Source organism: Strix uralensis, chromosome 4 (assembly GCF_047716275.1).
Source record: "Strix uralensis isolate ZFMK-TIS-50842 chromosome 4, bStrUra1, whole genome shotgun sequence".
Lineage (NCBI taxonomy): Eukaryota > Metazoa > Chordata > Aves > Strigiformes > Strigidae > Strix > Strix uralensis.
The window spans coordinates 31,285,199-31,357,287 of NC_133975.1; the positions used below are offsets into that span (position 1 = coordinate 31,285,199).

At 43.3% G+C, this 72,089-nt stretch overlaps 1 protein-coding gene across 2 annotated transcripts; it reads right to left on the reverse strand.

Moving 5' to 3' along the window:
• Nucleotides 1-12,922: 12,922 nt before the first annotated feature.
• KDR (kinase insert domain receptor) lies at nt 12,923-44,431 on the reverse strand. 2 transcript variants are annotated; one of them, XM_074866209.1, is made up of 30 exons: nt 44,205-44,431; nt 42,848-42,938; nt 42,137-42,333; nt 40,849-40,973; nt 40,355-40,523; nt 38,993-39,132; nt 38,629-38,797; nt 37,192-37,303; nt 36,935-37,098; nt 35,948-36,104; nt 34,726-34,846; nt 34,008-34,116; nt 32,954-33,298; nt 31,890-32,036; nt 31,605-31,736; nt 29,846-29,952; nt 29,306-29,441; nt 28,930-29,034; nt 27,582-27,695; nt 26,304-26,392; nt 24,419-24,575; nt 23,383-23,483; nt 21,940-22,062; nt 21,702-21,813; nt 21,223-21,322; nt 21,001-21,106; nt 19,005-19,156; nt 15,658-15,754; nt 15,457-15,545; nt 12,923-14,609 (listed from the first exon to the last, which is right to left on the reverse strand). In XM_074866209.1, the coding sequence occupies exons 1-30, from the start codon at nt 44,254-44,256 to the stop codon at nt 14,390-14,392; spliced, it is 4,038 nt and encodes a 1,345-aa protein (XP_074722310.1). In that variant the 5' UTR covers nt 44,257-44,431; the 3' UTR covers nt 12,923-14,389. The 2 variants fall into 2 exon arrangements, with proteins under 2 accessions (XP_074722310.1, XP_074722311.1); XM_074866210.1 differs by lacking the exons at nt 12,923-14,609; nt 15,457-15,545; nt 15,658-15,754 and having other exon boundaries at nt 19,028-19,122; nt 44,205-44,406.
• Between the last annotated feature and the right edge of the window lie 27,658 nt (nt 44,432-72,089).

Below are 72,089 nucleotides of genomic sequence, written 5' to 3' on the forward strand. Positions count from 1 at the left end.
AAATATATTTGATATATAATATTTTAATTAAAATATAATAAAAACTTATATATCAAATTCCCTACAACACAACCATACCTGAATATATGTGCCCTGTGACTGTTTTCAGGCATACAGAAACTAGGATGTCTTCCCAAAGTTAAAGCAGAGAAAAGTGCTTATTGTTAGACCAGAAGGCAGGATTGCTCAAGGTCATGATGCTGACAGGTGCCCCCCTCTCCCTTATTCTTTTTTTGGATTCTGGCTTTTAAGTTTTAGGACTGGTTTAAGTGCATAATCCTTTTTTCCTTTTTTTTTCCCCCTTTTTTTCTTTCATTTCTTTTTTTCTTAAACTGGGGAAAATGCTGTAATATCTCTTTCAGCACTATTAGCTTGATATTATGCTGGTGAAATGACAACACTTCCATTAATCTCAAGGACCACAACCTAACTTTCTTATTATCTCTCATTTACCATGTATTATGATGGGAAAAAAACAGCTTAACTGATATCCAACCTTATGGATGTGCAAGGAGGTTATAGAAAGGTGAGCAGTAGTAATAACTGTTGTAATGGTAGCAATCAGAAGCCAATAAAACACATCTGATGCTGACCTCAATTAACACTGACATGCACTCTCATTTTAGCAGTAATATCAAGTGACTGCTACAACATAGTTAAAGCCCAAAGCTCTGTTTTCAAGGGATGCTGGTGACAGTTCTGTTTTCAAAACAAACAATTAGAGCCCACAAATCAGGACACCAAGTTGAAACATGGTCTCCTGAGGATCTCACGATCCTGAGCTTGAGCTCTCAGATAAACACAGTGCTGCCACAGAGAGTCACGTTGCTTTTCTCATTCCAGATGATAAACAGGTGTAACCTGCAATTTTAAAAACCTGCCAGGAGTGGAGCAAACATCTACAGCTGGGATGACACAGGCCCTCTTCCAGTTTATAAAGGCAGATAATATAAGATACTCACTGAGTAGCAGGCTTAACCTTTGAGGTTAGAAAGTTCAAACCAATTTGTTGAGAAAAGCTAAAGGCTTATATTAACAAGTCTCAGGAAGGGTCTTGGCAAGGAGAGAGACCTGGACTAACAGTGATATAGAAAGTCCTACAGTGAAGAACAAAATTAACAGTGGGTGACTCAGGCTGCACTGACATTACCATTTTTGTTCCTTTTCGAAGGAACATTTTGGAAGCAAATCTTCCACTCCCCTGATTGGTGAACACCTTGGTCACATTGGGGCACTATCACAGAGTGTGCAAACTGGGGTCCCTTCAGATGACAATGGACAGAAAGGTGAGCTCTAGAAACACAGCTGACATGTCCCAGCCACTAATGGGTATTCAAGCTGCAAGACCAGACTAGAAACAATTCAAAGTAAACTCCTCTCCCCACATACAATGTGGTCATTGAGTCCTTGGCACCAATTGATTGACTCTACAGAGCTGCATTGATGCTAATGCAAACATAGCCTTATAGACAATTTCTGTTGGTCGACACAACCAAGAGTACTTACTCGCATGAAATTGCCCAGGTACAATGGAGAAAAACCAAGAGATATTCTCCGGGATGATGAAAGACTTACCCACCTTCCAACAGATTAAATTTGAGCCTGCATCTTTTTTATGCCTAAACAGCATTTGCATGGGAGGGTATCCATACCACTAAATGAGGTGAAAACATGTGAAAAAGCTTTTGGTTAAAATGTGGAGCCACTACAGATTTAGACCATTCTGAAGCCTTGGTAGAGGATTCATTCTTAATTTGAAGGAACAGATGATGACATCAACCTTTGCTTTAGTTTGACTTCTTTGATGATAAAGAAAGCTATCCCCACTCACCTACTGTCACAAGAAAAATTCTTTTGTGTATGTTTTTCCAATTCCAGCACCCTATTTAGCACTTTCTCAGTACTGTCACTGGTAGTGCAGGTTGCTAGTACTAACAACCAATACATAGAGAATCTAAATGTTTGCCAGATAAAAGATGGTCATACCAAGAGACCAGATGGACTGCATCTGAACGTGCTGAGAGAACTGGCTGTTGTCATTGCAAGGTCCCTCTCTATCATCTTTGAAAAGTCATTGAAATTGGGAGAGGCCTCTCTCTAATGACTGGAGAAAAGCAAATGCTACACACATCTTCAAAAAAGGCCAAAACAACAATCTAGGGAATTGCAGACTAGTCAGTCTCACTTTGATCCCTGGGAAAATCTTGAAGCAAGACCTCTTTGAAGATATTTCTGGTCGTATAAGGGAATGAGGGTGACTGGGAACTGTTAGCATGAATTTACCAATGGTAAGTCATGTCTGACCAACTTGATTGTCTTCTGTGGTAAAATAACTGGCTTTAGGGGTGAGGGGAAAACAGTGAATGTCATTTACCTTGACTTTAGTGAGGCTTTTGAGACTGTTGCTCACAATGTTCTTGAATCCCAAGTTAGTACATTACAGTGTGGATGGTTGGATAACTAGATGGCTAAAAAGTCGGTCAGATACTCAGGCTTAGAGGGTTAATGGGTCATCTTCCACCTAGAGGCTGATAACGAGGGGGGTACCACAGAGGTCTATCTTGGAACCTCTTGTGTTTAACATCTTTATCAATGACCCAAAGAGGGTGGTGAAGTGTACTTTGATCTGATCTCAGATCTGGTCCTACTTCAACAGAAGCCTGGACTAGAGACCTTCTGCAGCCCCTTCAAACCTGAGTTACCCCATGATCCTGTGAGAAGGCATTAAATGCAGCCCATGCTGTTCCTTCAGATGATATTAACATTGAAATACAGTATGCACCAGCATTCTTTGCACTTCATCACAGTACCTGCTTCAGGCAGTTTCCCTTTCTCTTTTCCCATGCCATGGGTTTGTTAATCACAGAAGTCCTTGATGGATCAAATGGCTCCATTGCTTACTGATCACATGCTGAAGCTGTGATTTATTTTTCTCTCCATTACTACTCAGGCAATGAATTTCAGTGCTCATCTCTCACTTCATATATTCTAGCTGTCAATACGGTTTCAAATCAGTACAAGGTTTTCCACTCAAAGAGTTAAAAAGAGGAGAAATACTCCAACACTAATGAGTCAAATACTATAGCTGAAAAAGGGCTGTGTGTCCTGAAATAGACTGGAGAGGATCAGTGCTGTAACTAAGTTTCCGTGTGAACCTCTGACTTTTATAAATACCAGAGACTCTTTCCTTTCAGATCCTAAGTTTACCTTCCTCATCTGGCTTGTTGCTTCCTTTAGTTGCACTGGGAGGGGACTGCTGTTTTGTAGGGAGAAGCCTGGGTTATTGTTGTCTAATTTGCCTTGTTTTTTTCCACAGATACCATCCCATGGGCTTCAGAAACTGTGAGAAAGGTGATTTTTCTATGCACAGTTTGTGAGATCTTGCAGAGACAGCAACAAGTAAAATCCTGGGTGGATTAAAATAAAAGGTGAAACACTCCTGGATTTCAATAAGGACAGAGTTTCACCCAGTTCCTTTTGCAGGATGATGTTCCTTACAGGGAGGAGGTTTGTATGAGGGCAAAAATCCAGTGAACTTCAGAGAAAACTCTTAAGTTTTCCCTGGCCTCTCTAAAAGAAGTATTCAATGGTTTTGGCATGTTATGTATGGCATTTAACTTTTTGCCTAACATTGCTCTGATGATTCTTGCAGACCCCAGGCAGGAAATCACTGTCATGTAACCACACTGTCTGCCTATCCTCCCTTCCTGCCCCCTGCAGTAACTTTTTAAGCCTCTGACCATTTTAATCCATTAGTTTTCCATTTTACTATTTTATATATACTCCAGTGCTCGTCAAAGGCTTCGAATGGAGTTTATGACTTATTATGCACTAAGAAATCTGACCACAAGACAGGGAGTCACAGCCAGTTCGCCTTTGCTGGTTCCAGGCAGAGAGGGCAGACATGTCTATTTTCCCCTTTTATTCCAATCTCAGGTAATAGTATATATATTCTTCCTCTAATGAGTTTTATTTTAAAACACCCTTATCTGGGAAGGACTGAGTTTAGAGAAATCCAGCTGTAACTTGAGTTTCCTCTACTGCTTTCCTAGCAGAACAGTAAACATTTGTTCCCAGGTGCTGATTAGCTCCTGCTTTGACAAAGCCAATCACAGCCTTACTTGCATCTCCATCTATCCCCAGCAACAATTAAGGAAAGTCAGACCAAGTTTATACAGCCTTGCTCTAAAGGCTGTGTCTAAAGATAGTGCGAAGGATGACTGAAATGTTAAGGTGTCAGTGTGTATGTGAAGCAAGGGAGTAAGCAAGAAAAAAATATTTGAATAGTAACAACCTAAGGGCTAATCTTAAACTTTTAAAGGTAAAGTTTTTTTAAAGGTGGAGCAAAGTAAGTTGTTTCTGAAATTTCCTGGGGCCCCACCCCAGACTTACAGCCATATTTGCAGAAGAAGCTTGTATACAAGCTCATATATCTCTCACACAGGACAAGACTCCAAGTGAGACAGTGGCTTGCTGGAAAAGCACACAGATAGCAAGGCGTAAACTGAAACAGGGAGCTGGATTTCCTGGAGTGCAGCTTTATTAGGCTGTCCGCTCAGTTTCTTAAGCCTTACAAGAAAGGCTTGGAAGAAGTCATACAGGTTAATTGCTGTGTTACAGTCCTGTGAAGTTCTCTTACTCGTATGCATCACACACAGTTTGTACAATCCCTGGATTGTCTGACAGAGATGTAGCAATACTGCCAGGAATTTGGTGCAGTTGAGCTCACATACCAAGCACCAACTACCAAGCTCCAGATCTGATGATGTTTTTCTGCTCAGTCTCATCTTCAGCGCAGTTATTTGCCTGCAGAGAAACTGTGGATGTGCAAGTCCCAGCAGCTTCAGGACTGAGCTCACTATATCTAGCTACATTTTTTTTTGTCGCTGGAGATTTTCCCAAGGCCAGAATATCCGAGTATCAATTAAAGATTAATATGGCAAGGCAACATCCAAAGACACCGAAGTACATCTCACGGACTTTCAGCAGTTGTTTAGCACGTCCATGCTTTAGTCTCCAGAAAATTTTTCCTTGTAAAATTACTAACTGCACATTCCCAATGATGACAATGAGTTTTCCCTCTCTGTGCATTGCTTGAGCACAGGCTGATGTAGTGTTCAGCGAACTTTTTTGTACTGTTCACTCGAACAACGAGTTGAGCTAGAAGCATGGAGTGGTAAGGAAAATGTGATTTAGTTTTTCCTTTATTAATTACCACTTTACATTCACCTTATGTTTTTTGCTGTCTTAAAAAAAAAAGAGTAAACAGGTTGACTTCTTCGCCAAGATTATGTGGAAATACAGGATATATATATTTAGCACTAGTCAATGAGTAGGAAACCCATCAGTTCCTGAGGCTGTAGTAGATTTCCTCTGCACAACTTGTCAGCAGCCTGCTGGAGCTGAGGATATTCTGACTGTGTACTTGAAATGTCAGGAATGCATTGTTTATTTGCAGCAAAAAGGCTGAAAATCAGGGCCTAAAGTCTCTCACCCAGAGGTTGCAAGACTCTTCAACAAGCTGCTGACGTGAGGTATGAGCTGTGCAGCTGGTACACAGTGGCACTGAAGCATCACTGAAATCAGGCTGCGGGCTGCAGCCACACATGTGAGGTACTGTGTCTGATCCAGTGCCCCTTCGTTCTCTCTTTGGAGACAAACAAACTTTCCAAGGACCACTCAGAGTAATTTTAGCAGAATTCCCTTTACTAACCTACATGGTGCTCAGTGCAGAGCAGTTTATGAAAAACACACACTTATGATCTTTTACGTGCAGCCTGAAAACTGTAACTCTTGCAGAGAATTAATAAGCCAATGTTTTAGTTAACTGTTAAGAGCTTACAAGTTAACTCAAAAACTTCAGGGGGGTCATACCACAGTATACCAAAGCATCCTTCTATGAGCTTTAGCCATTGATAATGGTAGCCTAAGGAAAAGTGTAGGATAAGCACATAGAACACTTCTCCCAAATATCCTAACTCAGTTTCCCAAGATTTGCAGCTCAGACATTTCTTGAATTTGTGATAGCATCTTTATATTAAGTACCTCTGAATGCTTTTCCATTAATTTGCTTCACAGTTTTCTGAACTGATGTAAATATTATCAGCCTCTGGAACAGAATTTCACATGTTCACTGAGTACAGATGAAAACTATATTCTTGTATTTGTTTTGAACTTGTCCCCTGTTATTCTCACAAAACCACATAATTCTTGTGCTGGGGGAGACAGAAAACAGCTTTTTCCTACAACTCTTCTCCTTCTGTGAGATACAAGTTACACAAGGAGCTAGCAAAGTGTTATCATTCTTTGTAACACAAATAAAAGACATTCAGAGAATTGTTTTGCTGAGGACTTTAAGTATCTGCAGGAATATGTCCAAGTTGATTTGAAATCCTTGCAGCCAGTGAAGAAGAAAGAAGTACATAGTGAACAGGGAAAGATACCTTTCTTGACATTTTGAAAAATAGTCCAGATGGAGCAGCAGGTCACTTTCCCCCTTTGCAGCTCTGCTGGTACCTGCTTACAGCCACAAGACACACTGTGCTGTCTCTGGGAAAGGCCACAACAGCTTTAGTTTCACAAGCAGTGTTAGCTGGAGGAAGGAATGAAGCCTCTCCACCACTGCCAGCACCCAATGCTTTCCCTGCTGCGGCTGCCATGTCCTTTTGTAGCTGCGGTGCTTAGCAAATTGTGTCCTGGGACTTAAATTTGAGTTCAAAGTAACCTGAGAAAACCAACCAACCAACCAAAAAAACCCCCTATTTGTTTTCAGTCAGCTCTGTTGTTTGGCTGGATTCACTCTGTGGTCAGGCAGCTGCTTTTCTGGTGCAAAAAACATGCAGCATAGGGTAAGGGTTAAGCCTGAGGATCCTGAGGAAAGGTAGGGCAGTTTGGTGACATTGTCACCTTATGTCAGAGTGTCAGAGAAACACCAGTCTGAGCTATGCTGTAAGTATATATACTGCATATATACTTTTTACACAAAAGAAAGTCACAATATTTAAGCTCTGATTAGCTGTCACATGCCCAGACCTAATGAGATGCTCTTAAAAAAGAAAAAACACTATATAATGAAAACTAAAAATCAATTCAGATGAGAAATCTCTCACAGATGCTTCTGTGGCAGACAGTTCTCCACCTTAGATGACCTTAGGTCAGTGAATTTTTGCAATGAGTGACAAACATGTTTATGATGTAGTGATTTAAATATACATATTTATATGAATACATCAATTTGCTTGAAAGCTATATAGTGGTCAGGATTTTTAATGATGTTTAGGAGTTGGAATGGTGAGAAGATGTTTAAACATACAGCAATGATTTTCTGTAGTCTGCTTGTAAAACTGTCACTTGAATGCAAAGATTCAAGACTGAGGACAGATTTTGCAATCCTCTCTTCAATGTCTAAGGCATCTATCTCATCATGCAAAGCCCAATTCCAGCAGAATTATAAAGATTCCTCCTTAAATTGACTTCAAAGCTGGTCCCATAACAGACTCAACAAACTGTATAGCCGTTAAGGGACTCCACATTATACAATATTGATTTCTTTAATATCCATATAATTATACTGAGATGCAAATTGCTAATAAAACTTAATAATCCTCCTGAAAAATTAGTGACATTAGCCTAAGAGCAGGCTTGAAATGCCTAAAGCCATTGTTTTGATAGCGTTACTGAACCATACGTTAATAATTGTATCGCTTTAGCTGCACACTCCCTGCTGTTTTAGTACTTAACTAAACTGTAATGTTAAATAGTTGTTGCCAGTTTAAGAAGTTTATCAGACAATATAAAGATGTCTTTGTGATTGTAATTTAAAACTACACATAAGTGCAGCCAAAAAGTTCCACTTGTGAAGTTATCTCCTAAGGGCTCCATTTATGGGTATTACCCAGAGTTTAAAGAGAGTTTTTATACCCCCAAGTCTTGACTCAGTAAGTAACTGATAAGATAGGCCCTGCTTTCGTTCTGTTCTGCTAGTTTGCGGTGGTAAATGGTGCCCCTGTTTGTGCTGTGTTTGAGCCATACAGCCTGTGCTTTCTGCATCTTATCCCGCCCCGCAGCCAGCCAGGAGCCAGCACAAACAGCCTGGGAATGGGGCGATGCTGCACACACAGGAGACAAGTCCAGCCCAACCCTTGGAAACATTTCACCAACCAAAAATAGCAATGCTGAGAAGATGCCAGCAAAGTCAGGTCTTGACATTGACTGATGTTTGCTGATGCTGTGGTACATCCGTCACGCAAATAAGTTGACATAACTCTGTCCTATGCTGGCTGTCCCACACCCTCCTTCCTCTCGCCGGAAGCTGGGTATCTTGTGGAGACCTGCTTGGGAATCATGCCAAGCAGATGTCACCTTCTCACCAAGGGACACTATTTACAGGTTTTGGGAGATGCAAACAGATTTTACTATGGACTAGGAATAGTCTGACGTGGAAGGGAATAACTGAGGGGATAGCTGTCCATAAAATCTTAAATAACATGGGGGAAAATGAGTAGGGAATACTTGGTCAGTGTACTGGAAAATAGCTGGGGCCATCAAGTGAAAATCTGTATGCAAGAAGTCCTTGCTGCAGGATGTCGCAGATGCTAAGTGTTTTACATGGGTTCAACAAAGCAAGTGGGAGATCCATCAAAGGATATTAAACATAAGGGCCCATTGCTTGTTCAAATGCCTTGCCCTCAGCTCTTGAACTACAGCTTGAACACACTGAACAGAGTAATAACCAGTGCACTCTGCAAGTCTGCAAGTGAATCATTAGCAACTTTAAGGGTGAAGGGCCCCTGTTTCTGCATGAAATACACGCTGCAAAGCAGCCTCCAGATGACTAGCAGAAAGCAATGCTGGTCTTCCAGTCCTACAGTGCAACCTGATGGTCTCTAATGAGCAAACCCCCTTTCCTCTGCTTGCGGTCCTGGTGCTAAAGTACAACTCTCCTATATAAGGACATATGCTTATTTGTAAAGGATATATAAAATTATCAAAACTTTCAGCTCCTTTCTCCTGCTCCATGCCAACACAGCACTGACAACTTCAGGAAGAGTGTCCGTCCCAAATCCAAACCTGCTGCTACCCACTGGTCCCAGTCAGCTGCGGGGTTAAACAAGGTTCTAGTACACCAGGAACAAGTGGTAGAAAACAAACTGCGATCTGCAGCCTCAGCCGAGTATGGGAAGAGATTGGGGAAATGATATTCTGAAATCAAAGATGAAACATCACAGATAATCTTTGCCACTGTGGTGCATGGCATGGGTATAATCACGGGTTAGTGTAGTACACCCAAAAGTGCAAGAACCTCCATTAACCACGTATGACTTGCATCTCTGCAGTAATTCCTAAACGTAGATGCACTGCAGGTGAAGGTGCGACTTTGCCTCGTACAGAGGTGCACCCTGCGGCTGGCTTTCTGCCGGTGAGCTTGGTGCCAGCAGCATGGGCTTTGCTGTGTGCCCCACAGCCCAGGCTGCTGAACCCTCACCGGTACTGCTGCTTAGCCTGGCCGCATGAAAACTATCTTATGTCTGTCTACAACATGTTGCAACCATGCTTTTGACTTTAGTGTGAAAACAGACCAAGAGAAATAAAACTAAAAGTAGCTACATTTCCACTCTCTTTTGTGAAACCATTGCTAGCGTAATCACGTCACTTAGCATGATCATACCGAAAGAGAGAGCAGCATAAAGCCCAGGGAAACAGCTCTGTGGGATGCTGAACATCTTCAGCTATGCTTGGAAAATAGAATTAAACCTCAGTTCACATATTCCACCTTTTAAGAAAGCCTTTTTTGACCTAGACTCAGGAAACCACATTGCACTGCCATTTTTCCTGGCACCAAAGCCTGTGTCTAATGCTAGAGCTGGACCTGGAAATCAAAATCATTTATTCCCCCCTTCCAAATTTACAGAATAGCCATCATTCACCATAACATGTCATCCTAACAAGCTGCAAGGCAGAGATACTTCACATTTGAACAAATTGGTGGCAGTCGGTGAATAACATCTTGGTAACCAGAAGACCCTTCATCATGAACCTGATAGATTTAACAGCTAATTAAATCTGTGTAGAGATTAGGCTTTACATTGTATAGTTTTATGGTAACAAAACCTGAGCTTCCTAAGATTACATTGACCAGCTCCTTATCTCTGATGCCAAGATGTTTATCAGCACCATATGTTACAGACTCCCTGCTATGTTTCCCAATGACCTTCTGGGATTTAATCAGCCCAAATGTCAGGGGTTGAGGAGCTGAGGACATATATTATGACACAGAATGCAACGCTCAGCCAGGCAGAATGAAGATCCAGGGCCGAAGTCCAAAGAAAAGGTCTGTGTTGGTTAACTTCTGTCCCTAATAAATTTGTCAATTAGGAAGAACAAACGTTAACTTTGTTTTCCTTGCCCTTGCTGTTGCTTTGTGAGGTCTCATACTGCGAGGTAACACAGGGTGTGTACTCAAGTATCAGTGATGAGGGGAAACCTCAGATGATTCATGGCTTGGGAATGTTTCACATAAAAATAGCAAATTCCAGCTTTATATCTGGAGGCTATCCATGCTACCCAACTATGTTTTCCAGCCTTAGAACCATCAAAAAGAGATGCAATTAGCAGGAAATATTTGTCCCTAATTTCAACAGCTGTGTGATTGTAGTCTTTTTTTAGTCACGTGCTGCTTTTAGAATTAACAAGCACTCCCTCCCAAAAGTTCCCAGGCATGGTGCTTGGGGACAATCACATCAGAAGACATGGAGGATCATCATAACTACTTTTATGCTTGTGTGAAATACAGTTGCTTGTGATGGAGATGCGTTAATAAGAAAAGCTTAGGCAAGGACTGGATTTGCCAAGACATTTCCATGCAAAGAATGAGATACATTTTACAGTATATTTTGCAGGGAGAAGGACCTAGCTACCATGCTTGAATGTCCCTGCATTCTTCAGATGGGCTGTGTTTACACTGATAAGAACTGACGTGAGCCATCTTCATGCCATGAAACTGCCTATTTTAGAGATGGCTGTGCTTGATTCCCCACATCCAAACCCACCAGCAATTAGTTCATTCAGGCAGTTCTTCTGAACAAGAGGAGTCAACCCTATCATTGCGTCTCCCCACTCCTACACAGCTGCTCCCAGTGATATGTTTGGATCCCTAATCTCACAAGTGTCCCTTCCGTTTGCAGCTCATTGGGCTCAGATCCGGGCTGGAATCTCCCACACGTTTCACAGATGAGGATGCTGATACAAATGCTGATACTTCGCTGCATGGATGCAAAATGGAGATAAAGCCAGGACTGGTCTGCAAGGCATTTGCAAATCTGTGCACAATCTGTCTGTCATTTCATTGAAAATATCCTTTTTGGAATTTAAAGCATCTACTAAGATGTGGCCTGACTGGGGTTTAGCTGAACGTGCTGTATTCAGAATACAACAAAAAGTCCAGGTGTTTTAAAGGATGTAACGGCCATGGACTAAGAAAAGAATTGTGTTATTGGATGCCAAATATATGAACACATTTATAGAACCTTTGCTTGCTCCTGAAACTGAATGTATATGGGATTTTGGTGTCGTTTTGGTGTTTTGGGTTTTTTTTTAAAGAAGCTAATTTCCTTTCCTACAGCAGGTGTGTGCTAGTTCCCTCATTTTCCAGGCATATTTAACATGATTTGGACCTACAAGAGAGTTTCACTGGCTGAGGATTGTAAGTGAGAACTCATTAGCTGAAATGGCTATACTGCAACTTCATCAGTCTGCATTACAGTGGACAACTGTTTTAAAGGTACTACAAACACACAGTGAAGCATGTGACTACATGTTATCATATGTTACACAAAGCTGGAGAGGAAATAAAACTACAAAATGAGATGTCTAAATTGAACATCCCAAATCTTGGGGGCTCCAGATCTAGGGCAGATGGACATCAATGACAGATATCCATCTCCATCTCTCTGTCAGGACTCTCCAACATGTGACTCAGCAGGGTACTCATCAAGCTTCCGTCAGAGTCATCATAAAATAATAATTAGAAGAACACTTTCATTAAAGATATTGAAGAATATTGGGGAGGGGGGATGTTAAAGACTGTAACACTGTCTGTTCAGCATACTCTACTGGCTACACTCTTGCCTGGGAAGGAAGATAAATGTCAAATATACACATGAAAACACAGGTCCTTCCTAGAAGCCCTTGTAGTACATTTAGGAAGCCTCTCCCTTATCTTTCTAGCTGGTCTCCCAGCTCCTGCTTTCCTGGCTGTAAAATGCTTTAGATTCAGGAAGAGAAATGGAGAAACATTTGAAGCTTGACATCCCACAGCCTTGTAGTTGGGGCATGCGTGTAGTGTGTAGAAGGTATTAGTTCCATATTCACCCTGAGAAGAGTTTAGCAGTGAGATCTCCCACTTCCTAGACAAGTGCTCTCACTATGCAAATAGTCAAAAAGTGGACACCAAAGTGAAAAGGTGGGAGCTTTAAGTACAGATTTAAAATAAAGGAAGATGTTGCTACACAAGAGCAGGGCCAACATTTCAGCTATAAGTAAGATGGACGAAACACAAGTAGGAAAAGATGAATAAGGCTTTAAGGGAACTGCTACTTCCCAGGCAAAAGCCACAATACAATTAGATCAGCCATTCCCTAACTGAACATAATAAAATCCTTCAGAGGAGATTCAGTCTGTACAAGCAGTCTATTCTTCTGACCATTTCTCTAAAGGCACTTACTGCCAACTGCTAAAAATCACTGAAGTTTCTTTACTATAGGTACCCACAGAAATGTTCATAGACCTGTACAATGGTATAAATAACTAGATTCATTAAATGGCACTTGAAATAAGTAGCACTTGATAAACTTCCCTGTCAATAGAAAGGATATAAGAAAATACATGCAAGAAAAGCAAACAGATCTACTCGTGGCCCCACCTCTAAATTTCCAGTCCCTTTTTAATAAAGTGAAAAGTTTTAACTATTAAAAATGTTGTGACTCTTGTAATGCTACAGAACACCGATACAAATGTGAATAGTACAATATCCATTATATAATATATATATTTATATTTTAATATATTACATTTATTTCTACATAAAGAGGCTATAAATACTGTATATGCCTTATATTCATGGTTCCCAACATTTGACATTATAGTAAGTACAAACAAACAAAAATAATTATAAAAATACAAAAAAGAACTCAGTAGAAATAGCTTTACATTTTAAAATCTTGTAGCCTGCATTGTGTCTATCAATAGAGCACTGGAACTACAAGAGCATAGGTAAGAAGTTGTCCAACAATTAGGCACAATCTCACCACTCAGAGAAAATCGGAGCTGCCATGAAACCAGTCACAGATTCCCAAGACTACATAAACCGAGATCTCTGCCATTGCAAACTGACTTTGAGTTTGCAAATTGAAAGAGTCAGACCTACATCTGAGGGAGGGGGGATGAGATGAGAAGGTAGGGTGCCCTTAGGATGCCCCACCAGGACCACAGGGCTCATTGTGGTCCTAAGGTAGATTACACTGCCTTTTCTACCTGTTGTAGAGGCTGCCCCAGTGGTGATTCAGAGAGGGGGTATTTTCTACAACTGTTTCAGGCTAGCTCAGAAGCAGGTAGGCACCTGGCATGGGTCAAGGGTGCTGGAGAGGACAGCGGGCAGAGCCATCCCCAGAAATTGGGCATGCCCCCGGCACCCATGTCCTGTCACTTGGCTCAGTGCTCTGCCTTCTCCCCACTAACCAACCTCACCGCGCAAGTCTTGCAAGCAAACACAGCTCATGAGGTCTGGTACAGCAATTTTTTTTCTCTGCCAACGACAGAGACCATTGCCTTCACCTATATTTAGCCCAGCCTATGTTTAGTCTCAGGCCGTCAGCGAGTGCCAGAGCTTTGAGCTGGAGGTTCCTTTTTTTTGTTTGTGGAGGTGCAAGCAAGGGATAACTCTGAGAAACAAGAAGCCAGTGCTATGCCGTTTCCTTCCTGGAGTCCAGCAGCAAGGGAAAAAACAAACAAAAAAAAAGAGCAGGGCTGTGCCGTTATTTCGTACAACTAGAAACAGTTCAGCTGAACGCTGTGCCGCTGCCTGCATCAGGCAGATGCTCAGCATGTCACCAGGGTCCCAAAGGCCACCATGCTGCCTCTGCCATCGGGTCAGCACAGCCCACACACCGCAGCCAGGGCTTTGCACCCTCAGCCACCACCACCTCCTGAGGAAAGCGCCCTGCAACCTGGCATGGCGCAGTTTTGCTGCCAGATGCTTCTGCATCCTCTTCAGGAAAAATAAACGTCTTTTCTTAGTCTCACAGATGCCATCTTTCTATACATCAAACCTGAATACCACCAGCCCAGGCAAGGAAGGCACATCCCGGAGGGACCTGGAGCCGCTGGCTTTGCCCTAGAGCGGCGGGGAGGAGAGCTGCACGGCACTGTCGTAGGTGAGCCCGCGCGTGCGGCAGAGCGGGGGCGAAGCCTCCCGGGCGCACAAGAGTTCGGTCTCCTCGCTGGAGTACACGGTGGTGTCCATGTCATCTGAGTGGTACCCTGACTGGTACCCACTCGTCTGGTTGGAGGCTTCTGACATGACAGACTCGTTACTCTTGCTGGGCACCAGTGTGCTGCGAAAAACAAGCAGAAAGAGGACTGAGAGAGCTGTGGAGACTGTCTTCTGGAGGGCAGGTGGGCGATTCCTGCTGGCAGCTGCTTTCCATCACAGCAACAACCAAAGCAAAATGGTGCACTTAGCAAAACTGGCTTCAAGCCTTTTTAAACATGCATTTGATTATAAGGAGAGACCTTTTTACATGCCCTAACTTCACTAACACATGAAAAAGTTATTTACATTTATGATGATATAAGGAGTTAGATTGTGACCACAGATGAAGTGGAGAGAAAACTTTGAGAGGCTTCACACACTTCAGCTGTGGTGCAATTGTAACTGCAATCTACCTTTGTTTGCACTGAAGTTGTTCTGGAAAAAATAATTCCTGAGAAGCTCTCAGAGAGCATATGTGAGGTTCCAGCTCTGTGAAGGCCACTGTGCTTCCTGTGAACTGCACAATGAAACCCCTGTACAATGCTCTGAAAATACACCCAGGTACATCCTGAAAACTCAGGAGTCAGCTTTAGAAAAAAAGAAAGAAAAAGGAAAAAGAAAAGCTCTTTGTCATTGCAGACAGGCCCTCACAAATACACTCAATTGTGTGCACCGGCTCGGTTCCTTCGAGAGGTGATTGATGCTTTTGCAGCTGATAAATACAAGTCCTTTCTGTAGTGCTGGCTGATGCTTCCAACAGCTGCATTACCTCTCCTCTACTGGTACCAAATGTGGGTGACCAGGCATACAGTGCACAATTTTTCTTTGTCTTTTCTTTTTCTTTTTTTTTTTTTAAATTTTTACAAACCAATCAGTCTTTTTTGCAAGCAAAAGGTCACATTCAATCCTACATCCAACCTGAGACTTACCTAAAGGGTATTTTCACTTGTTTATCGCTCTCTTCCAATGTCTTCAGCTCTTCAGATGCAAGAACCATCCCACTATCTGTCTGGTTTTCCTGCAAAGGTGTTAGAAATGCATTAAATGGAAAAGGATTAAAAAAACGACAAAAACAAGAAAAAGACATCAACAGAAGGAAAAGACATACAAAGTGCAATAGACAAACTCACCTCCTGAACAACTTTTACAGTGGTTACCAATGGGACATCTTCAAATGTTTTCACACTCACAGGGCGACTTTTTCTTTTGCTACCTTGTCGGTACTGACTGTAAAGAACACAAAATAAAAAAAAGGTTTCAGTCCACTATCCACAGCTTGGCTGCAAACAGCACAATGATATCAGAATCCTTTTATCTCTCTACAGAGAAGTTAATCCTTTTGTCAAAACATATTATGCAAACCTCAAAATATCCATTTATTGAAAAGGACGAACAGCCTAGAAAGTGACATGTTTCTGACCTTCTGCTCCTGACAACCTGATCTCTGAGCAAATTCTAAGAAATTGCTTTGAGAAAACAGCTCTTTTCCTCAGTTACACTGGAGGGCTTCACTTCCTGCAAGCTTCACTTAGAAGTATAATAAACAGAGGAGCCTGGAACACAGACATGTGTCTCTTCCTTTGGACTGCACTTCTGAGACCCCTGGCTGGACCTAGGACAACAACAGCAGACTCAGCAGACTGCCGCCCTTAAACCATGGGGATCAGGACACGGAGTGCTACATCTCTCTTGAAGGCTTTTCTCCAAAAGAAGCCCTCTGGTCAGGATGACATCCATAAAAAATATTGGACAAAAAAATAAAATTGACTTTCATGGAGGTACTAATACAGCAAACAAAACAGTTACCCTCAGCTTTCTGTCTAAGGGGATATGGAATAAAACGGATGTTGTCCCAGTTTAACAGGAGAAATCTATGTTCCTAACAGCTCATGAAGGAAAAGTCATGACGTTAGAAGAGAAACCTGCATCCACTTGAAGTGCAAAGCTGGAGGCAATTAAGACAATCATTCATCCCATTTTCCAGCTTTGACTCTAGCTATGCTGAGTCCTGCCTGTCTCCGACAAACATTTATTTAAACTGGTGGGGATTTTACAAGTTCCCTGTGTAGCCTGCTCAGGTGCTCAGTCACACTTCAGAATGTTTTTCAAATATTAAACCCAAGTATTTGCTGCAAATAAAATCTGTGCTATTGCTGGGGACAGAGAATAATTACTTAGCATCCTCTTTCAAGCAACTTTTCATATACTGAAAACTGTTACTATGTTCCCTCTCCATTTTCTCCTCCTAGACTTAACAAAACCAGTTCTTTCAAGATCTCTGCACTGACCATGTCTTCTGCTTCTGTTACTCTGCAGTGGTATCTAATCCACTGCCCACCCAACCCTACCAGGACCAAAAACATCTAATGAACAATCTAGTCCACTTATCCTCCTGGACAACCTGACCTTGAATGATGAGAAGTTCATTCCACAACTTTCCTTCTTAGTCTGAAAGCTCCCCATGTGCTTGCATTTAATTGTCCACACAGATACAGAACTGCATGGCCAGGACTACAGTTACCAGGGTGGTAGGGTGGTGAGGGCTGGGAATCCTAGCCTCTTGATCTGAACGACCTCCCAGGTATGGGAGTCCTGTCTCTGCTCAGCCCAGACAAGAGTCAGCCTACATGGGCTACAATGAATTAGATCCTCCTGGTTAAGCCAAGCTACTGTGCAAACAGGACCAGAAATAGTGTGCAGGCAGAGACGCCACACACGGATTTTCCTGCAGGCATTTACCATTATTTATATGATCATTTATTTGGGGATCATACCTTGGGATTCAAGTTAACTTGATTTAAGGGTTACTTCTTTTCTGTTCTTTCTGAAAACATGCATTATCTTTACACTTCCTTAAATCTTCTTTACCTCACCTGGCTGTTCTTAATGGCAATCTTTCAAGGCTTGAAAATTGCATATCTATTTCCTACGCCAAATGCTACAGACATTAGGAGATCCCGCTGATTTTAATTTACCTCAGCAACCTAAATATTCTTTAATATTCTCTGTGTTTTTTCCTGTGCTTCCTTTTCCTCCCCCAGCTTTGATTTAGAGACTGAAGTTATCAGCCTCTCCTCCTAGTTAATACTTTTGTGAAGACCGAAAAAGACATCACTGAACAGATCAATCTTTTCCACTACATGTATGGGAAGATCCATGCCTACAAAATCATTTTCAGTGACCAGAACAGAAGAATAAAGCCCCTAAGCATGTCTTAAGCTCCCCACTTTGCCTCTCCTAGCATGGTTTCCACAAGTGCTTTCACAACCTTCTCATACTGTAAGACAAGAAAAAAGAGGTTCAAACTCTCTTTAAAAGGTTGACAGAGAGATTTTACTTCTGTTCATAACAGGAAGTGGGGTCCAGGAAAAGCCATATAGGAAGTATTGGAAGTGGAAAATAAATATGGTGTTTTCAGTGTTAAATCATGCTTTTCTGTCTTTTTAAATATTTATATTTCAGACTACCCCACTACTAAAACATGGGGTTGAGAGTTCAGCTCTAGGACCATAAGTTCAACTGAAGTGTGAAATGCACTGTGCCTACCTAGTCTTTCCCAAGACCACATAAAAATGGCATCCTGCAGTACCCAAAATCATTGGGAACTTTGTCTTTGGTGGATATAATACAAGCAGTGAGGGAGAGGGCTCCATTTTGTGGAAACCACATGACACCTGTCAACAGAGTCTACCTCTGCCCTGCTGGTTGGTTCCATCTCCTATCCTCCTCCTTCTTCTGAGACTGCAGCAAGCAACCCAGGGCTCCCAGCTACTAAGTGGCTGAATTTGATCTTAGGCATCACTGGATGAGAAAATACCTTTCTCCCTTACATCCCATGCCTGAGGTCCTCACAAGGTCCAACATAAGACCCGCTTAAGCACATTAGTACAAACTCCTTACTGCGGAAGTCACCTCTGCCACGATACTCAACAGCATCTACCACTACTGGTCCATTGTGGATGCCCCAGCAGCCCTCCAGAAGCAAGTAGTGGACAAAAAACAGTGACACTATTTAGATCACATTCTCCTTAACTATCAATTCATGACCTATTTACCAACATTTCACCTTAGGAGGGGAAATGCCAGAGAGGGTATTAACAATAGATCTATTACCATTAATATTTTAGGGAGCTGCAATACAAGAGTGTGAACACAAGTGAATTGGATCAGTAACACTTTGTATTTGTTCTGGTTCTTAAAAACTAAATAACAAATACTCTCATGGTTCTTTTGAATGAGAATACCAAATCTTGAAAGGGTAGCAAAAAAAACCCAAACCAAACAACAAACCCACTACCATTTGGGGAGGTAAGAAACTAGTTTTTGCCTAAAAAAACTCTACAGATTCCTTCTTATCCCTATGGAGGAGGTTAAATATGGACCAGGCAGCTGAAGTCTCTTCCTTTCATTTTCCCTGCCCCCAGCATGAATAAAACCTGCCCAGAGGCCCCAGTAGGATGTCCACCATATAAAATACCTAATTCCTGCTGTGTTGTCATAATGGAATTTAGGATCACAGACTTCCTCTTCCTCCCTACAGGAAGCAGGTGAAGTTGGGAGAGAGAGACCCGAATCCTCTTCCATATTCAGCGATACTGACAAAGGAAGGACAATGTAGTCTTTACCATCCTGTAGAATGCAGTGAAAAAATACAAAAATTAAATAGGCTACAGATATACATAGACCTAAACAGCTACACACACGTACATAGAGAACGCATCGGTCCAACAGTGCTTCCTTGGTTATTTGATTAAACTATGAACATTATACCACCTTTGCAGGAGCAGCTACATTAAAAGAAGGAAACTTAAGAACCACTGACAAGTAGTTTTAGATTTAAAATATGAGATTTTTATATGATCTACTGTAACATCATGTATAAATGAAAATTTTTATTGATGTCTTTGAAATAAAAAATGTAGTTTTTAGTAAAGTTTGAATCCCAATGACACAAAGAACATGCACCTGAGGAAAAAAAATAACAAACAAATTGAGACTGAATTAGACTACAGCATATTAATCAGAAAGACTAAATTAAGGGTAAGAAGTAAATGAAAAAAATAATTAAATGGAGATAGCAAAAAAGGAAATCTATCAATACTTTCGCATCTAATTTGATGTGAATAGCAAGGATACGATTTTTAAAAAATTATTCCACTTGTTTACATTTCTGCTCTAAAGTATAAAGAGAAAACAATGATTATGCATCCTTTGATACTGCATACCTATTTATAGTCCCATAAGAAATCCTTTAGTAGATTCTACATTTTCTCTATTTTTTTTTCATCTATCCCTTTTGGATTACAATATGAGACATGCATAATTAGTTATTAGTCATCAGACAGTAAATCATGTTTGTCTTTTTTAGTCACAGTACACTACAGTTCATGACAAGAGGGTCTAAATCATTAGCAATCCAACCATATAAGGTTATGGGCAAATATACACAAAGTGTGTTCTGAACATACAAGGTAACACTTTTTTACTGTGAGGGTGACCAAGCACTGGCACAAGTTGCCCAGGGAGGTTGTGGAGTCTCCATCCTTGGAGATACTCAAAAGCTGTCTGGATATGGTTGTGGGCAACCAGCTCTAGGTGGCCCTGCTTGAGCAAGGGGCGTTGGACTAGATGACCTCCAGAAGACCTTTCCAACCTCAGCCAGTCTGTGATTCTGTGATACATAAGATTCAAGCTGCTCTTTAGGAAAGTGAAGAAACGCTATCCTTTCTGAGTTTTGCTATGCACAGAAGACACAATAGTTTGGAAGGGCAGGTAATTCCCATCATTACCAACAGGTCAGAAAGGGAGAGCACGTGGCCAAATCCAGCCTCCTTCATCCAGTGTGCTCACATCTATTGCTCTGGCCTTGTCCACTTCTGTAATACATGAAGGTGGAGCCACAAGATGGAGTACCTGGGAGGGTGGCCCATGTACCCCACCTGGAAGCAGTGGGCTCTCTTACCACAATGCCTGCACACAGGACAAGTCGTAATAGACTTATCTGCAAGGAGCTGCTGACAGGCAGCAAAAGGCCTGTATCCTCATTTTCCAGAAGAGTCATTAAAAGCATTGCAGCCCACATCCTCACATGTGCTAAGCTATCCATCTTTGGCATAGTAAGATCAACAGGAGCTACCTGCTGAAATGCCTCTGCACTATGCAGAGAAATCATCATCAGAGCAGGGAATTCAGCCTGTGCCAACAACTCCCCAGCAAGACAGCTAAGTAGCCACAGCAGTGGTGTCATGGCAGGGCAAGGTGGCTTTTTGTTACCACAACAGAACTCTGCAACCTTCCCCCCACAAGTCATTCTTCTCTGCAAGTTGCCCCAACTGCTGGTCAGTAACGGGAGTGGTGGAAAAAGCCCAGGTTTCCTCGACGACTCCAGTGGACAGTATGGATTTCATGGTGGCTGGCAGGACAGGAGGGGTTCAGTTGGTAGTTTTAGCAACCAGAGAATACATTTAATGTACCTGACGGACGTTGGCTTGTAGTAGATTCCCCAGGTGCTCCACCAGCTCTGAAAAAGTTGGTCTCTGCTTAGGATCTCCATGCCAGCAATCCAGCATTGTTTGGTACCTAGAAAAACAAAGCCCATTAAAGTATCAGCACAAAGAAAACAGCACCTATTGCTTGCTCTAGCATCTGCTGTTGTTGTGGGGTATACATGGGCATCTGGAAGAACAGTTTCTCACATTTCTGGTGTTGTATAGTCTGGTGCTCTCATTCTTGTTCCTTCTTTCAGTCTTCTGCAAAATTCCTCATCAATTTTCACTCCAGGGTATGGCGATGCACCTAAAATGAGAGCAACGGTAATTTCAATGCATTAGATTCTTAAATTCTGGGATTCATTTTCAAACAAATAATTTGCTATGGCCTGAGTTAATAAGGTAATTCAGTATATTTGAATGTGCAAACAATTTATATTTATGATGGAAATAGCAACTGATTGAGTAAATGAGGCATATCATCACAAAGAAATTGTATGAAGAAGCATTTCCTATGTTTGCATTTTTAAGGAAACTTGAGTATTTTATTTTGATGGAGGAAAAAACCAGGAAATTTTCAAGAAGTAAAAAAAAATGCTAAAGAGGATCCAAGAATCCTTTAAGTGTTTTCTTCAGACTCTGTTGTTTAAAATTTAAGATGGCTCAGTAAAATTAAAGTGACTCACCTAGTGAAAATATTTCCCATAGCAGAACTCCAAAGGACCATACATCACTCTGAATGGTATACACTCTATCAAAAATGGTTTCTGGTGCCATCCATTTTAGGGGTAGTCTGGCCTGAAAGCATTTCCATAAACAGAAAGGTTTAGCAAAACACTGCATTTCCACAAACATATTTAAAGTGAAAAAAAGGAGTCCTGACTTCATATTAATTCTCTCTGGAATGGAGAATCTGAAACTTACATCTCCTTTCCTGACGTAATCTGGGTCTTTGTAGATGTCTCGAGCCAAGCCAAAATCACAGATTTTGACCACGTTATTGTCTGACAAGAGGATATTACGAGCAGCCAGGTCCCTGTGGATGCACTGCAAAGAGAAGTAAACAACTTCATATGCTGCCTGTCGTCACACTTCTGTCCACAGGGCTGATCTCTTTCACATATGTGCTCTCTTACCCTCAAAGGCCAGATAACTCTTAAAACCTTTTAAGAAAAAGAAACCTCAGCATCAACAGTTACTGATTTTAAGTGCTTTTTTGATGGTCACAACTGATTTGGCTCAGGGAGACTTGTGTTCCCAAGTCCAAACATACATCTGTTTATCCACTATGCAGAGAGGGTCTTTGAAGTTAGCTAATTAATTATCCTAAGAAGCTGACACAAAACAGGTTCAGATCTGATTACCTTCAGATTTACTTAGGTTCACTCAAATTTGTGTACTGTGTACTCCACTCTGTCTCTGAAAAACATACCACACTAAAACGCCGATTTGATTCCAACACAAACTAATCTTGACTACAGAGAGAAAAGTCCCTATCTTTACCTATGCAGAACAACATTTTAGTCAACAACCCCAAGACTTCAAACCTCAAGCCTCAATAGCTTGAAGTAAAAAAGCCAGGCTCTGAAGGTGGCTTCTAGTACGGACTAGAACTGCAGATCCTGGAAAGACATTGCATATACACACCAACCAGGATGTATGAAATGTAGACAAATACATGTTTTTAGAAAAGACTCTGAAGTCTGCTCTTGAACACCTAGCCTGCACTCTAGACCAGTGTTGTATTCCCCAGTTTTATTTCCTTTTCCCATTTCTAAGTACTTTTTGTTTCTACACAATTACAGGCAAGTCCTCGCTCTTGCTGGAATTTACATCCTTTGAAACATGTACTATATGTATTTAGAATCAAATCACGGAAAAGCACTTCTAGAAAGCCAAAATGCAGGTGAAGTGCTATTGACTGCCAGGGTGTCTCTGGCAACAGACTCTTCAAGGAGTCATCCATGAAGTTTCATAGGTGAGCATCGTCTCTCCTCACACTGCCCTTCCAATCCCACTGCAGGCAACCTCCTCAGAGCAAACTCCTTTACTCTAGTTTAGCTCTGGTTACCAGGGATTTGACCCTGATTCCTTTAATCGTCCTCATAAGTCAGCTTCCCTCCTCCAACTATTTAATCATTTTTCTATGAATCAGTGACCCATAAACCTTATACAGATCACTAACATTTGTGCATGGGCTGTTTCACTCTGTAGTAGCAATGATTCAGGTATGTCTTAGGGCAAAAAGAAAATGTTGCGGATGACTGCTAGTCCAAAGATGAACATGCTGTTTCCTTCTATAGACCTACAGCGCTATTTCCTACAGGCAAATAAATAACATGCCATTCTTCCTGAGAAGTTCCTTACTTTGCGTGAAGCCAAGAACTCCATTCCCCTCGCCACCTGGAAGCTGTAACAGATGAGGTCCTCCATGGTCAAAGGGTTCTTGCAAAGGTCTTCAGGACCAGCTGCAAAGAATCAGACGACAGTCAAACATGCCCTTTGTCACTGATTTCACCCTTAACTACTTCTTAGGTAAAAGTCCATCTTAACCTTACGCCACATTGAACTGGAAGAGCAAACAGAGCCCTTTTTTGGTTGTATAATTATCACTAACAACCCATTTTACACCAAACTAGTCCCGTGTAAAATAAATTTTGAGATGATGGGTTATACCCCAGGCCTCCTTGCTTATTTCCAGAGTTCCCACCAGTGGAAAGATTTGCAAAACAATCCCAAAAGAGAAACAACCAAAACTCAGCTCATAAGTTCCTAGCAAAGGAAAGGCTTGCTGTGGTTTCAGCAGATGAATTTGGAAACCAATGAGAGGGAGGCACCACCTAGCCCTTATGGGGGAAGAATATGCCATGAGGAGAAAGACTTGAATTTGGCAAAAAGCCCTGCTAATTTAGGGTAGAAGAAGCCTAACCTCATCCTCTAGTGACCTGGAGGAATAATGTACTCCCACATCCAACAAAGATACCTAGGCATTTAGTTCCCGGTGAAATAAACAACTCAATGACTTTGCTCAGCTCTTGATTTTAAGAAGAAATCTCACAAGAACTACAACACTGATGGCAAAAACCCTCATCTCAAGGCCTGAGTTAGGTCCACATACTTCTTACAACATCCCAGCTCAGAGGGTCAGTGTTTACACCAGAGAGTTCTGAAAAGGACCAAAATTGTGTGGAAATGCATAAAGTGTATGCCTGACATTACCTGGGATTGGGCTGAGGGGTTTGGGATGCTGAACTGGATAATCCATAGCTTGAGAATTTTGGTCATCCAGGAAATACCCCGCACACAGCTTTGAGGGATCTTTGGAAATCACACAGTCCCCAATGTCCCTCATCAGCCCCCAGCAATGACAGCTGTTCCAACATCAGAAGAAGACATATCCTACCATCCTCCTCTTCCACGTCACTCAGGGACCGCTCCTCCACAAAGCCAGAGCTTGCTGAGCTCTGGCTGCTTGTGATGCTGTCCAACCGTCGCTTCAGGTCCACAGAGACATCACCAACATAGTTCTCCTTCCCCTGCCGAAACCTGGCATTTTTATTCTAGAAATGTGAAGGAAGGGTGAGAGAAATCAGAAGCAGAAAGCATGCCAGAAGCTTCCTCGGAGAGGCAATGACACTCCCTACAGTCTGTGCCATGGGCACCACTGAAGGCAGAAAGGGCAGCCCAGTGCTGGCATGACTGGCTGCTCTGCTCCAAGCCAGCTCTGGTTGAGGCACCAGGCTGGTGTGGTTGCAGCACCAGAAAACCCCAACCCATGGCTGCACGGGCTTATCAGCTAGAGCACCCTCTGACGCTCCATAGCATGGCTTTAGTCTTCTCCCACATCCTCCCAGACACCTCCCAGCAACATCTCCACATGCTGGGGAATAAATGCACATTGAGGAGCTGGCTTTCTCAGCCCCCTGGTGCCTACCACTTCTAAAGCACACGTGGATGCTACCAAACCACCTCTCATACAGTCGAGCCTCTCCGTACTGCTGTGGCTTTACCTCCCACTGCTGCAAAGGCCCTTTTACTAAACCTTTACCTTGGCCAAAACCCTAGCAGCCCTCAAAATCTGACTTGTTTCCTTCTTCCCCTAAGCCACTGAATGCCTCTAAGGAGGATACCAGCCCCACAGGCTTTCTCCACCACACTTCCATTTTCTCCTGCTTTGGTTTGGTGACTTCTCTCCCCTGGTAGGGCTGTTTTTTTCCATTGCATATTCCCATTCCCAACGCTTGTATAAGCAAGGGTCAGCACCCTTGTGAAACCCTGCCTCTTCCTTCAAGGCCTCTCAGATATTTGTTTATCCTTTTTACCTCACAAGAGGATGCAGTGAGTTGCCTTTGCCAATATAAAATAGTAAACAATGACTCCAAGGATAAAGAAAAATGACCCCTTGGAGAACCGACAAGCAGTTTGAAGAAGCTCTGATCTAAACACGGCAGCTGCAGGAAGACTCAGGTCTACCAGCATGGCAGAGCACAGCCCAGGGGCCTCCTGCTTGGCTGTGGGTGAAAAAGGGTAGGGTCCCGAGCATGATGCTCAGTGCTGGGTACATGCAGCCATGCTCTTCCTCCAGCAACCTGACCCTCGGAGGGGATGGATCCTCCCAACCCTCTCCAGAAATCAGACCCCCTCTCAGAGGCATCCAGAAATAACTTTGAAAATGCCAGCCTCCATCCTCCCCCTCTTTTCAAACTGGGGTGCAAAGAGGGGGTGCTGTGATGGAGTTCCCCTTAGCAAAGGACTTGGGAGGTGAAAAGCTGAATGTAAACTCATGAGATACATCAATAATACAAAATGATTAATAGCAAAAAAAAAAATGTATAACCTGGTTCAGCAATGAGCCAAGGGGATAGTGGAAAGGATAATCATGTGATAGAAGACACCTACGGATATCTGATGGATATATACACTAAGCAGGGAGTGAAATTATTTAAGGTGATCTGGAGCTTAACTAAGAAAGGAAAAAATTCAGGCTGATAATCAGAAAAAACTTCCTGACAGACACGGCCAAGTGTAGAATAATCTGCCAAAGGAAATAGTGGAAGCCCAGTTCCTTTGCACATTTTAAGCTAACAATAACAAAACAGCTACATTGCAGGGGCCAGGGGAAAGACTAGATGACCTCTGATGTCTTTGCCATCTCTTGTTCCCATGAGAAGTACTAGATATTCAGCATCCCCAAGGATTGCCACTTCAGTCTGCACTAGAAACAGAAACATTATGTGTGGAAAAACCCCACCAAATCAAACATTATACCGATAACCTTGACTCCTTACCTTGTACGGGACAAATTCACTCCTCTTGCTCCGTAGGTAAGCTGACAGATTTCCAAACTTGCAATATTCCACAATCACCATGAGTGGGCCTATAAAACACATAAAGCAATTCCTTATAAAGACCATTTATATCCCACCTTATCTCACAGCATAATTTTTGGCTAGAAATATATACATTTCAAAAAGCATCCTACTACCCAGAGGTTTTTAAAAATACTAGTAATTAAAAAAAATCTAATCAAAGTAGGGATATGATTCCTTTTCTGCTGTATAAAGAAGGAAAAGAAAGAACATACTTTTGAAAATCACGAGCCTAATTTCATATGTGAAAATGTATAGTGGTGTGCTTATACTTAAAAGTGCCAATCTCTGCTAATTGACATTGTAAGGATGCGACAAACATATCTGAATGATCTTCAGTGCAATTAACCACTCATCTACAATAAAGTACACATGCAATTATCCATGCATTTTTGTGCAGGCATTTTAAGTCCAAAAAATTAAGACAGGAATCTTGGTTTCAGACATAGATGCCTTAATGTACAGTCCAAATGTGGTATTTCATGCTCAGATTGCTCCATATAGGCATATGCTACAATAATAAATTTCCATCCTAGGTTCCAGATACTAGCCATCTATATTTTATTGCGGAATAAACAAGGAAAGAAATATTTATGGATTATGTTTCCCTCAACTACTGCACTTCTGTCATGGAACTTTACAAATTAAATTCTGATCCCATAGTAAGCCAACAAGTCAGCTTCCCTGAAAAATTATTACTAAGATACTTTACACTGAATTTCTTCCAAATTAGAGTGCAGTGCTGGATTTGTCAAACAAAACATCTGTCCCCAATTATAAAGTAAAATAGGTTCATCCACCCAGAATTTTACTCCAAATTGCAATCTCCCCTCCTACACACACATAGAGGCACCCATAGCCTGTCCAAAGCCAGGGAGGAAAGTCACAACACTGTAGCCAGTGATGAGAACAAGATCAACTTGTTACGTGTGGGGTGCCCACTAGAAAAGTGGATCTGAAACACAGAAAAGCAAAGTGATAGAACAACTAAAGGATGGAGCTGGATGTAGAACTCAGGGCTTCTCAGCCTCCTTTATTCCACCTCTGGTTCTGCTCACTCTTATCAGATTTATTTTTTTTTTTTTAAATAGACTATTTCTTCCAATCCTTAATTTTGAAACTCAATTTTCTATGCAGGAGAAATGGCAGAAATGGGGTTTTCATTAGCACCTTCCCACCCACTGAGAAGTTACTCACCTCCTGGCTTTGTGCAGGCTCCAAGCAAATTGACAACATTGAGGTGATGGCCAATATGAATGAGTATCTTCAGCTCTGACATAAGTGCTCTGTGCTCACTATGGGTTGCACCCTCTGCAGAGGTAAAACAACACAGATCAGGAGCATCACAGACAGAAAGGTTTTCCCCTCCTCTGCATTCTCCTCTGTTATGTTTCCAGCACATCTAGTGAGAAGTCTTGTTGGTTGGTAGCCTGGGTCACATATGCTGCAGGACACTGATGAAAGCTAGGCACATGCATGACAGGGTTGGTTTTCCTCTGCTTTTAAACATTTTCCAGTTTGCCAAGGGCAGTACATCAGAATAGGGACATAAACAATCCAGATTAGCAAACATCTTTTTTCCTACAGACCTTTTGAGCAGTTTGCACTCTGCCATTGACCCTCCCAGCCAAGAAGGGCTAGAAATATTGTCCCATAGCCATCGCTGGGGTCCACGCTAAGGGTTCAATGGGTCCACAGACTAGAGGGAGACAGGGCCAGGACCAAACATGCCTGACCCTGCAGCCTCACCAAAAGTCTGGAGACATGGCTGGTGTCCTCATCCCACAGGGATAGAAGAGAAAGAGGAAAGAGCTGAAGCAGTGGGGAGAGAGGGGCAGAGAAGGCAGCTCTCTGAAGGTTGCCTGAGCACTGCAAAGCTGGAGGGACAGGGCTTTCCAATTTTTATTGTCATTACTGCATGCTCATCCCATTGCAACGAGCCTGCAACAGGTCTTGCCTGCGCTTGCAACTGCTCACACTGTACTGTCAAAAATCCCCCAGCTTTCCCACCCTTCCTCCAGTACAACACAGGGCTGGGATACCACCCCTGGCTGCTGGCAGCCCCATTTTGCCGCCCCAGCTACATCCTCCTCAGGAACAATGTGTCTGGGAACCGCAGCTTTCAACTCTTATGTGGCAAATATGAGGGACTATAATGTAATTAAAATGAGGAGAAAGCTGTTCAAAACTACAACTCATTTTGGAGCACGCCTAAGCCATTGTCTGAGACTTGCAGAAAGCTCCCTGCCAGGCTACAAAAGGCAAAAATGGACATGTGCAAATTGCTTGCAGGAGCAAGTTTATATTCTGAACCTGAGTAGATCTGTAAAGCAATGGCTAAGAAACCACAGTCGTATTGCTCCAGCTATCGATGAGGGAAAGGCATATACTTTCCCTAATCATTGCTTCATGACACCAACTGTTAAGCTAAACTTGTATACACCGTTGGTACAAAAATTTTGATTTTTTTCTATCTACTGGTTATAGCATTGGCAATTATCTCTATATTCTGCATTGAAGGTGAATTTTTAGTCATCATTTTTACCTTTAAGCATTTTGACAGCCACTGTTTTGCAGGTAGCAGTTTTGTCAATCCCAAATGCATCTGCTTCTATGACCTGGCCAAAAGCTCCACGCCCAAGAGGTTTACCTTGAAGTGAGAATATGAACATACTCCAATTTATATGCTTGACACAGTGGGCAAAAGATGCAGAAAAAACAGCAACTCTAAACTGAGTTTATGTATCAGAAAATAACAGAAGGCTGATAATGGGAAGAGGATGCATTATATCCTACGGGATCACAGAGCCCACCTGGTGGTCCTGCACCAGGGCAGCCCCATGGCAAGCCAGGACCTGAAACACCCCCCAGCACGGGGCTGGCTGCAGTATCACTAAACAGCTTGTGTAATGAAGGCACACCTAGCTTTAGCCGGTCTCTGGGAAACTCCCACTTGCTGGCATCATATGGGAGTCGTTCGCAGTGCTCGTCTATAGGGACTTCATCAGGATCCATGATGATTGACAAGTAGCCAGTCTTCATGTCCCCTCCGTTGGCCTGGAAAATGGTATTAGTTGAAGTTGCACAGATTTTTTTGCTGGCAATGTGCAGGCAAAGTGCCATTTTCTCACTTTGTAGTGTTTCACCAGTTCCCAGAAATGCCAGGCTACCATTTCCCTACACCATGTCACAGTGAGTGTGATCACTGTTAATTACTTGCACTTTTTTTTTTTTTACTAAACAAAACCAGCTGAAACATTTTTTCTCTTGCAAGGGCCTGTTCAATTAAAAACAAATTTCTGTGCCCCTGGTTCCAGGCAAGAATGTTACGGCATGGAGAGAAAAAATGTGTCTGTTGATTTAAGAACAATGGAAAGAAACAACAGAAAAGGCCTCAAGTCAGCTCTCATTTGTCATGCAAGACCAGTGCTAATAGGACAGTATGAGAAGTTTTTCATTACCCGCTTAACGGTCCGGAGGATGATTACAAGAAGCAACCAGAAGAACATGGCAATCACTGCAGTGCCAACGAGGATAATGAGCTCCAGATTTGTTTTCTCTTCAGCGCCTGGGAAGAAATAAATGAATATCTGAGTGATAGTTGGAAGAGTATTGGTTTTGTTCATTCATTAATGTAGAGAATGGAGGTCCTTGTTCTGAAGGTTCATTTTAAAAGTGCAACATGGAGCAAGGAAACGAAAGCAAAACAAAACAAAAATTTGGGGTTTTTATGTTGGAATATTACGCTTGGTTTTTGCTGTTTTACACATCACCCAATTTCTTAGCATCAGCTTTGTTCCAAGGACAGTATCTGGACCTTTGGCACATATAAAACCAGTAAAATCTCACATTTTAAAAAGAAATCTTTATTTTAGAATACTCAAAATGAATGACTTCCCAGAAACCGAAAAAAACCCATCATATAGTAAATAAAGTGCTGTGAGAATGACCCAGAGAAGAATCTCTCTCTTGTCTCTTTACATGCTTCAGCAGGGACATGAAAAAACACAGTTCTACAAGAACACATGAAAATAAGGACTTATTTACAACATCCCTTTTCCAGTAAAATAGTCTACAGCAGATACCACTCGGACATCTATTAATGTGCAGGAGCAGCTCTCCAGCTCCCGTTCACCACATCATGCACCTGTATTTCATCCTTTGCACCATACAGATTTTCCTACACAGAAGCACACTTCATTGCATGACCCCAATGAGCTGTGCTATAAATTTTTTGGAGTGAAACAGTGTGTCTTACATAGATTTTCAACTTTTACAGACATGCCCCAGCCATATTTACCACATCAGCTAAAATCTACATTGATGTCAGTGGCAGATAATTTCTACCCCATGTAAACATATTGCTCAACATCTTAATATCCTAATGAGACCTATAAGAATAACAGGATACTGCTTTAATTACCTTAACAGAACAGATCGGACAATCACTTTGACTTGTAAGACAGAGGTTTGTGAAGGATTCAGTGACTAAATTTTGCAAATGTACTAATATCAAGGGCAAGGAGCTTTTAGTTCGAGGTTTCTCATTGCAACTCTTGGTGGAAAGTTCATCGTGGTTCCAGCTACTCAGTCTGCAGACTAACCTCTTGTTAGAATTTATCATTGCGAATTTCATTTCAGTGTGCCACAAAAGGACTGGAACAAATGAGAGACGCGTCTCAAACACTACTTTCAGAGCTTGGTGGACTAAGACTGGAGGCCCCTAACCCAAAATTCTACCTGATCTTATCATTGAAATGGGACAGCAAGCACAACAGACTGCACAAAGTCTTCCCTCTGTTTTTCTTAGATGCTATGACAGCAATTACATAGTTTAAAAAGTTACAACTGTTAAAAAACATAGTATGACAATTATGTTACCAAGACAATAGAGATGTCCCAGGATATCTGCAGGTTTAGGCAGGCTCTGTTGTATAGGTTTGCATGTAATATAGACTGGCAGAGTTTTCTCTGCAACCACAAGTAAGACAGATAGATCCAGCTTTTGTTGAAAAGCACTAAACAACACTGCAGAGAAGAAAGCATCAGACTCAACAGCTGGGATTATAATGGTTATGACAGCACAGAATTTGAGCTTGACAGGAATGGTTAGGACTTTTCATAAATCTCATGGTGTATTTTCAGATCACCAATCAGGACAGCCAGTAGATTTTCCTTTTAGTGATGTCATGGATAATCTGGAGAGAAGCTAACACTAACCTTCCACTGAAAAAAAAGCCACTGCTTTTCTGCATCCAAGGACATTGCAGGCAAGGCAGGTGTATAGCCCTCCATCTTCTTTCCTCACTCGACGTATGGTTAGTGTTTTGTTTCCATCTTTCAAAACAATACCTGGAAAAAATTATGAAACTTAGTTCTGCTATTTTTATTCCAATTTGTGTTACAAATTCAAAATTAAACTTTTCATGGTGAAAATCAGCAATGAGTCCTGTGAAAGAAAGCCCTTAAGTGATAGAACATTCATAACAAAGGAGTGATCCTCACCTGAATCTTCAACAAGGGTTTCATTATTTTTAAACCACATAATGTTTGGAGGAGGAATGCCATTTGCTGTGCATGACACTTCTATGGTTTCACCAATGTTTGTTGTTTGATTTTCCAGATTTCCTATGAGTGTGGGTGCCATGGGCTCTGTTGGTTTGAAAATACATCAGAATTACTGACCATTAAAGAAAACATCTATTTTTGCAGTAATAGCACTTGATTACACTCTACATGCTTGCCCGGTAACAAAGTCTCAAATCCTTTTATAACAGCAACAGCCACAGCGTTCATGTTAAGATCATAGCTAAAATTCCACATGATATGAAAGAATTATAATAGCCAAGAAAATTTTAACAGTATTGATGTAACCTGCTTTAGGGGGTTTCGTTTCTAACTGCTCAGGATGCTGAGGGAAGAGAGAATAGGTGAGAAATTGCTTCCCTCACATTTCTATTTCCATTACAAGAAGTCTGATACTGCTGGTCCATCAAACATCTATTCAGGATACGAACAAGCATAGGTATTTTTCTGAATCTGCCCAATCAGTCTAGACATCTAGGTCCCAAAGCACAGTCATCACTACTTGTGTGAAAAGCTGACTGATTATCAGCTTGCATTGCTTGCACCTGAATACCAGCATCACTTCATCAGTTTTAAATTACAGACACTACTTCAAACTCAAGTCAGTGACCTAAAGCAGTAGCATTAATACTATGAATACACACATGTATATACAGCTAGAGGAAAACACATGTCTGAAAAATAAAATTGAGAAGTTATTGAGCTAAACACATACCATTATTTGTGCAAAAGCTAAACTCATCTTCTTGCACAGCACAGTGGCTCATTCAGTGTTTCCTCACTGGTACTAATGAAATAGTAAGTCCCTGCTGCCTGGACAACCCCCAGACCTGCATGTTATAACTAATGGTCTAAACCTATTTAACAAACCAAGTGCACCATTAACTCAACACATGCGAGGTCTGAAGATACCAAAAACTGACACTATTGCAGTTATTTTCATACACCACCACCCATTTTGGTTCACAGTAAGAGATCTGTACCTTGAACAGTGAGGTGCTTCACCAGGCAATGCTGCGTTTTAGCTTTTTTGTCCTGAGCAATGCAAACGTAGTCCCCTCCATCCTGGAGGGAGATGTTATGGAGGATGAGCTCTAAGGTGACATTTTCACCATTGGTATTTGAAACCGTCGCATTCAGCTTCTGGAGAGCATTGAGGTTCTTGCAAACGGGCATGGGCAGCCCTCCAAAGGGAGTCTGCGAAGTGTGAGCACTGAGTTTGTACCACGATAGCTTCTCAAAGGTGAATTTGTCTGCCGTGCATTGCAAGGACATGTTATCTTTCTCTGTGAGTTGATTCCGAGGCTGAAGATTAATTTCAAGACCCCCTGCAAGTTAAAAAAATAAAACTCCTATTAGGTTGCACATTTTGTTGCCAACATTAACTTGAAAAAGCTATGTTTTACAAATATAGCCTTATCCTCATCTTATCCAGTTGTAAATAAGGAAACAAAACACTGAAAAAAATCTATCAATCATCTAAAGAGTACAATCTCATTAAAAGCAATACATTTAAAATGGATCAAAGGAAGGCTTGTATAACGAATACAGTTCCTCTTCCTGTAGAAACTTACAGCAACCTAAGATGATTCTTAACATTATCTTATAGTTCATTTTTAGATTTGGATTAAAATAATATTTCAGCATGTGAATACAGGGACTGATTTTCAAGAAGACAGCAGCTCTTTGCCACTGGTTTCAAAATGTTAGCCTTAGCTTTTACAGTACACCTTTACTCATTTTGTAACACTACCATAATTTCTCTGTAGCTCTTTTAAGTGACTGCAAAAGCCCAATAGTAATCACTCCCCGAACAACAGTGCCCATTTTGCATCATTTTCACAGGACCACCACTACCCTGATGCCAGCAGAATTAATCACTTGGCTAAAGTGAGGTGGTGACTGTAAAGGCTGCCTTAGGTAAATCTAAAATCCTAAAGGACAGGAATCAGACAATGGTGTTGAAAAGCCTATCATTAGCAAAACAGATGAAATAACATTAATTTAACACGGCTGTCGTCAACAGGGTATACTTACTGGTCACATGAAAGGAGATAACTCTCTCACTTGACCCAGCTCTGTTCGTAGCCATACATCTATACAAAGCAGATACATTTGCTGCTTGAATCACGAGGGTGCTCACAGTCTACAAAAGAACAACCAAGCAACTTCATACCACGTCAGTGCTAAAGTACGTACATGAGCCTGACTACCCCAACAGCTCAGCAAAGTGCTCTGCAGGTATCTGCACAATCAAAAATCCCTCCAAAGCACAAATCCATGGCACAGCGGGAGCACAGTCCCCTCCTGACATTTACATTTTTGTCCTTAAGTGTGTAACAATCAGGGAAAAGAAAACAAGAAAAAGCAGCCTGCCAGAAAGCAGACTTTGGTATACGTGTTAATACATGCTGCACCCACAACTTCTTCTGCTCTTCAGTCTCTTCAGCTTCTCCCTATTACTGTTAATTGGCAAGATTAACTCCCTTAACTCCAGACCGCTAAAAGGTAAGCACTGATATCTAAGTTATGTTCCTCAGTGGAGACTCACACTGTGGTCAGTGTCTGAAAGACTTGAAAGTGTGTATCTCTGCCTATTGGCTTCAGTAGGAGCTTGCACGACTAGCTGAGAGTAGATCCTCAAGTTTAACGATAGGTGAAAAGAGTCTCATCTCTAGTGATACATTTCCAGATACGCGGACTGCTGCTAACAGGGCTAATCATCCCCAACCAAGAGCAAAGAAAATCTGCTCACCTTTGTTTTCCCAGCAATAGTAACGACTCGGTGCTTAATTTCAACCTGATTCCCACCCTTTCTCTCCGAGATCACTTTCCATTTCCTGCATGCATACGGATTGGCTCCTGAGCGAACTTTCCTGAGATATAAGTAAGAACATATGCATTACATAAGACAAATTTTTGCCCTTCAGGAGAGCAGATTTGTGTTCTCTTTATAGTATGCAGATACTTAGCTATAAATCAGATGCATCACCGGCTACAGCTTGCATCTAGGAGGGAAGAGTATGCTTCTGGAAACACTTCTATTAAACTGAACCCTATAACCTTTTGAGACCTTTGTGCTCTGTAAAATAAGGAACCCCCAAGCCTAAAGGTGAATCTCCTAATTAATCTGCCTGTGTCAGCTCAATCAGGATGCTTGGAGGGAAGCAGCTATTCTGGGAACAAACCTCCATTCATAAATGGATGATTCAAGTTAATTTAGTTCAAAGGAAGACAGAGAGACATAGAAATCACTGAAGTCCCTACAAGAATTTCTTGAGGACAGTAGCCATTGTGTAGGAAGCAACCAGGCACCAAAGGAAGAAACTAGTGGAAATAATTTTAAAAACAACAACAGGAAAGAAGAATGCTTTTTTTTTTCCCCTGGCTTTTTTTTTTTTTTTTTTTAAAGGAAATCTGGGCTTATGGCAGGCACAGATAAGGGAAGCTGCGTGAATCTCAGTCAGGCACTCTCTCTATCATGCCCCAACATCAATCAGTGCACTTCCTCCAAGATACACTTTCACACAGATAAAGAGCACCGTCACATTCAGCACTTGAGCGTAAGAAAAAAACCACAAGGATCCGTAATTAGCATAAACAGCAAATTTCCTCTGTTTGGGATGGAGTTTTGGGCCTGCAGCCCACAGGGAGAACTGAGGGTAGGGCACGTAGATAGCTGCATTTGAAATCCCGTGCAAGCTAAGATGCCCTTCAAGAAAGCACAACGACAACACACAGGCACTGCCAGCTCCTCGCTGTGGGTGGCCCTTGCCTCTGCTGACAATGATGACCTTGGCAGAGCCTGCCTGCAACAATCTGCCTATTAAGTACAACAGTCTTTTCTTCATTGGCCATTGGGTTTGCACTCGGTAATGAGTCTGGGCAAGGGATGTACCCAAAAAAACCCCAACCCAATACAAACATCCCTCAAGAGCTACATAAGCTGCAGAAGATGGCAAGGGCTTAGCACTCACTGGGGGTTGAAAGTGCACTCCTCTTCCAGCTGCCAGTGCCACAGGACAGTGGCGGGCGGTGGGACAGCATAGACGGTGCAGGTGAGTGCCTGTGTCGAGCCGTACTTGTAGGAGTCAACAGGGGCCAGCAGCGCATTCTCGCCGATCTGAGGGGGGACTGGAGGAGAGAGCGGCAGGTTACCCCTCACACTAACAGCTCCCCAATGTCACCGCGTGCACACATTAGACCCACAGTGACTGACTCACACCATGCTCCACGTCTGAGTGCAATGCAGAGCATCTCCAAGGACATGTTGGGAAGAGGTGAACCTGCCCAACACCTTGAGGATCAGGCCCTTAAGGCAATGTTTAGGATCTCCTGTAAAATCTCCCTTCATTACCCACCGGTTTAAAATGCAGCCCTCGGACTACCACCACCACACCCAACCATTAAATGCATATTATTCCCCACCCCTGGTCCCACAGCATGTAGCCTCGCTGCCCTTTCCAAGACCTGCTGTCTTCAAAGCATGTGGGCTAGGCTGTTTCCTGGGGGACAGAGAGGAGGAGGAAAACGAGGAGGAGGAGGAGAAGGGTTGCACAGGGCGGGGAAGAAGAGGAGGGACAGCCTGCATGGGGCAGGAAGGATGGGTGAGGCGGGACAGGGCCAGGATGGAGCAGGGTGGAGGGGTCTCCGGCAGCACAGCCAGCAAGGAGGGCAGGAAAAGAGCAGGACACAGAGGCAAAGAAATAATATACAGAAAACAAAAATCCACACACAAAGTATCATCCCCACATCACCAGCAGCCTGTAGCCTCTGGACCAGCACGTCCTGGAGCCAGAACAGATGGGCCACCTCTGCCCTCCCAGGGCTGAGGTTCAAGTACTCTCCTCCCAGACACCACACCCACTTAAATCTTCATAGCTCTGGGATGAATTTAATCCTAAGAATGGTAATACACTACATCCACATGTGAAAGAAAGGTACTCCTTTGGTACACCACTTACCATTCACAAGCAGGGTAAACATGTGTCTCTTCTGTACCTTGTTAGTAGGGTTTGTAAGGACAACAGTATAATTCCCAGCGTCCTTTTCAGTTGCTTCAGAGATCACTAATGTGTAACCAAGTTTAACTGTATGATTTGCATTGATAGCTTTTCCATTTTTATACCTGAAGAAAATATAGAGTGCTTTGAATACTTTAGAGATTTACCTTGACTAAGAATAGGTCAGTCTTTCAAACACATTATGTCCTGATTCTTACCATTTCACCTCTGGTGGAGGATATCCTTTAAACTTGATGGGAATTTTGACTGTATCACCTAGCCTTGTCTCAACTACATTCTCCATTCTCTCCAGATGAATAAAAGGACTTTCTGAAAAAAAAAAAAAAAATTTAAACTAAATGGTCTTTCCACTTAACAGCAGATGACAAATAGGGGTCAGTGACAGAACACCACTGGTAAAGCACAGTTGGCTCCAAACTGGTCTCTGGATAGATGGACCCACCATAAAAACCCAATCCTTTCCTTAGCACAGAGGAATGGACCAGCTCCCCCACCGAGAAGCTCTGGAAAGCTGAGACAAGACTCAGATCTCAGGAGGGTGTGTCAACTGTCAGACCTAGTGTCATAAAACTGACTCAATCTCCTCATTCCAGGAAATAATATTATTCAAAACTACAATGTTATAAAGTTAGATACTTTCAGCCTTTTCTCAAGTATGTATTTGAACCATTTCAGTCACAGAATACTTTGAAATAATTTACATTACTTGTTATAAGTTATAAACTTGCATTCAGACTAAGACAGTGATTAGCCTTTTGACTAAGGTTTTGGATGGTATGGACTTAATACCTGGTACACTCACTATAGCACATGATCTTGTTTTGGCTCCTGAAGAGAAGTAGAAAGAACCCAGGAGAAAATGAGGTCTATCTGGAATCACTGTGCCACATAATAAGTTTGAATGTTAAAAAAAATAAACCAAAATCCATTAATATTCTGGCCCCCGAAATCAGACCTCAGGAAAACCAGTCACTTTCAAAATATAAACCCCTTTGTCTGTCTGAGTGATTAAAAATGGGCCATTCTCATGCTGACAATTTTTTTCTAGAAGTAAGCCAGTGGAGCCACTGGGGCTGTGCCCAAGAGGGGCTTGAGAAAAGGCTATAGGATGTGGCCTCGTACTTATCTATGCACTTAGACAAAGTTGTTTCCTTTGCATCATTTCCTTACAACCAAAACTCCATTTGATTCATCTATTCATAATGTAAAAGCTGAAAGTTTTATTTTCCTAGCTTCATTCATGCCAACTCAGACTCTTGTCCCACAGAGCCAGCAGAATCTAGCCTAAGTTCACCTGGAGTGAGAACAGGAAAACCCTTATATAGTCATCTACACAAATTCAGCTTTACAGGACCTCAAGAAGGTCAATACAGAAGAGGACCAAAGGCTTACCTCACTTTAGTTTACTGCCCATTTTCCTATGGGATTCTACAGCTGTCAGTAACATACAGCATCCTTTAAAATCTTATCATTTGCTAAGCTTGTGGTATAAAAGTAATCCTATAGTGGGTGCAAAAGAAACACTGTAGCTGCAGTTTGGTTCATTTCTGTCATTTGATTCATCACCTTCTGCATCCCAGTAATCAATCCCAAATCTGAAGTAGTCAACAAAACTGAAGTGGAAGATGCCATACCATGGATAATGAAGTAACTGCTGTTTTTCATGTTCATACGACCACTGGATGCTGCGCAAGTATATCGACCTTTGTCAGCTAAGGACACACTGTCGATAGTAAGAGTGCTTACAAACTTCTTTACTTCTCCTGTAGTGGTTTTTAAATCCCTTATGGTGGCATGTTTTTCCTGTAATAGATAGAAGACAGAGGTGTTTGGGAATGTTATTGTTATTCCTCCCGTCACTCTTTGCACACCTGTATATACTAGCAATTTCTTTGTGTATTATCATCTGCTTTGTCAATATTATAAAGGGGAGAGTGACATTATATCTAAATCAAATGTCGTTGTGATGTTGGCACCTTTAAGTTATTATGGAGTTACCTTGATGGAAGGGTAGTCCCATTTAAAATCAATTCCTACATTCAGCTCCGTCCTTACGGTGCAATTGAGAACAAGTTTTTCTCCCACTGCCAGCTCTACTTGGTAGTGTGGGTTCATTGTCAGGTCATAAATTCGGTATCCTAGAGGAAGAAAAAGGCACACAAAAAACATGGGGGTAAGAAGAAGTTTCCTTACAGCACTCCACCAAATTTTCCAGGCAAATTCACTGAAACTCCCATCGAAACCTCAGCTACCATGAGGCCCCTCGATGCCCCTCGATGATGATGGGTATACAAAGGAGGCTGAAGGGAAAGGATATGCCTGCCCTGAGCATTTCCCATCTGAGAGCTGCATCAGACAGTGGCACAGCAGGATGTATGCACTTGATCAGAGCCCCTGCGTTGGTGGGAGCAGGCAGGAGATGGTGACCCACACAGTTCCTCTGCCTTAGACACCTTCTTACCCTTGTGAGACCTGAAACTAAAGGGGGTATATCCCCCACCTCAGCAGTAAGCGGAAACTTTGTTAAGAATAACTGTCTGGCATTGGCAAAATTGTCCAAAGTTTACTTTGTGCAACAAAATATTTAAAATATTCCAAAACAGAATATTCTGAATGAAGAAATTCTGAATTTGATCCAAATCAGAGAAAGGACTCATGAATTTGATGAAGCAAAAGCCTGCTGCAGAGAGTAAAGGGTGGAGGGCTGCTATGCCTTCCTGCCAAGCAAGGTGGGACCGCCTTGGTGCTATCTGGCCACTTGAAATGGCCACTGTGTCCTCAGCCAAAAGAGAAATAGCTGCAGTTTTAACTCAGGCTTGAGCCTCCACAGAATCATCATGTTATTTCTGAGTTTCGATGAACAACTGACAAAATATACCAGGAGAGCATTAAAACCCTATGAGAGTCAGGATCTAGGTCTGAAGAAAACAAGACAACCTAGCTCCTAGTGTGACCTTCAGATCTCTCATTCCCTTGGTACCCCCTCAGAGCAATTCATTTCCATCTGCTGCTGATGGATGCCTGCCTCTAGTTCCTTTCAACTATGATTTAGATCCTGGATAAGTGAATAAAGTACAGAATAGAGTGATTTCAGGAAAAAGGCTTGCATTGTCAGGAAAAAAAGAAATCCCTGGCATCTACGTAAAACACTAAAAATAGAAGCACTTATCCCAATGATGAACCAGAAAGAACACAATACATTGCGTTTAAAAGAAGAGTAATATATATATCACAACATACATTTTGCATTAGCTGCATTGTCAGTATAGAGTAACTGAGAGTCCAACCAAATGTAATTGGTTCAGTATGTTGTAGTGAGCAAAGTCACTGGATATAGAGGAAAGACAAACTTTGGCTTACCTACAACTGCAACTATGTATATCACAGACTGGTAGCTTTCATCATCTATTTTAGCTTCACAGAAGACCATGCCCGCATAGTTGATTAAATGACTGGGTATAGTGAAGCCTTTTTTATTATTCCATGAAATTGATTTACCATCAGGAACAAATATCTTTTCTGGATATTTCTGTTTGAAATATTGATAAAATACATAGTCAGATTTCAAAAATCAAACAACCCTGAATTTTCAAGTCCAACATTTTCCATAACCACAGGGTCCCAGTTTTAAAATCCTAGCTCAGGCAATCTCCCTTTTATAGGCAATCACTCCGCACTTTGAGAGCACAGGATCATGGATGAGTACATTTACAGCACGCACCTTGTAATCGCAGGCTTTAAAATTCCCAAGGATGGAAAGAAGTTTTTAAGAAATGTATTTATACTTCAAGAAATGTATTTCTGTCACAGTGATTTCAAGTAACTCTTAAAATAATAACAGGCTTTTTCCTTACCGCATGTAGAGATACATTGAGATTTGATACAGTTCCAAGGCACGGCACTACCACAGTTTTATTCTTAGTAATGTATACAATGCCAAGCTGATCACTAACTGAAGTCACAAATGGAGATCTGTAATCTAGAAGAATATTCAATTGGTAAACAGATATTATTCATCATGTGATTATGGAGAAAACTTTTACAATTTTATTCTTTCCCTGTCTATTTCTTCTCAAATCAGTTTTATTCTTTTCTATGTGGTAAAACACTTAAACAATGAGACTAAATAGGGGGTGCATATTTTGACAGATCCCTCCCCAGCTTTACAATATCATTATTCTCAAAACAGTTACAATAGAAGTATGCACTCTGGAGAATAGCTTCCTGCCACTGTAGTCTTTGTGCTGACAAAAATCTGATTCACCCTAGTGTGACTTTCCTTGCATAAGTATTACAGGAAATATCAGTTAAAAGTAGTGACATGCTATACTGGCTCTGCCAATGGCAGCATCCTTTTCGAAGTCAGACCAAAAAAAAAGTAAGTTCATGATCTTATAAAACAAGCTAACCCATGTACATAATAACATCTCACTTTCCAAAATGGCAACTATAAGTTACCAATAGAAAGGAAACAGGATGCATAAGAAAATGAGTATGAAGCCATCAGTGCAAAAAGGCAGATGCCTCAGAGAATGAGCTTACTGAAACTGAGCATATAACTGGAGGGTTTGCAGTGTCCGCGATGCTCAGCTGCATTGCTACCAACACAGCTGACAGCCTGAGTTTGAAAACTTAGCTCTTACAGCCTAAACAGATTTTACCATCACAGTCAGAAAATGTATGGAAGTTTATGCTTTGGGGTCAGGATTTTTCTGAATGGTATCAGGTAGTACAAATTGTAAAAGGGATCAGATCTGTTGTTTTTAATAAATACACAATCTCTGTAATCCTCCCTTGTATGAAACTCCTGCCGAGGTCAATAATAGCTCTGCATTCATGAGGACAGGCTCAGAGCACAGTGGAGATATGTATGCTAAGTTCTGGGTGGAGGAGCGTAGCAGATCAAGTACTGCGTATGGCAGGTCAGTTCAAAACTACAGGTACAAAGGCTTTTCTGTTGATGGCTACTAGCACACTGGCATGTAATTACTCAACATGAAAACAGGAAAAATAACAGTTTCACAAGATCAAAAATTCTAGGATTAGTAAATTTTAATGTCAAAACTGTTTTGAGATACTTGATATCCCTTTTTTCTCTTAAGGCTAGGGGAAGAGCCACCTAAGAGCTGTGTAAGCACTTACCTTGAACGTAGACATAAATGGTCGTAGCTGCCTGTTTGTCCCTGTAAAGGCACCTGTAGTCGCCTGTGTCATTGCCAATGACTTTGAGGAGAGTAAGTGTCTTGCAGTAGGGGCCATCGCTGCAGTCTGTCACAGAGATACGCTTCTCAACACTGCTCTGGTTGCTTGGCCAGGACCACTCCAGTGGTCTCTGACCACTGGGAAAGCAAATGTTAGAGGAACGTGAGCACGTGATGAGCATCAGTACCAATGTCAAGGTGGTGAACCCCAGCCCTGCTAGTCTCTACAGCTATGGAGAGGAATGGGCTTCATCCTGTCACATGGAGCATCAAGACATGTAGGATAAATTCACGCAAATCAACCTATTGTTGATACCTATGAGGAAGCTACTTGACATTTATGTTCTGCTGAATCTAAGTGACACCGCATCCAAAAAAGGAGCATCAAGAGCACAGCTCACCAGTGGGCTCCACAAGGACCAGGCTGACGCTTCCTCCTCCCAGCCGCCCTGTGCTCCCCAGCTTTCCCTTGCTGCAACCCTCTAGGACCATTTCTAAAGTTTGTCAGGGAAAAGTAAGGTGAGGGGCACAAAGGGAGTGGAGAGACACAGGAGCGATGACAGGAGAGAGACCAAATCACCTGCAGTTTTGTACAAAAATTCACTACATGAATTGCCACCATCAAAATCATGCTGGACAGATTTGCCCTTACCTGCAAGTAATATTTAGAGTGTCATTTGCAGTTATTGTGAGGACATCTTTTTGGATACTAAGGGTTGGCTGGTCCAGAGAAATAAATAAACCTGTGAAAACATGTATAAAAACCCTCAAATCAACCCAATAAACAGAGTAAATGCTACTCAGTCAGAAAAGCATTATATACAGGAATATGCAGCATGTTTTAAGCGGACACTTTCACATCACCTACTTAGCAGTGAAGGATAAATAATGACTTTTCACACATCCCAGAAAGTTCAAAAACTCTGTCATAACAGGAAGTAAAGGCAGATGGTCAGGAGCTAGCTGCAGAGCACTACAATTCAGGCAGCCAGGGTGGAGTTCCTGTTTTCTTGCATTGCCAACTTCAAGGTCTAACAAGAGGATGTGGGACATTGAAACGAAGTGAACCTTCATCTGATGATCTCACTCCCTGGGGAAAGGGATTACCAACTTTTCTTATAATAAATTGAATATACTTATATTCTTTGGGACTGCTGACCAATGAATTATGTGAAAAAACTGTTTCACAGTTTGTCATAAATTCCAGATCCCATGAACTTATTTTTTCCCATGACTTTCTAAGGTTCTCTCTTTCTTCCTAAGGAGTTAGGCAAAAATCTATTACTACCAGACTTTATTTGTGCAAGGGCTTGCATTGCGCCCACTCCGAGCCACCTGCACTTGAGAGGGCTGTGATCTGGGTGCCAGTGCATGCTCTGAGGCAACGACCCAGGTTGCACAACGTTTGGAGTACCACAGGGAGAGATTTTCAGTCCGCCCTGGCTGCTCCCATCACCGTCAGGAATCCCGCCTCACCGGAGCGAGCCAGCAGCCCCAGCCGGGACAGCTCGGCCAGCTACGACGGGCAACAAGAAAGTGCCGCCAGACCGGGACCTTCCCTATTTTCCTAGTATTTCCCCGCGCTTTAATCACTGCCATCCCGAGCAGGTTCTTCACTGATGACTGGTTTCCCGCGTTTGGCTCCAGGGACATTTTGCTCTCGGAAACGACGGCTGATGCTGGACCCAAGCGAGGAGGACACTATGCCACGGCACGCAGCCCCCTCCGACGGGCCAGCACCGGCCGGCCAGACAGTGGGGGGCAGGGGGACGGGAGAGGAGAGGCCAGGGAGGACAGCCAGCCGGCAGCGCTGGGCGTCCCGTCCCACCCCGGGGCTCGCAACGTCTCACCCGCTCTGCCAGCCCTGACACCCCCAAGGGAAACCTGCGCCGCTCCTGGGCCCCGATCACCCCCGCGCCCCCTCTCCCCAGGGTCCCGTGGGGCTGCGGGACCCCGGCGGCTTCCCGACAAGCCGGACCCGCGGCACCCGGGGCTCCCCGAGGGCTTACCGGGAGCCAGGCACAGCAGGACCGCCAGCAGCCGCGCCGCGCCGAGCTCCATCCCACCGCCGCGGGCGCTAAGCGGCGCGAAGCCGTCGGGCCGGCCGTCGAGCCGAGCCGAGCCGAGCCGAGCCGAGCCGAGCCGCGCCGAGCCGAGCCGAGCCGAGCCGAGCCGAGCCGAGCCGAGCCGCGTCGCGCCGAGCCGAGCCGAGCCGCGCCGCACCGCACGGCGGGGATGCGGGACCCCGGCGAGCAGCACCGCCCCTCTTGTGCCCGGGGGCGGGGCCTGTCGCCGAGGCCCCGCCCACGCCGCCGTGGCCCCGCCCCAGGGCCCCGCGGCCCAGCCCGGCGGGGATGCTCTGTTTTGGAGGGGGGCCCCGGGAGCTCTCCCCGCTGCTCGGCGGCAGGAGGGCCTCAGGCAGAGCGGCCGTCAGCACTGAAATTCAGCGTCGTCTGGCGCTTACACTGCGTGTGTTTGGGCTTTCTTGAAATCCCCTCAACAGAAATGACCGCCAAAGACCAACCCGATGGGGCACATGCAGTGAGACGCAGACGTCTTTCTGCTGGCAGCGACTTCACCCAACCGGGTTTGAAGTCTCTGGCGGTATCAGTGCTGAGTTCACAACGTGGGAGTCCCCAAATCATGTAGCATGTACCCGCCGGCCTAACTGGCACATCACGTCTAACGGGATCCAACACCTGCCTGAGAGAGTCACCCTTCCCAGCCCCCAACAGCCCCATCCCACTCTCTGCGGGATGCTACACGGTGGCAGTAACCATTTCCTTCTCACACCAAAGGTTTGATTTTTTCCAGAAAGGAACCCCCCAACTGGAACTATACCTTTTAAACAAAATTATTAACCAGTGACTGTTGAAAGAGAAGTGTGTGAGGTAGTCCTTTGGGAAAAATAAACACATGGTTATTAATCCATATGCATAACCATAAATACATCTGTTTAGATAGATACATAGATAAATAGGTAGATAATCAGGTAGATACAAACACATAGCTATGTATGTAACTATGCATGCATATACATATATGTACTTTTACATGCTAGATTCTTCTCTTTCCCTGCAAATCCGCATGTAAGCTTGTCCACAAATGACTAAGTTAATGAAGCAGTGATTTTATTTTGCACGCTATGCAATTCCAGCTGTTTTACTGTACTGGGGGATGGGTGTAATTTCCTTTGAAATTACACCCCTGTTGCTCACAGAAAGATACAGGGAGTGGGAGAAGCCAAATTTCTATACTGATTTTTCCCAGAGATACAATAAAATCCATGAAAAGTCAAAAACAACTCATGTGGTTCAAGAGGCAGCAAGTCGGCACTGTGCAAATAAAATGTGTTCTTGCTATACTTATGAGATCTTAAACCAGAAAATTGGTAGCCATCACTAATATCCCCACCTCCATCGTACTGCAGGTCAGGTCACTGGTATTTCTAAGTGATTTTGGGAATTCTGGAAGTGATTACTAAATAGCTGACCCTTTCTGAGACTAGGTTGCACATAGAGTTTATGTGGTAGTGATAAATACATAGTGAGAACCAAGGGTACCTACTGCTAAAGAGCCAGTTTTGATAACTTTATTTGTGGTGATGCTGGTTTTGTTGGGTTTGACTTCAAAGAGAAAAAATTTGATAGATGGATGACCTGCAAGAACTGTTTGCCTCCAAAACAGTTTAGCTAGTCAACAAAGCAAACAAAATTATAGGGATAAGTTGAAAAATATGCTCATGAAATTATTACAGGATCCATAGAACATAGTAAAATCACTGGCAGCTCACTTTAGTGCTTTCTGCATTCCTACATGAGCTTCCAAAAATTCAATCTGTAGAAAATATGACACTGCATTGATTTTAACAAGTGACTTTTCTGAAATGTAGTCAGATGATTTGCAACTGGAGTTTACCACAATACAACTTAGGCTCTGTTTTCATGCACAGTCATTGCCATTAAGTGAGCAGTTTGGAGGGGGGTGGTTGGTTTCATTGTTGAAAATTATTTTGGTGCCTGTGCTTTAGGGGAACAAATACCCACTGTTTGCTCTAAGCATATCTAAGCAAAGATAGATGAATGCTAGCCCTCCCCAAGCCCTTTGACGTTTGCCATGTCCCCTGCCTCCTCCCCTGCAGTGTCCTGAGAAAGGGAAGGGAAGGAAAGGAGGGGGGGGGCTGACCCCTCAAACACACTAACCTCCTGGCTGGTCAGCGCACATATCAAACTGAGCAGCCAGCAGTGAGGAGCTCGCATGTTGTGAATGTTGGGCATCCACAAGGAAGTGCACATTTCAAAAGCACAAAGTGTTTTTATCTCCTTGAGTGATCCCAGTGAGATGTCAGTCTTTACACAGTGCTTCCTAAATGAGACATAATCCTTCAGTGCTTTGCCTGGCTGTCAGTATAATCTTGTTAACTAGAATAATGCTGCAGGAACTGCTGCTTCACTGTATGAATTGCCATCCCTATAGTACCAGGGACATTTGTGATACCAATGAGCAAACTAGAAGATAAATTCTTTACACTCCAGATACTTGAATGGGACTCCGACTCTGTAAACATTTAAGCACAAGAATAACTTTACTCTGGAGAGTCATTCTACAGATGCAGGGCTTTTCATCTGAATCATATTACTTACATACATGGTGTTGGTGGGACTAATCCTCTAGTAATATCAAGTGAAAACTATAGCCAAGAATCATTGGAAATGGTAGGTGTCTGGGGAATGTGAGAGCTAGAAAAGATGAGAGGTGCCTTTGCCAACAGGGGATGTATGGTATCATATGTACTTTGCTACACTGATTTTTCTATTTTGAGCTTTGATGGGGCTTTCTCAAGTGGAAGATGCCATGGGGAACCTCTGAGAGAAAAATCTACCTGATCACAGAAGACAGTCACCTAAAGTCCAAGTGAAAGATTCATATAAATACACCGCTACCATGATAGCTGTGGGACAATAGATGTCTGGTTACAAAACCAAAACCCCAGTGATTCAAGTGATGTTAACTTTCTTATCCAGCCTTTTAGGCTGTAATCTCTGCACAACCTTTGTGTCATCATTTAGACTTGTAGAGTATCTAGCATAGCCCAGCTTGCACTAGAGACTATCAGTGCTGAACTATGGGGAGCTAGTGAGAGAAGCCAAACACATTCACATTATTGAGTGAGTATGGGGTGGGATTTCCTCCCTCCCGAGACACAGTTTAAATCTGTGCAACTTCCTGGGATCCCGAAAACAACATGCAATGGCTTCTAAAGCTACCCCACCCTCTATCTCAGCACCCTCATCTGTCTTAAATAACAGGCAAGCCCATAAAGACATTTCAAATCTTAGTTCAGAAAAGTCTGCCCCTGCCTTGGCCAGACAATACCAGTAAAGAAATGGGGGGCTGGAAGGAGCTCTACAAACATTCAGCCCTCCTGCCACACTGAACAGATCTCAGCCCAATGTGGGACCTGACCTGGAGATTTGCAGGAGAGCTGGTAGCCAACAGGCAGGATGCAATCAGACCATGTGTATCACTCTGTGTCTCATCTGATCGATTCCCTGCTCGCACACATGTCCCAGAGCCCTCCCATCCTGAAATCAGTGTGTTCCCAGCCCCTGGGGTTATTTTTCTCCTTCCCTGGAGCCTGTTTCTGCCGCAGCCCCCATGCAGGGTAAACTGTGTCCATGGACGGTCCCTGGGAACAGTTTGTGCAACAGGATGGGGCACGAAATCTCGCCTTGGCTAAACAGGGCCAGCAAGCTTTTGTTTATGCATCTGCTCCTCTAGTCGCCAAAAGCTCATTAAAAACAAGACACAAAGAAGCTGCAGAGGAACCGGACAACCCCCCTCCCCTCTCCTCCCTGACCTGTCACGACTCTCTTGGGCTTGCCAGCTCTGTCAGCGCCTGCCGGGCAGACCAGCCGAGGAGCCCAGCCAGAGCAACCATGGCTGCAGGAACAGCCAGGCCATCTTTTGTTTGCTTAATTATTCAAATAACAACCTGAGGGGAGATAAGAGCTGGCACTGGGAACACTGATTATGTGCTTCCTTGCTTATGTAGCTCAATAAGCTTTCAAGTGGTCAACATCCCATGCAGAACACATCTGGGATCGGCAGCCAGTGGTCGGACCAGCTCGCAGTGACATCTCTGTGCCACAGCTGGGGCTACAAGCACCTCAGCATTTAATGCAAGAGTGAAAGCTACCTTCAAGCTCTGTCTACACTGTAGATTGCACCATTGCAACAGCCTGCAGCCTTGCAACAACCACTAGAGCCAGTCAGTATGGCCTTAGTGTGGCTTTCATCAGGCATGCTTTGCTAGTACAGTGTTAAACCTTATTAAGGCAGATGTGGAAGCACATTAAAGATGCTGCTACAAGAAGAAAATTAGAAGGCATTCATTTATTGAATGCCATGACTTTTCATATAAACCACATGCAAAATCAGAAATATATTTAGCATGACACATACTCCATGTGTAGACCCCAGAAAATGTGTTGGTTTGCAAGTGGCATTGCAAAGGACAAAATCTATCCTTCCAGCTAGAAATGAAATAATAACTCTTCCAGGTGAGAACAGGCATGGAAATAGGAATGGGAAAACATAAAACCACTCATTTTCAGACAGAGTTGCCTAAAGGTAGAGATTTGAATGACCCTGTTTTCAGAGTATGCCAAAAATGTTGAGACCTTTGCTGGAATCTGTGAACATGTCTTGTATTTGACTATGTCCAGCTATAAACAGGAGTTTGGCATGTGTGGACATCCCCAAAGTGGCTTTATTCTAGCTTGTCTGGATGCTGATGGTAACAAAACTGGAGGAGCAGGTTAATTGCTGTCAAGACCCAGACTAGTCTAACTTGCCTTGGATACATCTCTCCACTCCTAGGCATCTAATTATGGTTGAAGGCATGTGGAATGTTGTAATCAACTCTGCGTCTTTAAACCTGCCGACCCACCCGTCGGTGGTGCTCAGGTCACAGAGCCCAATACCGCAAGAGGTTATGACCTTCTCGGGGACATCAGTACAGACACCAATGTGGTGGTTACAAAATGCCCGTTTATTGAACTGCATATCTTACATATATATGCTCGCCAAGCACCTCCTTCGTGGGTGTGCCCTTAGTGTTACAAGCTGATTCATTACCTTATTTAGTATCAAAGGGGGGCTACAGCTATTCTTTCTGAACATCACGAGATCTTCCGAACGCCACTCCCTATACTTCCCCACCCCACCATGCTCTATAACATCGTTATTTTTGGTTGATTATCATTATCTTGTTGTGCTAAGCACTGATAAGCAAGACCCACATGTCGGTCTAAAAATAAAATATTAACCTTCTTAAACAACCTACGAACTACGGCGCTAATACAGGTAAAGGCAATAAAAATGACAAGAAGCACGCCACATATTCCAATAATTCCCCAAATGAGCCAATTCCAACTAAACCAACTAGTAATCCAGGTCCACATGTTGTCAAGCTGCCCAAACCATTCTGGTTTTACAAAGGTAGCTGTTTTCTTGATGTTCTCCAATAATTGGGTAATCAATACATTTTCTCTCCCAATCTTGTTATAGTCTTTGCCTTCAATACAACAAAAGGTTAAGTTCCTAAACATCACACTTTTACAACCTCCCTGCGTGGTTATGTCGATTAACATATTAATGGCTTCAGTATGGGCTTCTAGAATATATTGCGTCTTCTGGAAGCGTTCCTGTACATCCTTATGCAAAAGCTCAGTTACATTGTGTAATTTTAACAGTGTGCATACAGTCCCACCTATAGCACAAGTATTTTGAGCTACAGCTAAGCCAGGCACAAAAGCAAGAGTGAATACTCCACCAGCGTTGGCCCACAGTGGTAATTCTATTTTATCATAACAGTCTTCGCCAAGGAGCTCTCCTACAGCTGCTCGTTTCCTTCGCTTATTTTTTGTTAATTCTGGTACCCGTATAAGCGATTGTAAAGTTCCCAACATACATAGTCCATAATCTAACTTTGGTTCTAAACAAAAATAAACTATACCATCGCATAATACTACCAATTGCTTTCAAAACATGTGGGTTCTTTTATCACAACATAGGGTATGTCAATTTGGTTTATATGGCCTTTCATCCACTCCTGTATGGTCATATTCCATTTTGAAGGATACAAAAGGGAATCTATGTGTCCCAAACCTTCAGCATGAGTGGTCCTGCTATCAATTAAAATCCACAGTGGCGTCTCATTCTTTGGTTTCAATATGGCAAGTGGGTGCAGGGGCTGCATATATGGTGAGCTCGCTTCAATGCTTGTTTGTGGTTTAAACATATTCCAAAGTATGCGTAAGGTTACTACTGAAGTTACTTACAGTAGTATTTTTCTGACTATAATATGACCAAGTGGCTGCCCATATAGTGTTTACTGTTACAGACACAATATCCATATGTTGTATAGGTGACCGTCACAAGAGGTCAGGATGTTGACACCACCAAGTATTATTCGTATTTGAACAGTTAAAGGAAACATAGCCGTCACCTGTTATATTCTTAAATTTGGATATGGGCACTGACTCTCTAGACCTGTTGTGAAAGGCAGCTATGATGAAGACATAGCACGATTCTGCTCCTGTATCCAAAGGAAAACAGACATCTTCGCGGTGATGTGCTCGTGCCCATTCCCTCCAATATCCTGCGTGAGTCAGTGATGTGCAACCAAGGAGGGTAATCCACCACCAGCACTGTAAAACAAAACTCCATCTTATGTTAGATCAGGTTTTACACACCGTGCGGGTATCCACTTGATTAGACCATCCTTTTCTACTGCTGCGTACCCACGCCCAAACACTCTTGGTGACCACCCCGACTCCCAAGCTATCGCGCCTGGTTCCCTGATCTGGACTAAAGGATAATTTTTCATCGCCTGGGCTGGCATAAAGTGTCTCCATAGGGGAGGTGTGGACTCATCACCTCGAACAAAATGGTTCAAGGTATACAGAGCGCGTGACAAAAGAGCCTGTTGGCGGTCTATGGGTATTGTTTCTCTATGACCTTCCCCCTTCCCAAGCTGTCGGAGCTTTGCTTTCAGGGTGCGATGTGCACGTTCCACTATTACTTGTCCTTGACTGTTGTAGGGAAGGACGTGTACTAATTTGATGTCCCACAATGTACACCATTCTTTTGTGCGTCTAGCAACAAAACAAGGGCCGTTATCTGTCTTGATTTCTTGTGGCTTCCCTAATAAGGCGATAACACCTTCCCAATGAATAATAATGTGTCTGGCTGTTTGCTTACGAGTTATCGTGGCTAATATTATAGAACTAAAGGTGTCGATGGTTACTATGAGATATTTATTTGGTTTTAACAACTCACATTCTGTTACATCAGTTTGCCATATCTGATTGGAAGAGAGACCTCGTGGGTTGACACCTGCCTCCCACAGTGGGCCTTTTTGACAGTAGGGGCAAAGTGCCACTAAGTTTTTTGCTTGTGACAGAGAAATATGACATGCTTTTGCTAAGGCTTTCACTCCAAGGTGTAGAAAGGCATGTAAGCTCTTTGCGGCGTCTAATGACCACACACCCCATGCCGCCTGATCAGCCTTATGATTGCCTTCTACAATTGGACCTGGTAGGGATTGGTGACTGTTCACATGTGTAATAAAGGCTTGTCCTATGCGCTGTTGTAGAGCCTCATAAAGTAAGGTCGACACTTCCGTCTGCACAAACCCTACTGTTGTCATTTTGTGTACAAGTTTATAAACATATAAAGAGTCTGTAACAATATTAACAGGATTCTCTGGCTCTTGTTGGAGTGCCATCTGGACCGCTTTGGCCTCTAACCATTGTACTGATTTGTCAGTCTGAGTTCACAGCCTCCTTTCCCAGCGTCCTTCGGTTTTCCATACGACTGCAGCTGTTTGTGATCGTGATGAGGCATCTGTAAAATATGTTGTGCCGTGAAGAGGGTGCATTGATAAAGGTAAGTTGTAGTTGTAGTGTCTTCAGGTGTGTGATCCATTGTAGGCCTTTCCCTGTTGTTACAGAGCCTGGAAAGTCAAAAATGGCACACTGTAAGTCTTCCGAACGCGCAATCATGTCTTCCCATACCTGCTGCTTCCAGGGGATGAGTATAGTATCAGGTTCCTTTCCAAAGTGTTGGAAGAGCCATGTTGCGCAAGCGTCCTATGAGGTCTGCCAAGACAGCAACAATGGTAACAAAGGCAGCTTTGTGGTATTTTGGTAAGCCCAGGCTAAGGGCACGGGCTTACCATCCGTGCCCTGAAACAGGATGCCTACTGTCCCATGTTCAGAAATAAAGCAGCCTGCTGTAATTGAATGTTTCGGATCCCATCGCTGCAACAGCTGCTGTTGTTGCAAGATCGCTTGTATAAGCTCTAAATTGTTCTGACACTCTTTTGTGAGTGTTCTGGGCTCCCACAAGTGTTCACCTTTCAATAACTCATAAAAAGGTTTCATAAGTCCCAAGGGAATACAGACAAAGGTGCGGAGCCACTGTAAGGCTCCCACTAATTTCTGAACGTCATGGAGGGTGGCAACGCTTGGAGCAAGAGCTATCGGTTGCGGACTTACGTTGTTCCCAGTTAAAGTCATGCCCAAATATTGTAACCGCGTACCATGCTGGATCTTTGCTTCAGCAATGCTCAAGTTATGTTGTTGCAGTAAGGCTTTGGCGCGCTGAAACAGGTATTCTACTTGCTGTTCTGTAGGTGCTGCTAATAGTATGTCATCCATATAATGCACCACATGGTGGTCAGCCCCACCTTCTCTCAAAGGTGCGATGGCCTTGGCCACATACAGCTGACAAATGACAGGCGAGTTTTTCATACCTTGTGGCAATATGGTCCATTGCCAGCGCTGAGCTGGTTGAGCAAGGTTCACAGATGGCACGGTAAAGGCAAATCTTTGTTTGTTGGTGGGATGCAAAGGAATGCTGAAAAAACAATCTTTGATATCGATGATCACAATGGGCCAGTCTTTTGGTATGGCGGAACCCCAGGGCAATCCAGGTTGTAAGGCACCCATTGCCTGCATTTGTTGATTTACGGCCCTGAGGTCGTGAAGTAAGCGCCATTTGGTTTTATCTTTCTTCTGGATGACAAACACAGGAGTATTCCAAGGGCTTGTAGAGGGTTCCAAATGACCCGCCTGCACTTCTCTTCCTACTAATTGATAAAGTACATTTAATTTTTCTGAGTTAAGTGGCCACTGCTCGACCCACACCGATGTGGCTGTCAACCATGTAAGTCTTAAAGGCGGTATGTGCTCGGCAGTGGCCCCTACCCTAAATTTGTAATGCCAATTCTCATTTGTTGCATACAGTCACGGCCCAACAAAACCCCGTGAAAATCTGACAACACGATGGGCTTTAATGTTGCAATTAAAGCCCCTTTATCCTGGTCTCACACTTTAAACGTTGTCGTGGTAATGGCCTTGTATACTGGCTTTTCCCCTCCTACTCCTGTTACAAATCCTCCAAACGTGGTCTTCCACTGTCCTGGACACCATTTTTCACCTACAACTGTCACGTCGGCACCTGAATCAATCATGGCCTGTACTACTATTTCTTCCGTTCTTCCAGGGTGGGGCTGACTTATCCAAACGGTGACCATGGGCTTGTCGCTACAATCTAAGACCAGAGCCACTGTCCCTGCTCCGGCGTCTCCATCACCAGAGGGGTTTTGCCTGGGTTGGTCTCCTGGGGGTATCCCTGGGCATATCTCACTGTCACTCGGGGAGTATAAGAGGAGTTGTCTCTGTTCTGTGGAGGCTGTTTGTAATGCATAGGAGGAGCCCTGCCCCCGTTCCTGGCTCCCCCGCTCTCGTTTCCCTGCTGTGAGCACTTATGCCAGCAGTCTCGCGCCCAGTGACCTGGTTTTCCACACACCCAGCAAGGCCCATTCCCTGAGGGCCGTGGTCCCTGTCGGCTTGCCTGCTGAGGCTTCTTATTGATGCCTCGCATATTTCCTTTCCTATAAGATATAGGTCTTTCAGTGAAATGAATGTCGCCTGGGGTATGCACTAATGCCTCTTTCTGTACTACTTGCCGGAGGGTGGCAATAGGTGTGTTTAAGGGAATATCTTTTACAATGTTTTTGATTAACAGATTAGATTGCTGTCTTATGCACTCCATCAATACAGCCTCTTTGGCACCATCGGGTAGGTCCGATTCTAAAACCGTGGCGTGAAGCCTGTCAACAAACTGTAAGAATGGTTCGTTCTGCCCCTGCTTGATGGAGGTCCAAGCGGGCTCCTTCTTTTCTAATTTGGCTATGTCTATAAAAGCCTGTTTACCAGCCTCAGTAGTGGCGGTAAATTCTCTGGGCCGCAGTTGTAACTGGGCCGGCATTGTTGCAAAGGCACCCCGTCCCAAGAGGCTATCATGCGTAGTTCCATGTAAGGGGTGCTGCTGATTGGCAGCCGCATGGACTATAGCATTGACTCGGTTTCCCCATGCCTCCTTCCACAGCAAATACATCGCTGGTTTTAATACTGCTTTCGCTAGCTGTCGCATATCAGAGGGGGTCAATGGCAGTGCTAAAATGGTTTCTAGTAATAAGGTTGTTTCTGGGTGTCCCAAACCATGTTCAGTAACTGCCTTAAACAGGGCCTGCACGGCTTTTGCATCAAGCAGGTACCACTCCTGCTGCCCCATAGGGGTGACTCTGACTGGGTAGGCATGTATCACTGCAGGCTCAAGCTTCACCCCTGACATGACGCACTCCTTGGCTATGAGTTGCCAATCTGTGGGTGCCCTTGATGCAGGGGATGGTACTGCTCCCCCCACGAGCAGCCGTCTGTTCTCTTGAGCTGCAGCGGATAACTCCTGCACCGCCCTAGTGAGTTGCGTCATCAGCCCTTTCATTTCCACTGCAGATGGTTCTGACTGTGGGCGGACCTCCCGCTGTTTGGGCCGTGCCTCCCGACCTCCTCTATTCTTCCATTTTTGGTTATGTTCTACTTCATCACTCTCTGATTCACCGTCCGACCCTATCCGGGTCTTTGGCTCCCGCCAATGAGCCAACGGGTCGCTCGATTTCCTTATAAGGTGAGGCTCCGCCGGCCCCACTACACTCCATGGCGCGGCACCCATGGGGGATTGGGGGACGCCCGGCAGCCAATCAAGGAGCGGGTCCTGCTTGGGTTGCCCCTTTTTGCCCTGCTCTTGAGCAACTTGCTCCTGCTCTTGTCATTGCTGGACTGCCTCCCTTTCCGCCCTCCAACGCTGCATGTTCGCCCGCCCTTTTTCTGCTAATTCTTCCCCACACATCTCGGCTTCCACCCTCTGCATCTCCTCCCAAGGGTACACAGGAGGGGTGCAGACGGGATCGCGTCCCTCTTTGCCTGTTCTCCATCCCCGTCCCCCCCCGACGGTTTGTCTTCTATGAGCCACGCCTCCGGTTTTCCCATTACGTCCTCCCCCTCCTCATCGTCGGAGCTTGCTGTGAGCTCCTCCGTCTGGGTGGTCTCCTCTGCGAGACCCTGCAAACCCCTCTTAGCGTCCCGCCACGCCTGTTGCTCCTCTCAGGTAGCTTTCATCATCGCGTTCACTTTCCTCCAAGCCATTAAATGCTCTGGTTTTCCTAATTTCGCCTGTTCTGTAAGCTCTGCCTCTATTTGTGGCCAGAGCTCTGGCTTCATACAGTCTATCGGCTCTGACAAAACGCCGAGCCTTATCAATCTTTGCAGCATCGCTTTCAATGTTCTCGACTTCATAGAAGTCTTATGTTGTTTGCCCCATCTTTTCAGTACCTTAATTGTGGCATCCATGGTGTGCCACGGAGTCTCCCGTCCTGCGTGGAGCTCCTTCACCTCCTGCTGTGCACCATCGACCGTGACAGCTCAACATTCGCCTGATCACGTCTGAGTCACCATTTGTGTGTCTTTAAACCTGCCGACCCACCCGTCGGTGGTGCTCAGGTCACAGAGCCCAATACCGCAAGAGGTTATGACCTTCTCGGGGACATCAGTACAGACACCAATGTGGTGGTTACAAAATGCCCGTTTATTGAACTGCATATCTTACATACGTATGCTCGCCAAGCACCTCCTTCGTGGGTGTGCCCTTAGGGTTACAAGCTTATACGTTACCTTATTTAGTAACAAAGGGGGGCTACAGCTATTCTTTCTGAACATCGCGAGATCTTCCGAACGCCACTCCCTACAGTGGAATTTTAGGGACACACCTCTGAAAAATTAAATTTCTTTCACTGTTTATTTGCTTGCCCCCATCATGGCCTAAAACTCTGTATAACTGCTCATGCCAGGACAACAGGGTTCTACGCACACACCATTCAAGGAGCTGTTCATTTTTTCCCCACCAGGCTGGTTTTCCCCACCAAACCCTATGTGGGGCAGAGACAAATGTCTTTACTTGTTTATGTGGCTAAAGTCTCTGGAAATGTCTCTCCCACTTGTGGCAGGAAGCAGCTCTGAAGCATCACTTTGTGAGCAGGAAGCAGAGGGTAATTCAGTGACTGGGCCCCTGGACATGTGGCCAGTCAGTCTAATGGATGGTCAACTGGTGACAAGGACAAGCTACAGATTTTTACACAGAAATAAGTGAAGTGATTTTTCTTCTCTCTCTTTGTCTTTTTTTTTTCCTTTTTTTTTTTTTTCTTTTTTCCTTTTTGTGGGGGAGGGCTCAAAGTTGATAGTCTGTAAAGTCTCAAAGCCTAGGTTGACAGAACTGCTGGAAGAGGACAAAATCTTTTTTCAATAGTTCACTTGTGCAGCATGAGCTCACTGCATCCTCTCCTGTGAGAGATTTGCATCTCACAAGTGTACCCTCAACTCCATGCTTCAGGAATGGAAAGCATCATCCTCAGTTGCTTTGTCCACACAGCTGCATTTTTATGCCATTTCCCTTAATATTCACTGAAGGAGAAGGAGAACAAGGGAGCAAGCATCACACTATTCACAAAGAACATCCTGGAGGAGAGGCCTGAATTCTGGCCCTCGTGCCTGCAGATGCTGAAGGATTTTGTTCATTGTGGAACAGCGCAATCAGGAAACCTGAAATGCCCATCCGCTATAGCATGGTGCCTGAGGCTTTCTACTGACCTGAAGCCAAGCCTCCCACAAGTTGTGGAAGTCTAACTGTTTGGGAAACAGTCTACCAAAAATATATGTTACTGGTTTGTTTTGAAATAAACAAAAATTATGAATGTATCTGACAGGGAGCCAGCCTAACCAATGTATTCTTACAAGTCATTACATTAGGAGTATAAGCAATGCACCCCCAGCTCCCAGAGTGTTTGTGTCCCCCATGTTACATAAGAAACAATCTCAAACTGAAGTCTTTTGGGTTGTTTGTAGCACCTTTCTGCCATGGGGGTGCCTTGGTGTCTGCTAAGGATTTTATTAAGTTACAGCCTTTCACTGGTGATGGCTCTAAGGAGATGTCTCTCCTACATCCTACCACTTTTAAAATCAAGTATGTATGGACTTAATATCTTAGAGATATTTGACCACTTTCATGTTTGCTTGAAACTGGCAGAAAGGTTAAAAAATTATGAGTCAAGTAGGCAGAAAAAATATACAGAGAGCCATAAAACGTGATTAGGTAAGTCCTGTTTCCCTAGGAAACCAGCCTAAAATTTACACATCACACCAAGTGGAAAAAACTGCCAGCACTTCATAGGACAGGGTTAGAAGTTGAAACTGGAGGCAGCTCAAAAGAGAGCAAAGTGCTGTCAGAAACTGTGAAAACCCAGCCTACAAGGAAAAGCTGAAAAGTTTGAGACTGTTCAATCTAGAAGAAGAGGAGATCAGACAGACGGGTGTGATAACAGCCTTCCAGTGGGGAAAGGCTGGAGGTCACTGATCAATTATCCTCATAGCCACCAAGGGTAAGAGAGGAAATAATCAGTCTAATTTTCTGGACAAGAGATTTATCTCAGATAACATGGAACGTTTTCCGACTTTCAGGGCAGTTAAGCACTGAATAAGGTTGTCTGGGGAGTCTGGGACTGGCATCAGTTGAGGTGTTTGAGATCAGATCTGACAGATCTCTGTCATGGATGAAATTTAATTCTGTTTTACAATAGAAGTAGGTATTAGATAGTCTTCTCAGGTTTATTCAAGTCCCACATATTCATGATTGATAGGAATACAATTTGTGGTTTCTTGTTCTTTAATAAAACAGCCCAAAAATGAAGCACTTCTTTATTGGGTCAAGTGCAACCTTTCATCCAGCCTACAACAACATTTCAGTATTTCTTTTCAGCTGGGAAAATTAATATGATCAGTCTGAGCTGATACCTCTTCTACTTCTTTTTTTGGAAGGTATTCTGGAGTGAGTGGATTTGTTGGCATTTTTTTGTGTTCAACAACAAAACTGAAAAAACCCCATACAACGTCCAAACCATTATTCACACAGCCCTAGTTCCAGCTAGGAACTCCTGGGAGACACCTCAGGGCAGAAGTTGATGAAGACTTCTGAAATGTGTCGATAGTTGCCAAAGTACAAGCAGTGCCTTATAGTGATGGTTTGAAAAGATGTCAAATGACTTTCCCAAATCAGTGCCAATGTCATTTTACAGTGCATGTGTTGATAGCATGTGACTTCTTTCTCAGTTAAAGCACTTGCCAGTCCATTTAAACAGCATTTGGGGAAATGTCCAAACTGCTTCCTTCCAGGTAATTAATTTTCTTTGCAAATATTTTCACAGCCAGGATAACTGGATGGTGACTGAATACTCTTATGGGACATAATGTAGGATCCCCACAATGTAGGGATGTAAGAACATAAAGAACCATGAGGTCCAGAAAAGGGCACAGCTAGGGCTGCTACAGACACAGGAGGGATATCCATCACTCTACCATTCTTCTACAGACTTTTGGAGTACTACCACCCCTGGCTCTCACAGTCCCTCTGAAGAACTATTTTTATCTCATCAGTGAGGAAGCCTTGTTTCAAGTATGCTATAGTCAAAATTTATTTGCACAGCAGATATCTTAAATGCCATTAATGACTTAAAATTGTAATACACAGGCTGATATTTAACACCCATGTCCCAAAAGCCTTTTTCTTACAAAGTATAGAAGTTCACCACAACTGATTATCTATTTGTCTGTTAACCTTTTTACTTGTTTTACTTCATACCCACTTTTATGAGATACTGACCATTATTTGTCCCAAAGAAAAGAATTGTTCCACTAGTGGCAAGTTCAGCTTCTGTTCAGACTCCTCTTCCAGGACACAAATTAATCAGGTTTGAAAAGGAACAAGGAGAATGTCTCAGCTTATTTGCTCATCAAATTCTTCTATTTACAGGGGTGCAAATCACCTTTCAACAGTCTGGGGAAACAGACTACCTCAGTTCTTGCAACCAGAGTCTTCGCACCAAAACCAGAAACCCTAACCCAAAACTCTTTTCTACATATTTTGCCTTCATGAACAAGTTGACTGATTGATTACACTATTTTTTATCACCTGATTATTTTCTCACACCTCTCATCCAAGAAGAAACATCATAGCAAATATCATACCACCTTCTCACTGTTTTCTGCTGTGGCTGTAGCTAAATGAATCCTCTGAACATGTAGCAGCTGATGTGTGGCAGTGTAGCTCCCAGAAAAAAAGCATCAACAGGAAAGGAAAGGAAGTGACCAGACACGATGTGATCAGACAAGATGACCCAACTATTGGACAAGGGAAAGGCTGTGGATATCATCTACCTGGATTTTTGAAAAGCATTCAACACAGTTCCCCATAGGATTCTCATAGAAAAACTGGCTGCTCATGGCCTGGATGAGCGAACGGTCTGCTGGGTCAAGCACTGCCTGGGTGGACGGTCCCAGAGAGTGGTGGTCAATGGAGCTAAATCCAGCTGGCGGCCGGTCACAAGTGGTGTTCCTCAGGGCTCGGTGTTGGGACCATTTCTGTTCAACATCTTTATTGATGATCTTGATAAGGACATAGAGTGTATCATCAGTAAGTTCGCAGAAGACACCAAGTTCAGCAGGAGTGTCGATCTGCATGAGGATAGGAAGGCTCTACAGAGAGACTTGGAGAGATTGGATCGGTGGGCCAACGTTAACGGGATGAGCTTCAACAAGGCCAAGTGCCAGGTCCTGCACTTGGGCCACAACAACCCCATCCATCGGTACAGGCTTGGGGAGGTGTGGCTGGAGAGCTGTCTGGAAGAAAAGGATCTGGGGGTTCTAATTGACAAGCAGCTGAACATGAGCCAGCAGTGTGCCCAGGTGGCCAAGAAAGCCAACGGCATCCTGTCTTGTATTAGAAATAGTGTGACCAGCAGAAGTAGGGAGGTGATAGTCCCCCTGTACTCTGCACTGGTGAGGCCACACCTGGAGTATTGTGTCCAGTTTTGGGCACCTCAATATGAGAGAGATATCGAGGTGCTGAAGCGAGTGCAGAGGAGGGCAACGGAGCTGGTGAAGGGCCTGGAGAATAAATCCTATGAGGAGCAATTGAAGGAGCTGGGACTGTTCAGTTTGAGGAGGAGAAGGCTGAGGGGAGACCTCATCACTCTCTACAACTACCTGAAAGGACATTGTAGAGAGGTTGGTGATCTGACTGTTGAGTGAAGCTCTTTGTTTCATTGGTGCTGGTGTCTTCTCACAGGTAATTAACGATAGAACAAGAGGGAATGCCTTTAAACTCCAACAGGGGAGGTTTAGACTGGACATTAGGAAAAAATTTTTCACAGAAAGAGTGGTCAGACAGTGGAATAGGCTGCCCAGGGAGGTGGTGGAGTCACCATCCCTGGATGTGTTTAAGGGTTGTTTGGATGTGGTGTTTGGGGATATGGTGTAGGGGAAAACTTTGTAAAGTAGGGCTGATAGTTGGACTCGATGATCCCAAGGGTCTTTTCCAACCTGAATGATTCTGTGATTACAGAATCACAGAATCACAGAATCATCTAGGTTGGAAAGGACATTGAAGATCATCTAGTCCAACCATTAACCTAACACTGATAGTTCCCAACTACACCATATCCTTAAGTGCCATGTCAACCCTACTCTTAAACACCTCCAGGGATGGGGACTCCACCACTGCCCTGGGCAGCCCATTCCAATGCCTAACAACCTGTTCTGTAAAGAAATACTTCCTAATATCCAGTCTAAGCCTTCCCTGGCGCAACTTGAGGCCATTACCTCGTGTCCTATCGCTTGTTACTTGGTTAAAGAGACTCATCCCCAGCTCTCTGCAACCTCCTTTCAGGTAGCTGTAGAGGGCGATGAGGTCTCCCCTCAGCCTCCTCTTCTCCAAACTAAACAACCCCAGTTCCCTCAGCCACTCCTCGTACGACATGTGCTCCAGACCCTTCACCAGCTTCGTTGCCCTTCTTTGGACATGCTCGAGTAATTCAATGTCCTTTTTGTAGTGAGGGGCCCAAAACTGAACACAGTAATCGAGGTGCGGCCTCACCAGTGCCGAGTACAGGGGCAAGATCACTTCCCTGTCCCTGCTGGCCACACTATTTCTGATACAAGCCAGGATACCATTGGCCTTCTTGGCCACCTGGGCACACTGATGGCTCATGTTCAGCCAGCTGTCAATCAACACCCCCAGGTCCCTCTCTGACTGGCAGCTCTCCAGCCACTCCTCCCCAAGCCTGTAGCGCTGCTGGGGGTTGTTGTGGCCAAAGTGCAGCACCTGGCATTTGGCCTTATTGAAGCTCATACAGTTGTCCTTAGCCCATCGCTCCAGCCTGTCCAGATCTCTCTGTAGAGCCTCCCTACCCTCAAGCAGATCAACACTCCCACCCAACTTGGTGTCACCTGCAAACTTACTGAGGGTGCACTCGATCCCCTTGTCTAGATCATCAATAAAGATGACAATCTGTGACACTGGCTGCATTCCCCATTGAGTTTGTCTCACCAAAGTTTGTCCCCAAACAAAGGTTAAAAAATACATTCCACTCTGTTTTCTGGAGGGGGACACCCAAAAAAGCCATGCACAAAATTCATAGAATCATCATTAAGGCCAAAAGGAAATATTAGAACATGTAGTCTGACCTTTGAATACTGCAGGCAACACAGGGAGCCCACTGGGACACCATTCATCATTACTTAAGTGCAAATTCTACTAGACAAGAAGAGGAATACTAACTAGCAGCTTGAGTCTGGCTGAAGTTAGAGCCAGACAGTGAATAGTTGGTGAAGGGCTCAGAGCCTGCATGTTATCCAGGAGAATTTTAGGATCATATGTAACTGCAACATTAACACTGTGTTGAGATTATCCTAAAAAGACAAATAATAACTGTACCCTCATATATATATGGGAGCTATAATATATACTGATACATGTGTGTATATATACATATATACCTGTACTTTTTGGGAGGTCAGGAATATTTCTGGAATTCAGCATTTATTAACTACACAGTAAACATAGCTGGTAAGCATTTTGAAATTATTTCATTCCACTGAATTGCTGATTCAGTGCTTGTAAGACGTGCATCACCATTCACACCCTATCATTTGTGGCAGTAAAAAAGGTGCCCCTTCCCTGTAACACTGATGGCAAGCAATGCAGACCCTCCTTTCCTCCTGCCCAGACTCAGAGAGAGCTGATTAAGGCTGATGGCCAAGGAAGCTCTAAGGAAAGCCCAGACCCTTGGGAGGGGCTTGAGGGTTTCCTAGAGACCCATCCTGTGGCTGAGGGAGCAACCCTGGGAGAGTGCCCAGCTCTGTTCCTTTCCATCATTGGGATCACATTTTCCAGGCGAGCCCTGGATACAAAACACTGCAGACCAGGAAAACTGATACACAGGAGGAGATGTGGTGGAGCACTGCCAGGCTGTCCTCTGGGGTGTTGCTTTGTCTGCAGAGGTTATGCTTCAGCCATAGCATTCTCATCTGAGTCTAGCAGAGTAATGCTGAGCAATGGAAAAGAGGTGAGATGGCAATTGTGAGTCCAAGAATGGCATGGTGCAAGCTATGCAGGTGCAAAAGCAGGCAGGGATGCCAAATCTCCAGGCTTAAATTGGTAGGAAGGACTTTCTCCTGCAAACACAACTATCGCCATTAGAAATGAGCGGTGCAATCAACCATTTAGGGTGAAAACCTTATAGGATTGTCATGGACTTCAGGTGAACTGGTTTTGGACTTCTGTCCATAAAATGCCACAGGATGAGAGTCAGCAGGAATTCTCCATAAGCCTGAAATTAGACCCTTTATTGCAGGAAATACTATGCCAGCACTAAAGTGTTGGCACCACACACCTCCTTATTCTTTGACATCTGCTGACTGTCGTGTGCCAAGAAAAAGGTAACTGAGAAGTTCAAGGAAGGAAGACATTGAGCTCAGGGTCACTGATACCTGCCAGCAAGACTTATTTTAGGTGACTTAGAAACACAGGAATATTTGTTTTATAAAGGGTGAGAATCTAAGCATAGAATTGCCATTTCTAAATTCTTAAAAATCACAATAATTTTTTTTCAACCCAGAAAATGTAGCAACTGGAGACAGTGAAGAATGAATCTCTCTAACATCCACAGATGCATGAACAGTCACTATGTTGAATAATCCTGTCTCCTCATTCCTTTCCCTCTGACTCATCCATAATGCCATTTACTTTATTCACACAGTTTAACTGTGGATTTGTTACCCTCTTGTCATCATTTCAGTCACTAGACTTTTTTTTCATGTGAACCTGTGAAAATATTTTGATTAAACTGGTGCAAAAATATTTCAGGCAAACCCAAGCTATGGATGTCAAAATATGCTAGGAGAATAACACACCTACTGATATATAATATCATTATCCAGTTATTAAAGGAAGCAAGTGGGAAAATACAGGTATATGTGTTTTAGCTAGTATGGAAAAAAAATGACAGGTCCTGATTAAAAGCTGTTAAAGGACTTTGCATTCTGCTTCCCTTCCTTAATCCATTTGACCTACTAAGCACAGTCCCAGCCGGCCAGGAGAACACAGATAAGTAGGCAGATTTACCACACTCGCCTGGTGCAGTCAGCGAAAGTCACTTTCTGTAGCCTCTAGCCTTCCTCTTGGATATGCATGTCATCAGGAAAACTGAGTCCAGGCTCACTACTTTCTCTTCCGCTCCTTTAGCTCCACATGTTTCCTGACCCTTGGCTCCTCTGCTGAGACGGTTTGCCACCTGCACACCGGCTCTGCTAGTACAACCACATCCTGTACCTTCCCCATGTACAGGGTTCATTACTTTCATCGGCCCATACGATAGCTGTGTGATGGGAATGTATTTGAGTTCAAACCATCCTTGCAATTGGAAAACAAACCAGTGTTTCCACTGTGATGTGCAGCAGGGATAGGTAAACAGTAGAAAAGGAATGAAAAACCACATAGCATTATGCTTGGTGCCTCTTTTGGTAGGATGATGAATGTCTCATGGGGATGGGGACCTTGGCCTTTGCAAAATGGCACACGGTGGTGACAGTACCTGTGAAAAAGCAAAGCTTGATTTCTCCAAATGCTTCTGTCCTCTTCTTTCAAGGCAGATGCTGCCATGAGTGCCAGAAAAAAAGTCATTTGCACTTTCTCCAATATTCCAAATACCATTTTTTCCCCCAGGTTTTCTCTGGTAATTTTTCTGAGATAAGCATCTCTCCTTATGAGATGCTTCTTCTGAGAAAACAGAAGAGAATAGCCACAGCTGGAGAGTGAGCAGGAGACGTCATCAAGGAGGTAGTTTAACAGAGAAATAAATCAGCCTAAAAGGGCAGAGTCAGGAGGAGAAATGTATCTGTCCCCAGATGTTCAGGCCTCTTCAGTCTCTTCAGTCCCATTAGAGTTCAACATGATCTTTTTCTTACCTTTATTGATCCAACTCATGGGATGGCTGCTATCCTGGTGATACAGCAAATTAAATTACTGTCCATTTACTGTTGTTCAGGCTGCACCACTGAAGGACAGTGACTGAGTGGTGGAGACAGGTCCTCCCACATGAGTCCAAGAGCACAAGGCAAGCCAAGGAGTAGCACAACACCCTCTGGCTTCATGGTGACTTTGGAAAGCCATGGGAGCCCAGAACATAGTAATGAGGGCTTCACCACAAAATGCTCCTTTGTCTAGAAATAGGTCCTAACTTCAGTCTCTCCAACCCTATCACCAAGGCACTAGGACCAGGACTGCATCTCTCTTGATGCTGAGATCATCTTCTGTGTACTTGTGGCTACATGTGGATAAAATGAGTTTCATAAATGAAGCAACTAAACTCAGAAGGAATCCAAATTGAGCATCAAGAATATTTTCAAATCAAAGATCATTCCATGTCTCTTTTGGGCCAGATGGGAATGGGGAACTTCTAACCAAACGTCATTGCTTTGAGAAATCCTACTGCTCACAGCTGGATCTCTCCTCTAGGCAGGACTGGAAGTGGTTTAATATATGCTGACTTGCTGTTTCTTCCATGTCTAGATCAAACCAGGAAACGGACAAAATGGCTCAACTTCTTGGGAGAGATCTCCACACTTACGGAGCTTTAGCCTGTTGTCCTAAGGAAATAAATTGTGCCATCACATTGTTTGTCCATCTATAAGTCCCACTCTCCTTATGAGCTTTTGAATTCATTGGCCAATTTCATTGGCCAAAGTTGAAAAGAGGTTAGAAATAGCACAGATAATTATGTTTGTGGAAACTGGCAGCTAGACAGAGAAGAAAGACTCAGTTTGCTATCCCTCTAGGGAACAGGTAATGTCTCTGACAACAGGCAGATAGCTAATGGCCTGGCAGTCGACTTGTTCCCAGCTCCTGACTGCCCTCAGCACAGGTACAGCTCCAGCCCAGTGAGCATGGCAATAGGCATGGGGGCTGGGGTCACACTGCAGGGGCTGCTGAGAGGACACAAGTCCATGCGAAACTAAGCTCTGCTAGTTCTGCTGCTCAAAAACCTGATGTGTTAATGCATTACTATGTTCAGCTGTAATTCAAGTGCCAAATGCCAAAGCACCTTGGATTTATTTACCGCATGTTGTAGCCAAATGAAAGGCCAGTGCCTTCCAAAAAAGAAGCCACAGTGCTTCAAAAGGAACTATGCTTCCGTCAACCCAGTTCTAACCTCTTTTGCATGGATGCAGACTGGAAAACTGCATGAACATCCTTTACAGGTTAATGTTAGCATGTCTAAAATGTGACTTAAAACTAACTCCCCCTGAGAGTGTCAAAAGACACAGAAAGTCTTTTTTGACAGTAACCCAAATTCAGTAACCATTAATTTTTCTGAAGTTGATAATTAATTTGGCTCAGTGTGATGAAAGAAGAAATGCCAAGTAATTCTTCATCTAAAGTATGATCTTCTGGTTGCAGTGTCTAGAGTCCTCACATGGACACTTCTACCAACTAATAAAAGAATTTCACCCTTGAGCTGATGTCAGATCTTAAAAACAATGGTCAGTGTTATATGTAAGAAAGGATCTATGCAAAGAAAGACACTGACTTTCATCTGTCATGATGTGTTAGCACAGCCTGTAGAAATTTGTTGGTTTTATAAAAAGGAGAACCATAACTTAAAAAGTTATGTTCTCAAGACAGGACACATACTTGGAATTCAGCTACAATTGGTTTGAATATATGGTAAAGTTATTTCTACCCATGGAGTCAATCTAGATTTCTTCAGTATGAACAGGTTAGATTTCATTCTTAATGGCTGGCTTTCATCAAGTACCTACCTGAAGTCATTACTTTTATCAATTGGAGTAGAGAAGGATTTAATCCTCCACCATAAGCATGGTGGGGCTTTTTATGCAGAAAGATCATTTTCTTCCAAGTGAACATCAATACCCAGTGATAGACAGGTGAGTTTCTGGTATAGGAAAATCCTTGTCTCAAATTTTGGAGGTGATATTTGGGGACAGTCTTAACCTGGAAATTATTTACTTTGGGGCATGACATGGCACAACAGGAAATCAGGCAGCTCTACACTTTACCCATCCCACTGCAGGTTTTCTACATTGTCCTCTTCCAGAGGTAGATGAAACCACCCCTATCTTTAGCTCAGTCACTGCAAACATCTTTAGTGGTAGCCATATGGCACTTTGGAAATGCAGCCTTTAAGCCTTGGAGGAATTGTAATGGACTTCATGAGGAAGAGCTTTCATCTTGGTGTCAGATACCAGGAAAGGCTCTGCAAAATGAACTTTTATGAAGGCTGGAAATCTCTGGATTTGGTACATTAACTTTAGTGGTAGAAAAAATGCTCTAGTTGTGAGAGTGTCATAGTGGGGAAATAACATAGTATCTGAACAGTTAGACAGCCTTCTGAACACATTAGTGAGAAATATATCTCAAAGGCTCTCAACTTATTCATAAAATTCTTACAGGCACAGAAATTTTTCCTTCTATGAAATTCTTCTCAAAATGCCATTTGTCAATCAAGAGGTCACGTTCTTTAAATATCTAGGTTTTTCATAGGTTTGGTTAGACCCTGACAGTCATAATCCAGTGTTAGGAACTACAGTTTTGAATTACCATTAACCTGAAAGGGCATAAAACCCAAGCCACCCACTTCTCAGATATGCGAGTTGACTACAGTGTGATATATAAAATGGGCTACCAGGGGTGGCCTTTCCTAAAATAAAAACTCTGTAGTCATAGATGGGCTTCTAGCTCAGTGAAGCCAGCATAGGAACAGAGGCCACTTTGCCTAGTTTCTGAGTCACAGTGGAGGAGAGGGGTATGGAGCTGCTGAAGGCAGCTGTGGAGGCAGCACAACAAGCAGGTCTGATTTCCAGGTCCAACAGGGACGTCCAAACCAGCTCCAACACTAGACTGAAGTGGTTGATCAGTGGAAGTTCTTTTAAATCTTTGGATGGAGAGTCCACGTAAATCCTGTTTGAGGTGAATAAGTCCTTTTTGTGCTTCTGGTCCTTTGATGCACAAAGGATTTAAAGAGCAGCTGTGTATTTATTTTACAATGCATTCAGCCTGTATACTTTTGAATGATAAGATGGTTTATCTGTAGTTTGCTTAATCTTTTCCTGTCATTCATGGAGATTAGGCACCATTTTCACTGTAAACATTCCCTCTGCTCCCCCCATGATTCCCTAAGGATACACCAGTTCAGATATCCCTTCAAATAATGAACAGGCAAGGACTAATAAATATTTCACACATAAAAGGAATCTTGTAGCAAAAGGCTCTTAGAGCCCCCTTCATTATAGGTGATATTTCCATTTGATTTTTACTTCTTGAATCCTTTCTTAAAACTCAAAGCAAACATGGTTTTCCAGTGAAAGTGGCAAGCACACCCAGACCTAGATAAAATAAAACGATGGAAACTAAATTGCCAGGAAGCAGAGCTCTTATTTTGTACACAGTTCCACTCCATCCTGCTTCCTTAGAGTGCAGTTTAAAGAAGGGGCTGCTCTATATCCCAGCTCAGTGAAGATTACTATACATTTTTCCATCTAAAACACACTGCGCTTTCAAGACTAAAGATTAAGTAAGAGGAAAGCGAAAACATAATTTATGGTGAAATTTCTGAACTTATCAACTCTGAGTAAAAGTAAAGAAAGAAAAATCAGGAAGGCTCATATAATTTTCCCTCAGCTGGATTTTCATTAAGAGTTGCCAGTCTATAGCATTTCTAGTCATCAGAGAGCAATTAATTAGTAAGGCATAATGTAAGTTAAAGCATCTCAAGGGTCTAAAGTGGAAATAGACTTACAGAAAATATCCGGCTCTTCACAGGTAATCCAGCACACTACACAACTGTACTTGCTAAATTTCATAGACCAGTTACACTCTTTTGGGGCTCCATTCTGCTGATGGTGAAACAAGATGAAATCTTGCCTTTCATTTCAATGGTTCTGACACATTCCTAATGCTCCGTCCAGGCAGAAATTATGCACAAAGCTTGGGTATTTTTTCCTGCATTTTTAAGTTATTGCTTCCTTCATTTTGTGTACTGCCTGAGTTCTCCCTATCTGAGAAAAAACATTAGAGGAAGCTGTATGTGTCTAAACATCTAATTCCTTTTTAACAAGTTTCTTTCAGTGCCTTTACTTGGGGGAAATAAGTCCACAGATAAGAAAAATTTTGTGCATAGTCTCTTGTTTTAAAAGAAATGAGAATGGTTAAGAAAACAGGGAAGTGGTAGTTTTTCTTTGAAAGAAGGTCTGATTCATTGGCTGGAAAAACTCATGGTGATTTCTGTCACCCATTTCTCCGAAGCTGCTGCTTTTGCTGTAGGACATCTCACTGGCTCCTGTGGCAGGTTTTGAATCCTTGCAGTTTACAATCCAGCAAAATAAAATATCTCAGAATGAGTGACTATTTTGTGAAAAGATTAGAAACTGAAATGGTTCAGTAAGGGCAGGACCCTTTGGGAAAGAAGAAGACTGAAGAGATAGGGACCTGGACACCTACAATCATCATGTCTCACCAGGTATGTATTCTGCTTCTGGGGTCTTTCACAGCAAGGACTTAGCCAGAGTCCTTCCAGCCATGTGATAGTCACATCCAGATAAACATGTCTAAAGGAGGATGAAGCATCACTGAACACAGAAGTAGTTTTGGAGCTTCCCCTTCCATTTTCTTATATGTTGCTGATACTAGGTCATGCTCACCATTTGCTAAAAAAAAAAATACTTGACAATCAGTCACTGCCAGCATGGGCACAAGACCTCTGCATTCACTCAGAGGTGTGCTGTTGATGGCAGGGTGTGGTCCCTCATCTTCCTTGTATGTAATAAGTGCCACTGTGCTCCCTGCCATAGAAAGGGAACTTAACGTCTTTTGGCAGCTAAATAGATCTTTGACCACATAGCTGTAGTAATAGCCAAATCTGCTAGATGGTCAGCTTTCATCATCCTGTGCTTGAATCATTCACCATGGCATATATGTACAGACGTTAATGTAACAACATTGGTTTAGGATGTGTGCTTTACTAGTAGTATTTATCTCAGCTGGACACAAAAGCTTTCACCTACATCACCCACAAACAATGGCAGGTTCAGGCCCTGATGTTGAGGCTTCACAAGTGGGATGAGCTGAGACTGCTTCTGAGAAAGATGGTCCCAGTCTCTTCCCCAGCCTCAGCCATGCATCCCTGTAGCTTTCTTAGGGCCAGCGTTAGTGCTACAGCCCTAGAGAAAACACAGCTCCCTCCCACCCTCGGCAGTGGTATCCCCAGTCCTGGTTTTAGGGCTAATCTGACCACCACTGGTCCAGCTGATGGCTCAGACATGGTGTCTGAAAATGATGCTATTTCACCTATTCCAGCATGATCCAGGCTGCACTGAAAGGGATGGATCCCATCCTACACCCCCAGGTGTAAGTTGTCATTGCTTTTCTTTACAGCCATAATCACACAGTTACAGTGAGTTGGTCCATTGAGCTCATCTGGCAGAAAACAAACCCACTTCCAAGAAACAGTTTTCCATCAGATCAGCTCAATGGACCAACACAACCCATAATCATACAATTGCTAGAGGGTAGGGAATGCATGATAAAAACTGGGAAGCAGAGATCACCCTCTTGTTAGCAGTAGGCAGTTAGGTCACATTTGGTAAATCATGTAACTGCACCGTAATGCCGCTATCTCATCTGAGTCTAGTGGCTCGTGTTCCCAGCAAAGCTTCCTGTTTTCTGAAAAATCATCTCCAGAACTGGCATAAGCAGCAGTGTCACTTGCCTTTGCAGACTGAATCACATTCATGATTCCCTCTTTGTACTTTCCTTTCTCTTCCTGAGGGCAGAGTCTGGAGGAGTCCTCTGCAAACAGCTTTCACCTTGACTTCATACAAGTTTTCCTTCTATTTCTCCCTTTTTAAGCTGTTGATCAAAATAAGTTCATACACCACTAAAAAGCAAAGTACTGATCTGACACAATCACATTTCAAGACCATGTCAAGTTTTGACTGCTTGCAAGCACTGCTTTACAGTGACCTGGTTCAGAGTGCCAACAGGCTTTGAAACGAAGAGTAAGCCTTTTCAGCAAGCTCTCAGCAAGGTGTGTAGGGAAGGCAAGAGAAGATGGGGAAAGAGGCAGCTCTGGGGCTCCTGGCCTGTTTGATGGAAATGAAATAACATCAGCAAATTTGTAAGAGCTGACTGAGACCTTTTTCAAAGAAGCACAACAGCTGCAGGGCTGACTTTGAGGCTGTCATCCTGTGCTGTGCGGTGCACTTTGACCATGCTCTCACAAACACTGTCTTCCGATTACAGACAGGCTCAGTCACGTTGCTGGAGAAGATTTGGGTGAAATGATACACCAGCACTCCAAAACACCTAGGCACTCTGCATCTAACAGTTAGCAACAAGCAGATCCACAGTAAGAGTAATAACAATGGGGACGTTCATAACAACAAATAAAAGCAGCAGCACCACAATGCAGGAAGAAGAGGTGGGAGAGGTCATAAAATTTAATAGGGTTCATTGACAAAAACCTTTATTTTTAAATAAGCAACTTTCTTCCCTAAAGAAGGGAATTTAATTTGGACATCACGTCTAACAAGAGCTGTGCTTTGACCCCACACAGGTCCAGTTACTAATGGTTTGGTTCAGCTCAGTCTTGCAAGGTCCTGCCCTTGCTACTCCTGAGGACGTTTGAGCATGTGTGCTCAATTTTAAGTATATATGTGTCTCCTGTGCCTTCCACAAATGAGGAGTGTTTTGAGGCTGACATGCACTATGTTGACTTGCACTATGGGACTGCAGCTGGGACACTCAGCTGCAGCACCTCGTGAGATTGAGCCTTAAATGATTAAAAGCTGTGACTCAACATGTTGTCCTTCTATATGGTCTTGTTGGACCCAGGGAGTTGACACTAGGCTGTGTATCATTTGGGGCAAGGGTGACTTTTGCACTGAGAACAGAAATATGTCTTAAGGAGTGATTAATTTTGCTGCATGCTGCAGCTTCCATTACAGCACTTTACTTCAAGTGCTGTTTCTTGCCTCAGGGAATATTTTCCCACTCTCCAGTTGTTTATAATAATGAAAAGG

What these genes read in the sequence shown, in the direction of transcription:
- KDR (XM_074866209.1), bottom strand. Translation starts at nt 44,256, where the DNA reads ATGGAGCTCGGCGCGGCGCGGCTGCTGGCGGTCCTGCTGTGCCTGGCT. An exon ending in CAGTTACTTCATTATCCATG is followed by an intron (nt 37,304 to 38,628) that starts GTATGGCATCTT and finishes TTTTTTTTTCAG; the next exon opens with AAAGTCCTTTTATTCATCTG. An exon ending in TCCTCCGGACCGTTAAGCGG is followed by an intron (nt 29,442 to 29,845) that starts GTAATGAAAAAC and finishes ACCATTTTCCAG; the next exon opens with GCCAACGGAGGGGACATGAA.